General features: G+C 36.6%; 9 protein-coding genes across 17 annotated transcripts in view; 4 read left to right on the top strand and 5 right to left on the bottom strand.

Moving 5' to 3' along the window:
* The window catches only part of LOC123875864 (microtubule-associated protein RP/EB family member 1), a 9,242-nt gene extending 206 nt beyond the window's left edge, over positions 1-9,036 (top strand). The window contains exons 2-7 of one of the 4 annotated variants that reach the window (XM_045921920.1): positions 266-550; positions 1,442-1,670; positions 2,471-2,704; positions 3,754-3,857; positions 5,620-5,775; positions 6,402-9,036. In XM_045921920.1, coding sequence (XP_045777876.1) covers positions 284-550; positions 1,442-1,670; positions 2,471-2,704; positions 3,754-3,857; positions 5,620-5,775; positions 6,402-6,470 — 1,059 coding nt within the window. In that variant the 5' untranslated portion in view covers positions 266-283 and the 3' untranslated portion in view covers positions 6,471-9,036. Of the gene's footprint in view, positions 1-265; positions 551-1,441; positions 1,671-2,466; positions 2,705-3,753; positions 3,858-5,619; positions 5,785-6,401 lie in introns of all 4 variants that reach the window. The other 3 variants (XM_045921919.1, XM_045921917.1, XM_045921918.1) reach the window with 3 other exon arrangements.
* A 704-nt stretch (positions 9,037-9,740) lies between these two features.
* LOC123875858 (biorientation of chromosomes in cell division protein 1-like 1) lies at positions 9,741-18,077 on the bottom strand. 3 transcript variants are annotated; one of them, XM_045921909.1, is made up of 6 exons: positions 17,810-18,077; positions 16,959-17,217; positions 14,395-16,134; positions 13,374-13,490; positions 12,357-12,867; positions 9,741-12,251 (listed from the first exon to the last, which is right to left on the bottom strand). In XM_045921909.1, exons 1-6 carry the CDS (start codon positions 17,864-17,866, stop codon positions 12,017-12,019), a joined length of 2,919 nt encoding a protein of 972 aa, XP_045777865.1. In that variant the 5' UTR covers positions 17,867-18,077; the 3' UTR covers positions 9,741-12,016. The 3 variants fall into 3 exon arrangements, with proteins under 3 accessions (XP_045777865.1, XP_045777864.1, XP_045777866.1); XM_045921908.1 differs by having other exon boundaries at positions 9,741-12,867; XM_045921910.1 differs by lacking the exon at positions 17,810-18,077 and adding an exon at positions 17,715-17,751 and having other exon boundaries at positions 9,741-12,867.
* A 9,834-nt stretch (positions 18,078-27,911) lies between these two features.
* Positions 27,912-32,206, top strand: LOC123875859 (gastrula zinc finger protein XlCGF57.1-like). 2 transcript variants are annotated; one of them, XM_045921911.1, is made up of 4 exons: positions 27,912-28,024; positions 28,416-28,900; positions 29,643-29,694; positions 30,502-32,206. In XM_045921911.1, the coding sequence occupies exons 2-4, from the start codon at positions 28,496-28,498 to the stop codon at positions 31,908-31,910; spliced, it is 1,866 nt and encodes a 621-aa protein (XP_045777867.1). In that variant the 5' UTR covers positions 27,912-28,024; positions 28,416-28,495; the 3' UTR covers positions 31,911-32,206. The 2 variants fall into 2 exon arrangements, with proteins under 2 accessions (XP_045777867.1, XP_045777868.1); XM_045921912.1 differs by having other exon boundaries at positions 27,918-28,024; positions 28,396-28,900.
* A 6,490-nt stretch (positions 32,207-38,696) lies between these two features.
* On the top strand, positions 38,697-44,770 carry LOC123875369 (nucleolar protein 8). The gene is made up of 8 exons (XM_045921150.1): positions 38,697-38,996; positions 39,586-39,710; positions 40,056-40,448; positions 40,830-41,018; positions 41,735-41,952; positions 42,443-42,726; positions 43,470-43,694; positions 44,573-44,770. The coding sequence occupies exons 1-8, from the start codon at positions 38,804-38,806 to the stop codon at positions 44,740-44,742; spliced, it is 1,797 nt and encodes a 598-aa protein (XP_045777106.1). The 5' UTR covers positions 38,697-38,803; the 3' UTR covers positions 44,743-44,770.
* On the bottom strand, positions 44,764-46,580 carry LOC123875371 (28S ribosomal protein S9, mitochondrial). The gene has a single exon (XM_045921153.1). It carries the CDS (start codon positions 46,475-46,477, stop codon positions 45,257-45,259), a length of 1,221 nt encoding a protein of 406 aa, XP_045777109.1. The 5' UTR covers positions 46,478-46,580; the 3' UTR covers positions 44,764-45,256.
* Positions 46,581-49,471: 2,891 nt separating this feature from the next.
* LOC123875370 (solute carrier family 35 member F5) lies at positions 49,472-56,334 on the bottom strand. Of its 2 annotated transcripts, XM_045921151.1 has the most exons (11): positions 56,070-56,334; positions 55,856-55,990; positions 55,225-55,290; positions 54,631-54,690; positions 53,525-53,617; positions 52,011-52,163; positions 50,938-51,120; positions 50,618-50,765; positions 50,334-50,493; positions 50,047-50,253; positions 49,472-49,659 (listed from the first exon to the last, which is right to left on the bottom strand). In XM_045921151.1, the coding sequence occupies exons 1-11, from the start codon at positions 56,223-56,225 to the stop codon at positions 49,590-49,592; spliced, it is 1,431 nt and encodes a 476-aa protein (XP_045777107.1). In that variant the 5' UTR covers positions 56,226-56,334; the 3' UTR covers positions 49,472-49,589. The 2 variants fall into 2 exon arrangements, with proteins under 2 accessions (XP_045777107.1, XP_045777108.1); XM_045921152.1 differs by lacking the exon at positions 54,631-54,690.
* Positions 56,335-57,344: 1,010 nt separating this feature from the next.
* LOC123875381 (eukaryotic translation elongation factor 1 epsilon-1) lies at positions 57,345-59,861 on the top strand. Of its 2 annotated transcripts, none has more exons than XM_045921171.1 (4): positions 57,345-57,526; positions 57,590-57,790; positions 58,403-58,498; positions 58,812-59,861. In XM_045921171.1, the coding sequence occupies exons 1-4, from the start codon at positions 57,455-57,457 to the stop codon at positions 58,959-58,961; spliced, it is 519 nt and encodes a 172-aa protein (XP_045777127.1). In that variant the 5' UTR covers positions 57,345-57,454; the 3' UTR covers positions 58,962-59,861. The 2 variants fall into 2 exon arrangements, with proteins under 2 accessions (XP_045777127.1, XP_045777128.1); XM_045921172.1 differs by having other exon boundaries at positions 57,349-57,526; positions 57,602-57,790.
* Positions 59,862-62,036: 2,175 nt separating this feature from the next.
* On the bottom strand, positions 62,037-65,291 carry LOC123875379. Its single transcript, XM_045921168.1, has 4 exons — positions 64,590-65,291; positions 63,577-63,612; positions 62,956-63,082; positions 62,037-62,308 (listed from the first exon to the last, which is right to left on the bottom strand). The coding sequence occupies exons 1-4, from the start codon at positions 65,058-65,060 to the stop codon at positions 62,205-62,207; spliced, it is 738 nt and encodes a 245-aa protein (XP_045777124.1). The 5' UTR covers positions 65,061-65,291; the 3' UTR covers positions 62,037-62,204.
* A 1,110-nt stretch (positions 65,292-66,401) lies between these two features.
* LOC123875380 lies at positions 66,402-68,359 on the bottom strand. Its single transcript, XM_045921169.1, has 3 exons — positions 68,352-68,359; positions 67,578-67,764; positions 66,402-66,851 (listed from the first exon to the last, which is right to left on the bottom strand). Exons 1-3 carry the CDS (start codon positions 68,355-68,357, stop codon positions 66,520-66,522), a joined length of 525 nt encoding a protein of 174 aa, XP_045777125.1. The 5' UTR covers positions 68,358-68,359; the 3' UTR covers positions 66,402-66,519.
* Between the last annotated feature and the right edge of the window lie 668 nt (positions 68,360-69,027).

The raw sequence follows: 69,027 nt of genomic DNA, 5'->3' as shown, positions 1-69,027 counted from the left end.
GTCGCCTGTCATAGCCGCATCCGCCGTTAGTCGAGGCTTCCTTTATTTTTTGTCGTATCTTGATAAGTTTTCGAAGTTTCAGGATTCCTGTAGAGATATATTTAGACCATATAACTATTTTTTAGATAATTATTTCTCTCCGGTGCAACAGGCTCCGACCTATTTTTAGAATCTGCTTTCCTTTTTTTGTGACACGATGGTTTGGTTAAAAGCCGGTCTTATGCATATTCGGACGTAAATCTATGATTGAGTGTTATTTTTGTAGGTGTAAATATATTTGAAGATGGCAGTGAACGTGTACTCAACAAATGTCACGTCTGAGAACCTTTCAAGGCATGATATGTTATCGTGGGTGAATGACTGCTTGAATTCCAACTTTGGGAAGATCGAAGAGTTGTGCACGGGCGCCGCGTACTGCCAGTTCATGGACATGTTGTTTCCTGGTAGTGTGCCAATGAAACGGATAAAGTTCAAAACAAATCTAGAGCATGAGTACATACAAAACTTCAAAATACTACAAGCTGCCTTCAAAAAAATGTCTGTAGATAAGGTAAGCCCATTTTAAATGTATTCATCCATCCTTACTGGCATTATGAATGTTAAAGTGTGTGTTAGTTGCCTTTTCATGCATCAACTATTGAACCGATCTTGATAACATTCTACGTAAGAATAGATTTCCTCTTGTACAGGATATTTTTCATTCTAGAACAGCAAATAATTCAAGGATATCAGTGTAACTTTACTGAGTATTGGATTCACTGCTGCTGTTTCTACATAATTTCTCTTATCTGTTTGTTTTTATTATTACTCACAATTTCTCCTAAGATGATGACATCATGTGATTATGTTTGTATGTGGAAACTGTACAGTTAAAAAGGAATGCTGGAGTTAATATTCTAGCATTTACTATTTCAAATGAGATATATATTATCTAGATTATTGAATTTTATTTAGTCTTAGTTTAGAAGAGGTCAAACAAAATACTAAAGTTTTCTATTGATCCATCAAGGAGGTTATTTCTTAAGCTATTTAAATATTTAGTTTTCATATAGAACTGTCCTTCAGTATTGTTCTTACAGGGTATTATCTCAATATAAGATACTTGATCAATTACTCACCATGATATTGATAATGGTGAGTAGTTGACTATGCATCCAAAATAATATTGTAATCATCATCCATATATCATCATGAATCATATAATTGTAATATGATGGGCATAAAGATTACACACCTGGAGAAGAACAATACTTTTTATTCTTAAAAAAATGGGGCTATTGGATTAAAAAAATAAATGTGAATTTTAACATTTTGCAAAATTCAATCAAGTAATAGTAGATTTATATTGCCACTAATATTATGTGTGCTACAAGTTTAAGGATAAACAGAGTTTATTCTGTGTTCTAATTAAAACATTTCAGCGTCAACTGTAATTTTGTAGGTGATACCCGTGGACAAGCTGATAAAGGGAAGGTTTCAAGATAATTTTGAGTTTTTGCAGTGGTTTAAAAAGTTTTTTGATGCAAACTATGACGGGAGGGAGTATGATGCTTTCGAGGCCCGTGGGGGTATAGCGATCGGGTCGGGTGCGTGCGACAGCGGAGTGCCGCTGTGCGCCGCCGCGCCGCCGCCGCGCGTGCGCCGAGCCGCGCCGCTGCACCAATCGGGCAGTACGCATCCGCTCCTAGCCAGCCAGCATATACCGCTCTGCATGACTGAACTCATTTTCATTGTAAACTGTTTCGATAAAAGCTACACAAAAGACATTTTCTCCTGCAAATTTTCGTTCTCCCAAATTACTCTTTTGCATCTTGAATGAGGAAATATAATTATTTGAGATTAGATTGTTGTCAGAATGCAGGAATGCAATGATAACATTTATCTGGATAAGATATATATAATCAAATTTCAATTGAAACATGTTGTGATTCTTTTACCTTCTGTGTAGCTTATGTTGAAACAGATTTTACACCTTCACTTTAGGGTACCATTGTCCTCAACAGTTGGTGCTATTACCCTATTCAAATGCTAACAGGTGTAACTTCGCTCACAACTTTATGTTATTTACATTATTTCATATTTTGTGCACATGTCGACATTTTCACTGCAGTTAAATGCAACTAAAATGTAGCTTGTGTAACTTTGCATATGTTTGCAATGGTGTTTGCACACTTGATGTGAGTTGATATGCTTGAAAATGTCATGTGCAAAGTTTGCACTGCAATCCCTTAAACTTGACTCGCCGAAACGATTGACGCTCGTCTGACGCATTTTCAAGCATTGTCAACTCCATCACGAATGCACGTCAAGTGTGCAAGAACAGAAGTTTACCTTCAATAGGTGTTGATACGGTCCTGTTAGCTTTGGAACAGGGTAACAAGCACGTAGGGGCCACACCACGTGTCGCAGTATCCCGCATCCCATAGTACATTACATTTGTTTACGTTCCATTGTTTTCTTTCGTAGATAGTACCCATTGACAGGCTGGTGAAGGGTCGGTTCCAAGATAACTTTGAGTTCTTGCAATGGTTCAAGAAGTTTTTCGATGCCAACTACGGGGGCGCGGAGTACGACGCGGTGGCGGCGCGCGAGGGCCTGCCCATGGGCCACGGCGCGGCCGGAGCGCCCATGCCGCGCGCCGCCCCGCTGCCCGTTAGGAAGCCGGCGGCGCCCGTCGCTAAAGTCGCCGCCAGACCCCAAACCAGTACATTTTCTTTTTCTTTATTAGTTCTTTTCCGTTTGGATTATTTTAACACTAAACATACTTATTATTTTCTAAATTGCTTTTTAATATTATAATGATTAATTTAATTTTATCCTCTAATTAATATCTGATAAAAAAGTAATCAAAATTTAATATTATAACTAAAATATAATATTGTAACTAAGTATTTATAAATATTAACTCAAATAATGATAATATGAACCATTGCTATATTATGTGTAGTTCAAGAATGTTATTTTTCCTCTTATTGCATACATCATTGTCATCATTTTATGTAGTGTCGTTTTGTGTGTAATCATCCATATTTATGTTTATGCACTTATTTATTTATATTGATGTTTAAAATACTAAGATATTATATTTGCTTGTAGATAATATGAGATTTTGTTTAGAATATTTTAATAACTATAGACAAGACTCAGGATATCAAGGTATAGCAGTGCTAGTCAATCACATTATAGCAAAACATACAAATACATTTTATAAAATATACCTACAGGTTTAACCAAGTATTCCAGTACAAAATCTCATAATAGATCTGCTATAGTTATAAGTTAATCCCCTTATTATAAATTCGGAAGTATATTTGCTTGTTGGTTTGTCCTTCAATCAAGAGTGCCGTGATTTTTTTAAAAATCTGGAGAGTGACATGGGATAATTAGTATCCTGGAACATCAAAGAGTTTCCACAGGATTTTTGAAAACCTAAATTCACGCGGACGAAATCATGGGCATCAACTAGTTTAATATATAAAATTTTTAGTCACTGTAGAAAAGTGATACAGGTATCTATACCAAATTCAATGAAGATTTTTTAAAATATAATATTATGTCAAGATTGGAACGCACTTGCCTAAAAGATGCCTATTTGACTTTTGATATCAAATCAAGATTTGAACCTCATACGTTTTTAGGGTTCCTTACCCGAACCAACGGGACCAACGTAATCCTATTACTAAGCCTTTGCTGACCGTCTGTCCGTCTATCTGAGATTTGATAAACTATATTGATAAAATGAATACTTTGCAGTTGTGAAGGCCAACAGCACAGTGCGGTCTCCCCCAGTCAACTTGTCCCGATTGAATCAAAGCGCGAAAGGAGACTCCAAACTCGTTGATGATCTAAACCACCAGGTGAGAAAAATCAAATATAATACAGCCCAACTAAGCATAGGAATGCCTTTATGATGGCTTAACTGAAAATATGTTTTGATTCAACAGTATATTTTCAGTAGATTTTTAACCCCCGACCCAAAAAGAGGGGTGTTATAAGTTTGACATGTGTATCTGTGTATTTGTCTGTGGCATCGTAGCTCCGAAACTAATGAACCGATTTTAATTTAGTTTTTTTTTTGTTTGAAAGGTGGCTTGATCGAGAGTGTTCTTAGCTATAATCCAAGAAAATCGCTTCAGCCTTTTGAAAGTTATCAGCTCTTTTCTACTTACTGTAACCTTCACTTGTTGGGGGTATTATAAATTTTTAATTTACACTTGTTAGTACTAAAACTTAGCAACTGGCTAATATTTTGACCCAAAGTTGACCTATTTTAATTCCCGGTGCGCTCGGTGGCGCAGTGTGGCCGTTCGAGTGGCACAAAAAAAACTATCATTTTACATACTACGTATTACATTTATACTAAATACGTATATTATACGTATTTTGCATACAAAAGACTATAATATACGTATATACGGTTTAATGTATAAGATTATGTCCATTTCGTGAAGACACATAAATCTGTCTCGTTTTAACTATATCTGAAGTCTGAACTCTGAGCAGTCAATAGAGATCACAATTTAAATATCAAACTGCCTTACTAGGTTGATCCGAGTATGGTAGCCAAAGTTGCATTTATATTTTATGCAGATATGTACAGTTGTGCACTTATAAAACATGCAACCAATGGTGCATAATGTAAAAAAGGTAATGCGCTTTTTAGGTCAAGGTAAACATCCCAATTACGAGTATATTAAGTGCCCTTGCCTCTTGTGTCATTTTATCTTACTTGCTTTCAATGTTATAATATGTTCAACTCACTAAAAATATACCACATAATGATTCTGTAGGCTTCCAAGATGGTTGCGACGAAATTTATCTAAGGTTACGAAGTATAAGTGTATATATGTTTGTATCCAGATTCTGTGTGTTCCACCGTAGCGCCTAAACTACTAATTAGAGGAGAAAATTCTGAGCTCATGAATATAAATGTACCACAACATTAAAATATACCAAGCAACGAAAAAAAAAGAACTTTAATATTTCTGCGTTTATTAAGACGATCGCAGTTGGGTTTTAGTTTTCAACTTTTATCTTGTGGTATTACATGTTTTTGCCTTCGAAATTCGGACTTTCCTTCAAGTGTAGATAAAGCAATTTGATGAATGGTGAAAAAGTTTATGCAATTTGTCATCTCTTGTTTAAACAACTCCATAGTAACATGGCCTTGAAAAGTAGATCATTAACTGTAATGTGCGCTACTTACTGCCTACCAGTTGGTTAGATGGTTAGAAAATGCATAGCGAAAATTTCGGCATTCACAGTGAAAATACTGTGAAATGGACGAAAAGCACTCCAAGGCATCGATAGTCACAACTAACAAGAATGCAAGTTCAATCCCTGGGGGTTCCGCAATTTTTGATATATGTATTAAAATTTATATCGACATTTAAAATGGCCGCCAAATAGAACAGCCTTTTTGAGCCGCCATCATTCATCTAGGTGTTTTAAGTACCAAATATTCAGTGCCATCGATTGAAGTTCTATTTATTGTATTCACTAGATGATATAAATATTGATGAAAAACCTTATGCCGACTCATTTTCAAAAGTAAACACAAATACGCGCCATGCTTTTTCTTTTTGTTTTTTTTTTTTAAATTTATTTTGTTTGCCTTAGATCAATGAGTTAAAAGCAACCGTTGACGGACTGGAAAAAGAAAGAGATTTCTACTTTGGAAAACTGCGAGACATAGAGGTTATCTGTCAGGAGATGGAGGAACAACAGAACGCTCCAATAGTTCAAAAGATCTTGGACATCTTATATGCAACTGAGGTAAATATTGTGAGTCATTTTTAACAAACTTCGTATTCTATTTTTTTAAAGGCTTATGTATGCCAGTCAACCGTAGAAAAGTGTGAGAAGCGCGCAGTTTCGCCTCTGTCGACAATTTCACAACACCACTTATAATCCATACTAATTAATCACTGGTGAAGGTACTTTTCTCTAATACTAAGTGTCCACTAGTCACTACCTATATTGTAAATGCAAAAGTGTGTTTGTCTGTTCGTTTGTCCTTCCACCCCGTCACAGCGGAGCTACGGATCGACCTGACTTTTTGCATGGGTATAGTTGAAGACCTGGAGAGTGTCATAGACTACGTATTATCACGGAAAATCTAAGAGCCCCCTTAACCCAGTGTGTTAGGGGTTTGCGCGTTACTATGCACGTGTCACGTGCACGCAATTGGTGTGAATCGGCCTTTAGATAGACACTGACCTAAGATATTATACTATATATAGCTTATTTCCTATAGAAGTTATGCCACTATAAACATTTAAACAGCAACAAATGAAAGCGAGAGGTCCGGAGAGTCGAGCGGTGTCCGACCTCTCGCTCTCGTTTGGCAGTTGATATTGTCAAAGTGTTTATTCGTTAAACGTTTCTTGTTTCCATTTCAGGATGGATTCGCGGCTCCCGAGGAAGTGGACGGGGAAACCCCGCACCCACCGGAAGAGGATGAATATTGAAAGTGTAACATAATTATATGACACGCGTATCATAGTGCTCTTTGTATAATATACACTCGAAATTATATCGCTTAAATCATCGACAGGCATCGAGCGCTTAGTATTTCACAGCCATGACTCCTATAGGAATTAACATATATATTATACTATTTATCGTTGTGTGTGTAGAGCTGTGACTTTGTAAATGTACAGTAAAATAACTATTGAGAAAATTTGACATACCTAATCATTCCTATTTACAGATATACATATTAATCGTACTATTTACTTAGTACGCTAGACATGGCGTGCCATACAAAATTACAGTTACTTTTTGTGCCGATTCGAAGCACCCCACTGAGATTACCGGGAATAAAAATTGACACTGTGTCAAATGATTCTCATGTTGACAGATTTGTAGTCACTAACATTTAGTCCAAACGTAGGGTAACCAATGTAGGGTATTATCACTAACTTTTACGATTTAATAATAATCTGTAGATAATAATATTATGTTCTTTTCATTAAGTAAAGGTACACGTGGCTGTGTAATACTTAAGTGCATTCCTTATATTTGGGAGCGTTATTTCTTGACTGATTCTCTTCCTATTCTCGTTGGTTTGGTAGGAACATTTCTTTGTAACCTGACGAATTTCTAAATATTAGTGATGTAACAAAATATTCGTAATGAACAATTATTCTTCTGATTTATTATTAAATTTTTACTGAAGATTCTTTAACTTTTACAATTTTCATGTTTTTTTTACTCAAACAATAGAATATTCTTTTAAAATTATATTATTTATTTAGGTATTACAAAAATGATTACCTTATAATCTATAATATAGTGCGCGCAAAACAAGTAGTCCAATCGCAACATTAACAATGTGAACTAGGGTGAGGAAACTCGGTTTGATCCTGAATCAACGATATGTCAAATATTAGGCTATGGGTGACATGAATCAAAAAAAAATGGGCGATTCATAGGCTACCCAGCATCTAATGTGACGTCGTAGCCTAGACGTTTTGTTACAAGTTCCCTGAGGCCTCATTTACACTGGAGCTTTTTTAACGTCCGTTAAAAATGCGCACACTTATTACAGATCACGACATTTAGGCCTCATTTACACGAGTTTTTTTAACGTCCGTTAAAAAAGCGTCCCAATATAACAAAATGTATTCCCAATTATTTGTTCACACGTATAAAGCGTTGACGTGTGAACATTTACTTGGGAATACATTTGGACGCTTTTTTAACGGAAATTAAAAAAAACCTTCGTGTAAATGAGGCCTAAATGTCGTGTGTAAGTGTGCGCAGGTCATACATCAAATACACAAGCCCGAGTTGAGATCTGTTTTTGTACAATGCAGTCATACGCCTCGTGTTCATTTTGGACTACTTGCTTTTGCGCGCATTATACTGTGATCATTTATTTCTAAAACTACTAAAGAGTTGATAAACTATCTTAAGTCCTAACGAATAATGACAATTTTATTCAATTATTTCACAAAATCTTCATTGAAAATGATATGATATTTGTTACATCATTTCCTCATATCGCAGATAGATAGAATTAATGTGCAATGGTGCAAAAAGAGTGCTTCTATGTATTTGTCTTGAATCAACATTATTGGGCCACTGGTGCCTGTGTGAACGTGCATTTAATAGGTTGTTATAAATGGAAGAGGTTTACTGTTATAATTCGTACATTTTTGAGAACTCGGCCGCCATTTTTACTCTGTGTCATCTGTCATGTGAAAAGTACGGTTCACCTTTGAAATAAGGACTAAAATCGTACTTTTGACATGATAATTGATAGGGTTAAAATGGCGAGTGAGTTTTCATTTTGTATGGACTATATTTGTTTGTGTTATCGTATCTAAATTTACTGAAAATTAATTACCTTGGTCGTAAAATACTCTACTGATGTAACGAATATTCGTATTTAGTATTCAAAATTAAGCTAATAAATATTGATCCGCGCTTTGCACTAAATAATATTAATAATTTTGTATGATAATTTTGTTATACTTAGTTGGAATACAGTTATAATTCGTATTAATCGTGTTTTTCTATTGATTATGTATGACATATTGTATTTATGTTAGTAAGTATTCGTTACATTGCTGCTCTATTTTACAAATTGCCAGTTCATTAGATCTGAATAAGTACAGTTTTAATTTAATTACATGATGGCGCTATTTTAAAACTAATAGCAATTTGTTTCTAAATTATGTGAAATATAGTATAGTCCAGACCATGCATAAAATTACCACATTTTAGCTTAAATCGAATAAGACTTATGATTTTATGCACTAATAGTAAAACTAAAACTAACTATAGAAGGTATTTTAATGATCAAAATATGATATTTTGTTAATGATAGAAGTTTCTTAGCGCTCGCTCTCCGCGCTGCAAAGTATTAACGACTTATTGGCGAAAAAAGATGTTGTCGCTGGTTAAACATAAAATAGACAATTAATTTATTTACTTTAAGCGTTCATAAATTGCCTTAACTGCAAAATATTAAAGCCGGATTTCAGATTGTGGAAGTCTTATCAAATAAATAACTAATTAAATATTAAATAGTCTTTCATTTATTCAATATGATACCAACAATGGTAAAAAACCTTTTCACACCACTCACTCGACAATGCCTTATTACGAGACCTGTTATTAAAGGTTCAGTAAGTCATTAGGTACTCATTACATTCATAAGGCCTAGCGGCTGTGTTAGCCAGATTGTACTGGCAGAATGAACTATCTCTTTCTACGGAAAGAAGCCAGTATATGGCTCTCTGTTACGGAATCCCATCGCATGATATAGACAACTATGATCTCGAATGTCTTTTGAAAACATGTTTATGATTGGTTGGCCACTCAAAATGGTTAAGGGTGTGTTGCCTCTGACGCGGAGAAGAGCAGTGAAAAGTGGCAACTTTCCACTGAAGCGGAGTGGAGCTGAGCTGAGCAGACTAGAGCTGCATTGAGCGCACGAGTTTTGTCCTGACAAGTCTACCCTACCAGCCGCGTCTTCTTCGTTCCCTCCGCTCAGCACTGCAGCCTGCTCGACCACGTTCTGTCATATATTTCATTTGAAAGTCCGCTCCGCTCCACTTACATAGTATTCATTGATGCGGAATGGAGATTTCGAGCCCTATGATCGGCCAATTCACGTTCCATTCCTCTCCACTCCGCGTCAGTGGAAACGCACCCTAACACCCACTGAGCTTTTTGTTTCTACGACATCTGTCGACATTTGATAATACGTCCATGATTTGAGCAGTGAAGACAAAGATAGTAACTTTTTATCCAACGTCAAAACACTCTTATTATGCGGGCTTCTATGAAATACTGGAATGTGACGTCACAATGATTGGACGTGCTTTTTTTAGTTTAATCGAAAAAAGGTTATTATATTTAAAACTAACAAAGGATGTGGAATTTACGTATTTTGGAAGGCCCTGTATCAGAAATAATTTATTCTTGACATACATAACATACCAATTTGATTCTAACAGGATTAGAAAAAAACCAAATGTTATATCTTAATAAAAATTATAATTCTCAATAACTGTTAAGTATTCCATAATTATTATTATAAAAATATTATTTTCTATGAACTCTTACTTAGGTCCAATCAGAAAAAATTAATGTCACCCTAAAGAAAAGTATCATACATGCAATGTCTTAGTTAAAATAATAATTAGATAAAATATTTCATGATTATTGTTATTATACTATTTTCTGTGTAAGAGTAGATACTTATAGTTGGCGACAGGTTGATATAGTAATCGGGATGGGGGCACCCCGCACACCCCCCACGCTATCCTGGTTTTGCGGTTCTTACTCCGATTGCCATATCGACCTGTCGCATAGGTACAATAACAATTACATTAATAATAATAGTACTAACTAGTTAAATTCAAACATTTTAAAACAAAATAAATCTAGAAATAGTTGGTTTCACATACAAAGGCGATATTTAAACTGTACCCTAACCGAAAAATAAATCTAGAAATAGTTGGTTTCACGTACAAAGGCGATATTTAAACTGTACCCTAACCGAAAAATAAATCTAGAAATAGTTGGTTTCACGTACAAAGGCGATATTTAAACTGTACCCTAACCGAAAAATAAATCTAGAAATAGGTGGTTTCACGTACAAAGGCGATATTTAAACTGTACCCTAACCGAAAAATGAATCTAGAAATAGTTGGTTTCACGTACAAAGGCGATATTTAAACTGTACCCTAACCGAAAAATGAATCTAGAAATAGTTGGTTTCACGTACAAAGGCGATATTTAAACTGTACCCTAACCGAAAAACGAATCTAGAAATAGTTGGTTTCACGTACAAAGGCGATATTTAAACTGTACCATAACAGAATCACACGTTTTTTTAAATTTTTGTCTGTCTGTTTGAATGGGCTAATCTTCGGAACGGCTGAACCTATTTTGACGGGAATTTGCAGACAAGTAGAGGATCAACCAAGGAGTAACATAGGCTACTTTTTAACCGACTTTCAAAAATTGAGGAGTTAAGTTTTTCTACCTATGTAGAAATGACGATTTGTGAACCGATTTTCGTGTTTTTAATCGACAGAGGCACTAAGCGACATTTTTCCATAAAAAATTTGGATTCCGACTCCTCAATCCTGATGCTGCAGGGGATCTGACCAATCCACGCGGGCGAAGCTGCGGGCATCAGCTAGTTATAAATATGTACCCACCACGGTCGTCCAATCGTCTTTTTACGTGAAACGAACTGTCACTTGTCAGTCATGCAAAAATCGTGATGCCCAGCTCACATTATCCCAGTTAGCAATCTTCACTTACTTGATTGGAGTGCTACTGGAATAATATGAACCCGCAGTTAATGTAAAGAGTAATTTATAAAAATAGTTTAAAGCGGTCCCGCCGAGTAAGAACGATTTAATTTTAAAAAGATTTTATATATTATGTAAATTGCAATAAATATACTAGGTACAATATGTTAAATCATTATCCTTGTAGTTATTTCCTCTGGTAAACAACTGTTTTTATTACTCATATCATACAAAAAATAATTGTGATTACACAGTCCAAAAATAAGATTTTACAGGACGAGCATTTCAAACTTAAAAACATTCTACAATAATCATTAGTAATAATTGTGCTAGGTAAAAATCTTAGCACAAAAAATATAGAAATGTCATAAATGGTTTTTTTTTAATTTTCAAAATATGCATCCTTGTAAGCGAGTGTACCGGTTCACACTTCACTGGTTTTTATAGTAAAAATCATGTTTTAAAGCCGATTCACACGCGCGCACGTACACGTGAGCCAAAGACATAACTACACGCATTACGTCTACGCAAACGTTCACGCCACGCAAGCGGTATGCCATGTCTCATACAGTTTCATACATTACAGCGGAATGATACGCGCTACGTCTACGCTTACGCGGCCTGTGTGGTCGGCGCTTTCAACATGTGTTGAACAGTACCAATCACAGTGTACAAGACATTGCAAAAATTATGTGTTGTTTTTCCATAATAGTTTAAATTTGAATGCCCACTTTAATCTATTTTAAATTTACTCTTCTTTTATTACCATTTAGCTTACATGTATTACACTTATCGGATTCATTTTCTGATGACATAGTGTGATTCGTAAATGAGTTGTTTAATTTAGCTATTCTTTTCTGCTTAAGCCTCATACTTGCTCGAGATGTATTATTCTTATGAGATTGATCTTCTGGTGAATTGGTGTTGTTTGCAGAGGAGTTACTTAAACTAGCTTCTCTTTTCTGCTTAAGCCTTATACTTGCTCGAGATGAATTATTCTTATGAGATTGATCTTCTGGTGACTTGGTGTCGTTTGCAGAGGAGTTACTTAAACTAGCTTCTCTTTTCTGCTTAAGCCTCATACTTGCTCGAGATGTATTACATTTATGAGATTCAACTTCTGGTGAGTTGATGCCATTTGTGGAAGTTGAGTTATTTGAACTAGCTTGTCCCTGCCTTAGACTTTGTCTTGATATATTAAATATTGATTGAGATGGCGTATTATTCCTTTTACTGGAAGCTGTTCTTGGTTTAGGCTTTTGCTGATTTTTTTGGTTATTTGCTTTGTTTGAAACTTTATTAGTGTCACTTTTATTGTTTGTTGTCTTTTCTGTTTGAATATTTGCTTTGTTACTTTTCGAGCGTGAACGGGTACTTTTATTCAACTTATTTTCATTGATGTTCTCTTTATTTTCTTGCTGATTAGTATCAAGCATCTTACTTTTTAATTTTTGAGTGTCATCAGATTGTATGCTTTGGGTTATTCCTAGCTTGGACGGATTTCGTACAGGTAAGGTAGTGTCCATAGGTTTCTTTTTAGCACCAATTTTATTTGTACCATTCATTAAAAACTGTGAGCCACTAGGAACTGAAAAGAAAAGCATATTAATGTATTGGTAGCATAAAAAATAAAAATCAGGGAGATATGATAACCCACCTAACATAGTTATCTTACTTTGAAAATTGAAAACACTAATTATTTGTTCATGAACACATTTGAATTTTTTTTGTGATGTAACCACAAATTCACGGTTTTCGGATTTTTTCCTTCATTTGTGCTGTAAGACCTACCTACCTGTCAAATTTCATGATTCTAGGTCAACGGGAAGTACACTATAGGTTTTCTTAACAGACACAGCAGATGAACAGACAGACAACAAAGTGATCCTATAAGGGTTCCATTTTTCCTTTAGAGGTACGGAACCCTAATAAAAAAACCAATATCACACTTCACAACAGATATCAGCCAGATCTGTTTTTGTACCATATAGCTTGTGTTCAGATTGGACTACTTGTTTTGCACACACAATCCGTAACATTTTCAATTGAAGCTATTTTTATAAAAATTATTACTTGAAATAATAGGAATCATACTTGGGTCTTTCTCCAAATTCTTTTGTGAAGTTTGAGTCACTATGTCCTCCATGTCACTTTCAAAGTCGGTATCCCAAAAAGATTTCACAAAACTTTTCACTGTTCTCCTCTTTGGATCTGTAAAAATAATATATTGAATTTGTGTTACCTTGTTATTACTGAACACAGCAAATGGCCATATCATCCTTGTACATAATGAACCCCTCAAAAGAACACCGAAAATAATTTGGATCTGTGCTGCATCAACCCGAATGTTCACCACAATGGCCATCAGTTTGACAACAGTCATATCATAAATATTTTGTATATTATATGGTATCCATACTCAATATTATAAATGCGATAGTGTATCGCTCTGTCCGTCTGCTAGCTTTTCACGGTTCATCTGTTTAACCGATTTTGATAAAATATGGTACAGAGTTAGCTTACATCCCAGGAATAGACATAGACTACTTTATACATCCATATAGACATTCCACGGGCATTATCCAGTTTTTTTTTAAACAGATTGTTATTTGCCACAGCCTTGGCCAAGTGGAAGGAGTTAATGGCAGTAACCTGTGACCCAAAAGTTCCCATACACCAAAAAGGACTGGTTTACATGAGCATCATAAGACCCATTATTTTTTCCACCCCAGCGAAATAAAAATGTTTAGGTGGATGTGCGGTGCCTTGGCATGAAAGATATTGCAGACAAAGTTCAAGAGTCATCTGCGCAGGTTTGGTCACATACTGCGCTGTCTCTTCAAAACTATGTGGGTCTAAAGATGCCTAAACATGCCCAACGGGCCAGAGGAAAAAACGGTGAATTGTCATCGTACAAGCAGATGCATGTGCTAACGGTTTACGAAGGGAGGATGCTGCAGATTGTGCAAAGTGGAAGTGACTTAGCAGGCAAGCGACCCTGGCGTAAACCAGGGCAAACGCTAGGAGGAAGAATTTGTATTACTATATACTAGTTATCTCAAACTTGTAAAAAGGCCAATTTTTATAAAAAACTGTTCATGTACATTGAACTTACATTGTTTTTCACTCAGTTCAGTGTAGTCTCCTATCACACTAGGTGTTTCTTTTGTTTTCTGTAATGTTGCTTTGCATACTGAGGCAGGAGCTTTTTGGTTTTTCTTTGGAACATCAGCTAGATCCGGCCCTTTGTTAGAGTCCTTATTTACTTGTTTTGTTTTCCCCTTGTCTTTTTCTAGGGCATTAAATATTTCCTCATCAGTGAAAGTCTCACTTATATCATCCATATCAGTCAGAGATATAGCTAAATTGACATCCCACTTTTTGTCTTTCATCTGGGTACATTTACTGGCTTCCTTTTTATTTGTTACATTTGTATTATTCTGAGTTTGATTTTTCTTCTGGTCAGGGGGCAAGAATTTATGTAACAAATCCATGAAATTGTTATCACTGACGTCACGGCTCAAACAAGACTGTGATGTAAGCTTTCTGACTTTATTTTTTTCTCTGCACGTCCGCAATGTCTTTGTTTGGGGACTATCTACACCTGAGTTGTCATTACTAACATTATTTTCAACTATGTCCAGTGTTTGTGTAAATAGTTTTCGTTTTGTGAAACTAGGTTTTATAGACACATTAGTAGAGTTGTACATTGTATCAGCCACAGTGTTGTTATTGGTTGTGTCAACATGATTCTGTGATGGTTGTTTTGTATGCTTATTGGTGTCTGATTTCTCTTCTGAAATAACTATTTGAGGAGTTTCTTTCAATAGATTAGACAGTGGTTCAACATTGCCAACCAAAGGCTGAGTTGATTTTGCAATCAATATTTCTGGTTCATTGTCCCTCATAAGAGTCCCAAATTTTCGTACAGGTAAAAGAGGTTTCTTAAAATTAAAGTCCTTTTTAGTATTTGTTGTGATCCGTTTCATTCTTTCTGAAGATGCAATTTTATTTTGCTTCACAGGTGATGTAGTTAATTTTTTTCTCTTACTTTCAGGATAGCTAATATTTTCTGTTTCAAGAGCTCTTTTCTTCTGTAATGTATTGGAATGTGTTAGATTGCCTCTACTTGTACTCGGTGGTAAGATCTCTTCACTTTCAATATCTGATTCTTCAATTCTGTTGTTACTTGCAGATTCTTTCTGTGGAGCCGTTTTTGATTTAACTTTGTAAGATATTTCATAAGTTGGATTCACATTAGACATGTTAAACCTTTGAATTGGTAGAAGTAGCGAGGTATCTTTTGCTAGACGGTCTTTTAGGGTCACAACTGATGCACTTTGCGATTCACTGCATTGATCTTTTCGTGTTTCTGATACTTTAGGGTATCTATTGTCATATGTAACATTTTGCTGTTTATCATGAGGCATAAAACTATGATTAACATTTCTGCTATGGGTAGTTAGTAAATTCCTAAAAGAATTCTGTCTAAAGTTTTCTGTACAGTCTGTGTAATTGTTATTTTCCCTCACTTGTGTTGTAAATTTATTCAAATCCATTCTTGGCGGTCTTGCAACAGCTTTTGGCATGTTCCGTGTATAAACTGCTGATCTAGTTGATCTACAATCATCACTACTTAGTGAAGAATTACTTCCTTCAGCTCCTGACTCACCATCTAAATTTCTTCTGCAGAATTTTAAAAACTTTAAGTTTCTCCTCTTAGCAATTCTTTTCCGCATCTGACTTTTTTTAAATGTGTTGTAGGCTTCATTTATCATTCGTTCATCATTTTTATTAAATTTATAATTTTTCAAAGCTAATGCTATATCTACAGCACTCACAGTTGTGTTGGAGCCTGAAAAAATTACATTTTACTGGTTTCATTTTTAAAGAAACCTACAAAAATAACATACTCACTTACAATTAACTAATTATATAAAAAAATAAGATATTTAATAACTCCATTCAAATGTAGTTTGAATTTGAATATCAAGCAATCAAACTCATTGTAATTTTGTAGACACATTTTAGAAACTAATAATATCTAAATATGTCTGTGTTTCAAAAGAAATTAAACAGGTTGAAAGGTTCAAACATACATCAAACATGAGAAGGATCAATTTACAATCCACACAGTTATTTTGATATTCAACTTTAAATGTCTAACTCAATAATATATACTTACATAAAATATTAAGAATAAACAATGAAGTGTTTCATAAAGATAAGTAGTTCTACAAAATGAAAAAAAAAAACAGTGCCTAGCTAAGTTCCTGGCTCCCAAACTAGGTTTCCCTATGACAGTCAAATTGCCATAGTGGTTAGGAAGCCAGTCTTTCCCCTGAACATGTTTTATTTCCTATTTTTAACCCCGACACAAAAAGAGGGGTGTTATTAGTTTGAGGTGTGTATCTGTCTGTGACAGTAGCTCCTAAACTAATGAACCAATTTTAATTTAGTTTTTTTTTTTTGTTTTAAAGGTGGCTTGATTGAGAGTGTTCTTAGCTATAATCCAAGAAAATCGGTTCAGCCATTTGAAAGTTATTAGCTCTTCTAGTTACTGTAACCTTCACTTGTCGGGGGTGTTATAAATTTTTCATTTACACTTGTTACTGTGGATGCATTAAACATAGTTTGAGCAAGGGGTTAGTTAAATAAATATTATTGCTTTTTACTTACAAATACTTCGAACTGACATGGGTGATCTACATCTCGCATTATTCACAGATCCCCGGAAACTCATAGCACTTTGAGGATTTGACTGTTGATACTGCATTCTAGAATTAGGGAAACTTCTCAGAGACATCGGCGAAGTCTCTCTTCTAGAATACATACTTCTTTGATCAAAAGCCATGAATCGGTTTGGCATGTTAAAGTTTGAATTCATCATGTTATTGTATGAGCCATAATTTGGTTTTGATAATTGAGTATAGAAACCCTGTAAAAAAGAAAATAAAACACTTTCACTATTATATATTTGGGTAATGAGTATAATTGTTATTTTATCTACACTAATATTACAAAGCGGTTAAGTTTGTAAGTTGTTTGGAGGAAGTAATCTCTGGAATTCTAAACTGATTTTGAAAATTTACTTCCTCCGCACAGATTTAGGTTTTTAAAACTCCTATGGGAACACACAGACAGACAGACACACTTTCGCATTTATAGTATTAATTGATTATTTAATCTTTGGACATACTAAATCAATTTTTTTTAACCGATTTTTTACTCTTTTCTCTAATAAAAATCCATATCCATAATCCATACTACTTAATATCTGTCTGTTTATCTGCTAGTTTTTTACGGCCAATTTTGACGAAAGGGAGAAGAATTCGAAATCTTGCAGTATGGTGGTAAAAAATTAAGAGGGAATAAGACCGAAAAGCTCTTGAGCATAGCCTTCAAAACCATTAACTTTAGTCACAAAAACCTTACCACTTAATAGTTAAACTTTGTAATGGAATGCACTAACTAGCACACTTTTTGTGAATAGAGTTATTGCGTTATATATCAACTTACAGCATACTTACAGTATTTTCAGGTTGAAAATTATGTGGCACTAAGTCATCATCAGACGTGTCAGACATTTTGACGACGAATGTCTGTTGTTAGTATTATTTCAAATATACACCTGCATTGCACCGCGCTATTAAGTTAATAACACTATTCTATTTTCACAAAATTCATGAATTTCTGTGACACGAAGCGTCTCCAAAGTAAGAACTCGTCACTCGATGTTTGTTTGCTGTCGGTTGTTGTTAAAACTTGAATTTTTACAACGGACATTCCAGTGTTGTCAGCGTAGATAATCCACAGTATAACGTAGTGATTACATACTCTTTGATCCAGAGATTTCCCCTCGATATATCGATATTTTTGAGCTATATTTAATTTTTCAATAATCGATATAAAATTCCAACTATCGACCGACAAACAAATTACTTAGATATTACCCTTGTGTTACCAAAATACCACAGCTCCCACAGCTGTTGGCTTGGAAACGCTCCATAGCGTTGGCAACGAGTAGTTGGTTCATGGTTGGCAACTTGGTGGCAAGCATACAGTCGACGTAAGAATCTTTTGGCCATCTCATCCAAGCTTTTGGCATTTGGGTGACATTGACAGAGGGACGTAGTTCACAGATGGTTCACAGGTTCTGTTATCAGGATATCGTGATGTTATGATTTGGAATGGCTTGAATATCTATAATATAAAAATGAATCGCAAAATGTGTTGGTAAGCGCATAACTCAACAACGCCTGGACCAATTTGGCCAAATCTTTTTTTAAAATGTTCGTTGAAGTTCAAGGATGGTTTTTACGGCGAGAAAAATTAGAATTATTGCTGGAAAAACCCTAAAAATAGCCCTTTTCTTTTTCCCATACAAATGATTTCTAACTAAAACGTAGTCAATTTGAGCTTTATTGCTATGGTATAAAGTTGATATTAAATTATCCTGGATTAGCACATAGGCTACTTTTTATCCCGGAAAACCAAAGAGTTTCCACGGGATTTCGAAAAACCTTAATCCACGCGGACGAAGTCGCGGGCGTCAGCTAGTTAAAAATAAAAATGGTGAGTTTCAGATTTTTACTTAGCAACACCACGTACAAGGGGACAGCACAAGACAGCAACTTGTCGGTGTTAGTTCCGATTTTGGCCACGCGTCAAAAAATCCTTGTCGCACTGTACGCAAAATGCAAACCCAATTGCAAACCTAATCAAAGAAGCAATAAAACCCTTTTGATAAAACCTAATAAAACACCCGTCCACACGGTTGCTGTTTGCCACAAGCTGAAAAACTCAAGTCAAAGCTATGGCCACAAGCGTCTGGCGGAGGCATAAGGATACAGCGGCCGCGGGCCGCGCGGCATTGCGGCGTCACAAACATACCGATTTTTCGGTATTTCGACCGATATGAGGAACACATGAGAAACGTCAGTCATGTTCAAAAGCAAAGAGTATGTAATCACTGTTCAAACTTCAAAAGAAAATTGTACCAAATACCGATTTTTTGATTTTTCTGTAGGCTATGTCTAGTATAATACTGAGCAGAATAGAGTGCAGTGGATTACGAATTTTTATTTATTCCATTTTTTACGACAACAATAAAATTAATAACGTCAAAGTAACACAAAAGTCACTACTCTTAAACTCTTCTATCAACTATAAAAAGTATCTATATCACTCCCCCTCACGATGACTTTGGGGTCTGAGTGACTCCAATCATTTTTAAGAGTTTCGTCAACCTTGGCTGCGGTAACGCTTTTGTAAAAAGGTCTGCCTCCATATTTTCTGTGTCCTTGTAGCGTAAGGTAATCAATTTCTTCTGAACACAGTCTCTTATAAAATGTTCCTTAATGCTTATGTGTTTTGACCTTTTGCCAGTCATCAAATTGTTGGCTAACATCTGTGCAGCCAAATTATCATTATATATTGGAACGATTTGTTGACATACTCCAAGATCTTCCAACAAATACTTTAAGTGTAGAGCTTCCTTCGTGGCTTCTGTCATCGCCATATATTCGGCTTCTGCTGTCGACAAAGCCACCACTCTTTGCTTCTTTGTCGCATAGCTGATTAGGCCACCGCCATATTTAAAAACATAACCCGTATAAGAACGACGGTCAAGGGTACATGCCGCCCAGTCCGCGTCAGCCATGCCTGTTAATGCCATTCCTGTCTTTTTATATTTGATGCTTGCATTCTTCGTTCCTTTTAAATAACGAAGCACCCTTTTCGCAGCTTGCCAATGTGTACTATCAAAACATGTATTGTATTGGCTCAAATAACTTACTGCAAACATTATATCTGGTCTTGTGGCTACAGCTAGGTACATTAGAGATCCAATTAACATTTGGTATGGTATATTCTCCATTTCTTTTTCTCCTGTTCCTTTCTCCAATTTCAGACCAGTCTCCATTGGCGTTGACACTGGCTTACAATCAGCCATGTTAAACTTTTTAATCAAATTATCAATATAATTCTCCTGTGACAACATCATTTCTCCCCCTACATGGGTGAATTGTATGCCCAGGCAATGATGTAGTGAACCCATATCTCTTAGTTCAAAAGCTTTTTGCAATTTTGTTTTAACTTCTTTCAATAAGTTTTCTGATTTATATGCCAGTATTAAATCATCTACATAAATGTTCGCAAATAGCTTTTCTCCTCCTTTGTCTAATATATACAAGCAAGGATCCGCTGACGAGTTCCTAAATCCAATTTCCAACAATTTTTTATGTAACTTCAAGAACCATTGTCTTCCTGCTTGTTTCAAACCGTATATGGCTTTATTCAATTGACATATCCCATTATTTTTATATTTATTTATATCTAATAGCATTTCTTTTGCTTTCCTAATCAACTCTTTATCTTTTCCGTGTGTAATTATAATTTTCAAATATTTGTCTAGATTTTTCGGCTTTTTCATGTAAATTTGTTCATCTATATCGCCGTTTAAAAATGCAGTACACACATCTAGTTGGGATAACTTCATTTTATTTTCAATCGCATGTGCAATGAGTAATCTAATCGTACTCATTTTCGCAACAGGTGCAAATGTTTCTGTATAATCAATACCTTCTTTCTGATTAAACCCACGAGCTACAAGTCGTGCTTTTCGTCTATCTATTTCTCCCGTTGCATTGTATTTATATTTTAAAATCATTTTGCTATCTATCAAATTTTTGCTTTCATTCCTGTGTACAACTTTCCAAGTATTGTTTTTAAGATGAGATTCAATCTCGCTTATTATCGCATCTTCCCATTCATCACTGTTCTCGTCTATTTCACAGAGGAATGATTGTTCAGCATCCATTTCATAATCTTGATGCCATGCTGGTGGTTTTCTCTGTCTTTTGTCAAAAGAACTAGTCGCTTCGACTTCATTATCTGTACACATTTCATTATTTATTTCATCATTTTCTGTAGTTGCATCTACGAATATTTCATCATTCAATTCCTGTTCTGATTCATCAGTTTCATGTTCATTCAAACCTTCATTATTTTCTTCATTTTCTTTTTCAGGAAAAAGTATAATTTCTATTTCATTTTTATCAACTACATCTTGTTTTTGTTCTTCTTTGATCTCGTTTTCATAAAACATTTTGTCCAGTACTTTAACATCTCTGCTGATCATCACATTGTCTGTTTTTGGGTTGAAAATCCGGTACGCCTTGTGGTTTTCCGAATATCCTACAAAAATTCCAGCTGTCGCTCTGGCTTCAAATTTTCCATTTTTCCTTCCTTTCTTAAGTACAAATGCCTTACTTCCAAATATGTGAAAATGTCTTACAGACGGGATTTTCTTTACCCACTTTTCAAATGGAGTCGCATTATCAATACTTGTGCAAGGACTACGGTTTGCCAAGTAGTTAGCTGTATTAATAGCTTCAGCCCAAAAAACTTCTTTCATATTAGCGTCTATCAGCATACATCTAGCTTTATCAAGCAATGTTCTATTTTTTCTTTCTGCTAAGCCATTCTGCTCTGGCGTATATGGTGCGGAAAGTCTCCTTTTGATGCCATTATCTTTTAAATATTTATCAAACTGATTATTTATATATTCCGTCCCATTGTCGCTTTGTAAACATACTATCTTCTGTTTAGTAAATCTTTCAGCTTCGTTTTTGAATTCCTTAAATTTTGATAGGGCTTCATCCTTAGTTTTCATTGTATATACTCTTGTATATCTTGAATAATCATCTATAAATGTGATGAAGTATTTGGAACCCCCTTTTGATAGCTGTCTCATGGGACCACATACATCAGTATGCACAATTTGCAATCTTTCATTTGTTCTTTGCTCATCTTTAACGACATTAAACGGCAGTTTTGTTGCTTTGCCTTTAGCACAGACTTCACAGTCTTTAACTGTGTCATTTTTATTAAAATCTAAACCTTCCATAATTTTCTTATTAAGTGCTATTCTCATTTGCCCTTCATTAAGATGTGCTAACTTTCTATGCCATTGCTGCATCTTACTTGCTTCGCAATAATTAGCTTTTTCTGCTAAATTTTCTCTAACATAGTATAAACCGTCTTCATTTCTTTCAGCTCTTAACAGTATTTCACCATTTCGCATCACGGTTGCATTTTTCTGTTTAAATAAAACTGTTGCACCTTTGTCTGTCATTTTTCCTACTGACATTAGGTTTGTAGTCAGTGACGGTACATACAAGGCTTCAGTCAGTTTCAGATCTGGTCTTTTCTTTATGTAAAGTTTAGCCAGACCACGTCCTTCAATTTGTGCTGAACAGTTCTCTGAAGCTAACCTTAAAGTTTTATTGTCATGTTTTTCTACATTAACGAATCTTTCCAATTCATGTGTCATATGTGAAGTGCAGCCGCTGTCAAGACACCACTTCTTCATTTTTTCTTTACTGTCATTCGTATTTAGACATGTATCTCCTGAGTAACATAGATTCGCATTATTTTTATTACCTTGGTCCACTTTTGACCAGCACTCATTAGCTTTATGTCCTTTTTTCTTACATTTAAGACATTTAACAATGTATTTCTTATTTTTTCCACGTTGTCTACTATATAACGCCTCTTGGTCAGAGTTCTGTTCACTTGTACTAGCTATATTTTTTCTAGCTTCAGCTTCTTCAATAATTTTTATTTTTAAGTTGTCTGGATCTGGTAGGTCATCTCTAGATTCTATTGCAATTCTAAAATTTTCGAAAGATTGAGGTAAACTATATAACATCATTATACTAAGTAACTAGTGTTTTGCTCGGTGCGCGAGCTGCTAAAGCAGCTCGCGTGACGTGGTAATGTTTAGCTTTATTGTATTAAACCGAATCGAGTTATTAAGATGCAAAATTCACCGCGAAAACACCATAAAACGACACCCATATCGATTTTTTTCTTAAAAAAGGCATGTCCGCCATCTTGGATTTCAAAATAAATGTCTTTATCAAAATCAGCACCCTGGAAAACTCTGAAAACGACATCCATATCATTTTTTGTAAAAACGGGGTAGTTGAGGGTAATAAAGTAGGGTGCGTGGGTGCGCGGACCACTAAAGTGGTCCGCGAGCATGCAGAGTTTGTTCCACCGAGTAGACCTTCGGATCCTGATCATCTTTTGCCAAGAAACCACTATTCCATCTTTTATAGCCTCCGAGATAGACACCGACGAAATTTGTACGGCGGCCATCTTGTTTTTCCAAAATTTTCCACTTTTTCTATTAATCATTTGGTACTTTCTTCAAAGATTGTGAGTTTCAGCGAAATCGGTTGGAAAACAAAAGAGTTGCAAAAATCACGTCAGTCGCCATCTTGTTTTTCTGAATTGTCATAATTTTTCCCTACTCATATCGCGCACCCGAACATATCTCCTATACATCAATGTATCGTTTTCCGTCTCTTTCTAGGAGAATGAGACATTCATAATCGCCATACAAAATGTATGGAAAATTAAATTCCGCCATTTTGAATTTTTTTTCTATTCATCGAGTAGAACTTTAGATCCTGATCCTCTTTTGCCACGAAACCACACCTCTATCTTTTATACCCTCCGAGCTGGACGCCGGCGAAATTTGTATGGCGGCCATCTTTTCTTCGCCATTTTGAATTTTTTTTCAGCTTTTTGGCAATTGGATGATGTCATGAATGACATTTGGTCGAGCACCCCCCACCTATCTTCAATACCTTGAGCGGACCCTTCACCCGTCTCCGACATCCTCGATCATCAGCTATTTCCAAATTTTTCCTCGATTTTTTTTTTGTTTTCTATACGAAACCATCAGTGGAAAAAAAAATTTCATACAAAATTTTACAGGAGGAGTTTTTGGGGAGAATCTCGAAAATCTCCCCAAATGTGGCAACACTGTTTACATATTTCGATACTGCTGGTTGAGTCACACAATCGATTTATACATGTCGACTTTCCAAAATGTTGCCAACTGCCTCAAAAACGTGATCAAAATTTCGAAAAATTAAAAAAAATACAAAATGGCCGCCAACTCGTTTCACAGAAAGATTTTACACGGTTTCATAATTTTCCTATTAACTACAGGATATACCGCGCCCGATGACGTTTCAATCTTTCCTCTCGCTCGCACCCACGCGAAAGGGGATACCGTGAAAAAGACCGTGTCGAAAATCACTTTTACTTTGATAAATTCCAGTGTTGCCAGCCTCCGGCAGTAAAAATACCCAAATGTCATTTGTACGAGCAAAACACGTAATCGCTCATACTTGAGTTTTGCTAAAAGTGCGTATTTCGATTTTTTACAATTTCCCGAAAATCTTGAAATTTCCCTAAAAATGGGGTAATTTTTTCCCACCGATCTATACCTCGAATCTATACGTACAACCGCTTCATAGAAGTCGAATCGCTCCGATGTTGCCAACTTTGAGATATATAACTTTTAAAATTGCATTTTTTCGTACCTCGAACAAAACGGCCGCCATGACAGCCGCCATCTTGAATTTTTTAAAACCACTCCCGTTCTGTCAAAATACAGGATAAACGTGGGCGAAACACGAAAAAATAGTTATCCTCGACTACCCCGTCTTGGATCTGTGGCGCCGCGGTTCGGGGTCGAAAATTCAAAATTTTCAAAACGCTACGGTTCGGCCGCCATCTTGTTTTTCCAATTTTTTTCACATTTTCTATTAACCGTTTACTACTTTCTTCAAAGATTGCAAAATTCAACGAAATCGGTTGGAAAACAACGGAGCTGCAAAAATCACGTCGGCCGCCATCTTGTTTTTCCGAAATGTCATAATTTTTCCCCAGAGGGTTCCCGAAACCGAACACAACTCCCCTACATCATTATATCATTTTCCGTCTCTTTCTAGGAGAACAATTATGTCAATGAGTCAGTCAGTGAGTGGTAATCGAGCTATATATAGTATAACTAGTGTTTTGCTCGGTGCGCGAGCTGCTAAAGCAGCTCGCGTGACGTGGTTATGTTGACTTTATTATATTTAACCAAATTTATTTATTAAGATATACAATTCACCACAAAAACACATAAAACCCACACCCATATCAATTTTTTCTTAAAAAGTGCATGTCCACCAGCTTGGATCTAAACATGAATGTCATTATCAAAATCAGCACCCTGGAAAACTCTGAAAACGACATCCATATCATTTTTTGTAAAAACGGGGTAGTTGAGGTTGATAAAGTAGGGTGCGTGGGTGCGCGGACCACTAAAGTGGTCCGCGAGCATGTAGAGTTTGTTTCACTGAGTAGACCTCCGGATCCTGATCATATTTTGCCAAGAAACCACTCTTCCATCTTTTATAGCCTCCGAGATAGACACCGACGAAATTTGTACAGCGGCCATCTTGTTTTTCCAAAATTTTCCACTTTTTCTATTAATCATTTACTACTTTCTTCAAAGATTGCGAGTTTCAACGAAATCGGTTGGAAAACAAAAGAGTTGCAAAAATCATATAGGCCGCCATCTTGTTTTTCTGAAATGTCATAATTTTTCCGTACTCATATCGCGCATCCGAACATATCTCCCATACATCAATGTATCGTTTTCCGTCTCTTTCTAGGAGAATGAGACATTCAATATTCGCCATACATTTTCTATGGGAAAATAAATTCCGCCATTTTGAATTTTTTTTCTATTCATTAAGTAGACCTTCGGACCCTGATCATCTCATGCCAAGAAACCACACTTCCATCTTTTATACCCTCCGAGCTGGACACCGGCGAAATTTGTATGGCGGCCATCTTTTCTTCGCCATTTTGAATTTTTTTCCAGCTTTTTGGCAATTGGATGACGTCATGAATGACATTTGCTCGAGCACCCCCCACCTATCTTCAATACCTTGAGCGGACCCTTCACCCGTCTCCAATATCCTCAATCATCAGCTCTCTCCATAATTTTGGCTTACTAAGTTTTTGTTTTCTATATAACACCATCAGTGAAAAAAAAATTTTTCATACAAAATTTTACAGGAGTTTCTTAGTTGAAAATCTCGTAAATCTCCCCAAAAGTGGCAACACTGTTTCTATATTTCGATATTGCCGGCTGAATCACACAATCGATTCATACATATTGACTTTCCAAAATGTTGCCAACTGCCTCAAAAACGTGATCAAAATTTCGAAAAATTAAAAAAAATACAAAATGGCCGCCAACTCATTTCACACAAAGATTTTACACGGTTTCATAATTTTCCTATTAACTGCAGGATATACTGCTCCCGATGACGTTTCCATCTTTCCTCTCGCTCGCACCCACACGAAAGGGGATACCGTGAAAAAGACCGTGTCGAAAATCACTTTTACTTTGATAAATTCCAGTGTTGCCAGTCTCCGGTGACAAAAATACCCAAATGTCATTTGTACGAGCAAAACACATAATCACTCATACTCGGATTTTGCTAAAAGTGCGTATTTCTATTTTTTACAATTTCCCGAAAATCTTGAAATTTCCCTAAAAATGGGGTAATTTTTTCCCACCGATCTATACCTCGAATTAATACGTACAACCGCTTCATAGAAGCCGAATCGCTCCGATGTTGCCAACTTTGAGATATTTAACTTTTAAAATTGCGTTTTTTCGTACCTCGAACAAAACGGCCGCCATGACAGCCGCCATCTTGAAATTTTTAAAACCACTCCCGTTCTGTCAAAATACAGGATAATCGTGGGCGAAACACGAAAAAATAGTTATCCTTGACTACCACGTCTTGGATGTGTGGCACCGCGGTTCGGGGTCGAAAATTCAAAATTTTCAAAACGCTACGGTTCGGCCGCCATCTTGTTTTTCCAATTTTTTTCACATTTTCTATTAACCGTTTTCTACTTTCTTTAAAGATTGTAAAATTCGATGAAATCGGTTGGAAAACAACGGAGCTGCAAAAATCACCTCGGCCGCCATCTTGTTTTTCTGAAATGTCATAATTTTTCCCTAGAGGGTTCCCGAAACCGAACACATCTCCCCTACATCATTATATCATTTTCCGTCTCTTTCTAGGAGAACAATTATGTCAATGAGTGAGTGAGTGAGTGAGTGGTAATCGAGCTATATATAGTATAATTCTTTGTTAATTAGTATATCCATGTCTGCGAGCTTGTCAACAATGTCCATGAACTTATTTAAGTGATCGACAATGTTTTCATCATTTTTCATCTTCCGTAATATTAAATCTTTCAATAGACTAGCCTTCTTTGCGGGACCTTTACTGTAATATATGCTTTCCAGCGTATCCCAGACATCTTTGCTTGTTGTACAGTTTTTAACTTGTTTTAACTCCCCTGGCGATATAATAAGTAATAATTCAGCTAATGCTAACCCATCTTTTTCTATGTATTTATTCAGCTCATCACCTTCTTTTGTTGGCTTCGTAATTATATTTGAAACATAGCTCCAAAGGCCAAGTTTCATCAACAGAGCTTTTGCATGGATTCTCCATGTATCATAATTTTCTCGTTTCAATGGCTCAATGTGCACGTGATGACTCATATTTTCGCTTTTCTTACGTGCGGGCCAATAACCTCTAGTATAATACTGAGCAGAATAGAGTGCAGTGGATTACGAATTTTTATTTATTCCATTTTTTACGACAACAATAAAATTAATAACGTCAAAGTAACACAAAAGTCACTACTCTTAAACTCTTCTATCAACTATAAAAAGTATCTATATCACTATGCTTGTGGTAGGCAAGGCTTTAAAATGTGATTATTTGGGGAAAAATTGTATTTTATGTTAGCACCGTCTTCACAAGATGCTACAAGGCTTAAAACGGTTAAAAAGTAGAGTAAGTACACTTACAACCATTCACAACATACTCTGGCCGAAAATTTCCCACTTCCAAGCTCTACGGCAACCTACTTACTTAGTGTTATTAGGTTAAGTTATTACTGTTACCTATTTCATTGCCCCATTGGCAGAGTGCATCTGGTAAATAAGGACAATCAGATCGCCCTAATTAGCGGCCCTTCCTCCCTTTCTTTTATGACACCTTACCAGGTAAGGATCCCTTGAAAACAGCTAGGTAGTGTAATAAGCCTTTCTAAATACTAAGGATGCAAAGTAAAATACTAATTAAATTACCACAGTAATTTAATAAGGACAGGATCTATGGATAGGACTGATCTGTAGGTATATTTGATAAATAAAAATTTGCAGATTCTATATTTTTTTTTCAGAATATAGCTGTTAATAATATTAATAGCTATTGCTGTTGCTACTGCTGTAGCTGTTGAAAAAATTCACAAAACTCTTCAAGATGGCCGAAATGAAACAGTTGAGCAGCTTAAACATGAAAGTTGAAACTGACATTGAAGACTACACTGACATACTACCTAACATGGAAGACTTATTATCTCAAACTAGCATATATGTAGATGCTAAGGGCTTAGACCAACAGATTCTCAATATGATAATGCCCAATGAAACAGAAGCGTTTATTATTTCCATTAAAAAAGAAGTTAAAACCGAAGAACAGGAAGAATTACCTGATCAAAATGATATATCTTCATATTCTATGGAGTCTACAGGGCATGAAACGGCAGAAGCGTTTTTTGATTCCATTAAAGAAGAAGTTAAAGCCGAAGAACAGGACAAATTGACTGATCAAAATGATATATCTTCACACTCTGAGGAATCTACAGAGCATGAGACAGATAGCGATGTGAGTTGCTTTTAATATTTTTTTAAAGAATGTTCTACAGTCTATTTTTTAACCCCCGACCCAAAAAGAGGGGTGTTATAAGTTTGACGTGTGTATCTGTGTATCTGTCTGTGGCCTCGTAGCTCCTAAACTAATGAACCGATTTTAATTTAGTTTTTTTTTGTTTGAAAGGTGGCTTGATCGAGAGTGTTCTTAGCTATAATCCAAGAAAATCAGTTCAGCCATTTGAAAGTTATCGGCTCTTTTCTAGTTACTTACAACCTTCACTTGTCGGGGGTGTTATAAAGTTTTAATTTACACTTGTTAATCCCAGAGACTAACATGCAGACAAACTTAAAAATAATGATACCACCTTAGCATAAATAGTATTGCCCGCAGGGTTCGGGTTTAGGCTAAAATAAAATAATATTTCATGCAAAACAAGTAAAAAAACATACGAAGTATGTAGTTACAAGATTAAAAAGTAGCACTAATCACATATTATTTGAAGGTGAGGACTTAAAAAAGTGTTACTGGGGAGAATTTTAGCAGTACGTTTTCCGGTCTCACTCCATGCATTATCTGCATAGACGGCTATCAGCTATACCTAAAGGTACAGAGTTAGCTTACATCCCAGGGTTGGACGTTTTATCCTGGAAAATCAGAGTTACCATAGTACTTTTTAAAACCCAAATCCACCCGGACAAAGTCACAAGCATCATCTAGTAGTTTACATATATTTTATTCTTGTATTTGGTTTCAGTGGGAGCCTTCTAAAACTGAAACAAGGTCCACATACAGTGCACACACACTTGGTAAGTGCAGAGAGATATTACAAAACAAACCTACATAGTCAAAGTGCACTCTATAGATCTCAGCCTTAGACCCAGATTTATAGAGTATTCATTTGTTGTATAGCTTTTAGTTGTGCCAACACAGCACAGTTCACTTTGCCAATATTGCGTAGCTTCGAGGAAACACAAAGAAGGCTGCTCGGTTTCTAATCTAACTTTATGAACTCAATCCTGACTACAATGCAATATTATGGTAGCCTGGACTTAAATTTTTAGGGTTCCATACCTCAAAAAGAAAAACGGAACCCTTATTGGATCACTTTGTTGTCTGTCTGTCAGTCTGTCTCTCTGTCTGTCTGTCTGTCTATCTGTCTGTCTGTCTGTCTGTCTGTCTGTCTGTCTGTCTGTCTGTCATGTCTGTCAAGAAACCTATAGGGTACTTCCCGTTGACCTAGAATCATGTTTGGCAGGTAGGTAGGTCTTATAGCACAAATACAGGAATAAATCTGAAAACTCTGAATTTGTGGTTATATCATTAAAATAAATTAAAATGTGTTTTAATTTTCAATGTAAGATAACTATATCATATGAAAGGGCTTTACCTGTACATTCTAAAATAGATTTTTATTTATTTTTATGTATAATAGTTTTTGATTTATCGTGCAAAATGTTGGAAAAATACCTGAGTACTGAGTACACGAGTACTCGGGGTACAAGTAACTCAGTGCACGAGTCTGACTTGCACTTGGCCGGTTTTTTATTGGTGATTTAAATTTTTAATTTACCACACTTATAGTTGTGTACTTAGTGCTGATATTTTTTTTTCAGGCACTTCTCTGCGGAAGAAATGCACGAATACCCAACGCGCTGCTGAAAAACCTCACTCTTGCAATGTTTGCAGTTATAAATGCAAAAACAAAAGTACATTACTTTTGCACATGAGGACTCACGAGGACACTAGCGGCAAATTGTACACTTGTGACTTTTGCCAAAAACTATTCAAACATAGTTCTTTAGTGAGACACCTGTGGACTCACACTGGAGAAAAACCTTTTTCTTGCGACACTTGTCCATTTGAAACTGCACATAAAGAGCGCTTGGTGACACACATCATGATTCACACTGGCGAGAAGCCCTTCTCTTGCAAGCATTGTGAGTATAAATGTAGAACTTCAAGTGCATTGAAATCTCACTCTAGGAGACACACTGGAGAAAAAATTCATCCTTGTAGACTTTGTCGTGCGAGATTTGTAATGCGCAGTCAATTAAACACGCACATGAAGACTCACACTGGTGAAAAACCTTTTTGTTGTAACATTTGTAACACAAAGCTATCACACAAAGGAACTTTAATTGCGCACATGAGGATGCACACTGGAGAAAAACCATTTTCTTGCAAACTTTGCCAATTCAGATCTGCACGTTCAGAGTCTTTAGTGAGACATAGGAGGGTTCACACCGGTGAAAGACCATTTTCTTGTGAGCTTTGTGGGTCTAAATTTGCGCGTTCATGTAGCCTTAAATCCCATATGAAACATACTCACACTGATAATAGGCCTTTTTCTTGCAAACATTGCAAGTTTAAAACTAAGACAAACAGCCAAATGAAAAGGCACATGAAGACTCACACTGGTGAAAAACCTTTTCAATGCAACCTTTGTGATAGAAGTTGTACAACTAAACATCTTTTAATTAGTCACATGCGGACGCACACTGGAGAAAAACGTTTTTCCTGCGATATTTGTTCATTTAGAACTGCACATAAAGATCGTTTAGTGTCGCACATTAGAATTCACACTGGTGAGAAACCTTTCTCTTGCAAACTTTGTAAACATAAATGTAGGACCAAAAGCGCTTTAGACTGTCACATTAGGACTCACACTAAAGAGAAAAATCACTATTGCAGCCTATGCAATTCAAAATTTTCATTTAAAAGCAGTTTAAAATCTCATATGAGGACTCACACAGGACTTCAACCTTTTTGTTGTGATATTTGTCCGTTTAGAACTGCACATAAAGGCCGTCTAGTGACGCACATCATGACTCACACCGGAGAGAAACCCTTCTCTTGCCCACATTGTGAACATAAATGTATTACGAAATGCGGTTTAAACAGTCACATTAGGACTCACGCTAGAGAGAAACTTTACTGTTGTAACTTTTGTAATTCAAAATTTACAAAAAAATACGTTTTGATATGTCATATAAGAAAGACTCACACAAAGAGTCCTGTATGAGTCTTTATATTTGTCCATTTACCAACCATGCTCATTGCTCAAACAAAAGGAAAAACTCATGATGTAGGAAAGAGACGTCATTAGTTTCAATCAAAAAGTGTACAATAGTAGGTACCTACTTTATTTATTTTTACTTATGGTACTTTGAATAAATTATTATGTTTACTTCTGTATAAGTACCTATCTCTATCTAAGTATTATATTTAGAAATGTCGGCAAAAACTTGCTGTGTATGAATTTGTTTTATGATTGAAAGCAGATGAAGTTTTTTGAAATAAATAATTACTGAATCGAAACTCGTGTTTGTTGTAAACCAGGCTCCCGTACACATTGGCACATTGGGTTTCACAATCGCGCCATTTTATGGAGACCGACAAAAGGTGGCCAGCGCAGTGGGAAAGCGTAGGTACGCAAAGCATAATAGACCAAGTTGGCTTTTTTTACCCGACTGCGGCAAAGCCAAAAGCAAAGAGAATATAATCACTACGAAGGGTTTTGATTTTAGTAGTCTACTAGCTGATGCCCGCGACTTCGTTCGCGTGGATGTGGGTTTTTTAAAATTCCCGTGGGAACTCTTTGATTTTCCGGGATAAAAAGTAGCCTATATGTGCTAATCCAGGGTATAATTTATCTCTATTCTCAGCCCAATCCGTCCAGTAGTTTTTGCGTGAAGGAGTAACAAACATACACACACACACACACATATACAAACTTTCTCCTTTATAATATTAGTGTGATGTTATTTATGTAAGTATGTGTGTATTGTATGTTTGTATCCAGAGATTCTGTGTCTTCCACCGTAGCGCCTAAACTACCGGGCCGATTTTGATGAATGAGGTATCAATCGATTCGTCGTAAAGGTCCGGGTGACATATGTTGTAAATATGAAAATTAGGGGTCAATTTATAAATGACTTGGCAACCCTGATTTTCATCTAAGACCACAGACAACCAATAGTGTTTGCTGTTTGACAGCCAACCTTTACTTCTCCCTTCTCTTGGGCAACCATGGCGGCATCGACATGTATTAATTAGCTCTCTAAATTAATTTGTTATACCTAATAAAAGTGATCCAGTTCATCCACTGCTAATCTGCCTTATTATTTCCCCATAACTCACAAGAGGTTATGGGCTGGAGCAACGCTGGAATTGGAAAGGTATTTTACGGTAACTGCGTCACGACCACGCCACGAGGTGAGCGGCGCGGCGTTTCTCGCAAAGCTTGTTTGCGTCAGCGATCTGCCACTTGTAAGTACGTCGTGAAAATATTGGACAATGGCTTCTGGAGCGTTAATTAACCATCTGCATCATCACAACTTACCGTTCGAAAAATTGGAAGGTATTAGTAACTACAACATATGGAAATTCAACATGCGCCACACTTTGATCATAGATGACTTATGGTCATGTATTGAAGGTACTGAGCCTGTCGACCCATCTAGAGATTTACGTGCTCTTGCCCGTATTAGTTTAGCTGTGAAGCCCACATGTGTGCAATATATTAGAAATGCAAACACAGCTAAGCAAGCCTGGGACAAATTAAGCGCAGTGTTCGAAGATAAAGGATTTGGCAGACGTGTAGCTTTATTAAGACAGCTGCACCGTGCTAGCTATGCAGATTTTAATAGTATGAATGCATACTTTGAATATATAACGACTCTTGTCCAGCAGTTGACTGATATTGGAAGAGCTATAGAAGATGCTGAGGTTGCAGAGATTATCTTGAGCGGCCTTCCACAAGAATATGATATAATTGTGTCTAGTCTCGAAGCTGTTGCCTGCACAGGTACAATTTCAAGTGATCTAGTCCGTACTCGGTTGTTGCAAGAAGAGCAACGCAGAGGCCGTACTGAGAGCAAAGACGACATGGCCCTGCTATCTAAGCAAAGGACTAAGAAGGTACCTGTTTGTCATTTTTGTCTCCGTCCTGGTCACAAAAAGTTTCAATGTTACAAATTTAAGAAGGAACAGAAAAGTAATCCAGGAACAGCACTAGCAGCTCAAAGTAATGGAGTATTCGAGAGCAAGGACTGGATTGTGGACTCAGGTGCATCAAGACATATGTGTAAGGACTTACAGTGGTTTATTAAGTTATCAAAGTGTGATAAGACTGTGCAAGTTGCTAACGGTAGTACCCTAAGATGTCTAGGTTATGGTGATGTTGTAATTCCAATGAAAAATAACAAATCACAGCTGGTAACAGATGTTCTGTATATACCTGACCTCTCAACTAATTTAATAAGTGTTTGTAAATTATGTGAGAAGGCTTTATCTGTGAAGTTTAGTAAAACTAGATGTTATGTTTTCGATGGGGAATTTCTTGTTGTTTCTGCCACTAGACAGGGGGGAATTTATATTTTGGACAATGTTTTATATGATTCACAGGAGCATTCTTTTGCTGCAAATAATGTGAATGCTGTGCCAACGCCACAAAGTTCGCTTGACACAGAGGGAGCCAAGGATACACCGGACTTATGCTTGTGGCATAAGCGGCTTGGACATTTGAGTCTCCGAGGGGTAAGTGTTCTCCGTAAACTTGCTGTTGGTATTAATGCTAACTCGACTCAGCATGGTACAGTCACTAACCAGTGTGTGTCGTGCGTTGAGGGGAAGCAAGCAGTGCAAAAGTTTCCTAGGGGTGAAGCTAAACGTTCCAAGCAGTTGTTGGAGCTTTTACACTCAGATGTGTGTGGTCCAATGCCGGTAAGGAGTCTGGGTGGGTCTAGATATCTGGTAACGTTTACCGATGATTTTTCTAGAAAGTCATATGGCTATTTAATGAGATATAAATCTGAAGTTTTGTCCAAATTTAAGATTTTTAAAGCAACTGTTGAGAAACAAACTGGTTATTTTATTAAATGTCTGCGTACTGATAGAGGTGGGGAATATTGCAGTGCTGAGTTCTCCAAGTTTTTAAAAAGTGAGGGTATAGTCCATCAAACTACTGCTCCATATAGTCCATCTCAAAATGGTGTCTCTGAGAGGCTTAACCGAACACTTTTTGAGAAAGCTCGTTGTATGCTTCTTGAAGCAAATCTTCCTAAAGAATATTGGGGAGAAGCTATTTCTACAGCTATATATCTTAAAAATAGAAGCCCTACTGCAGCTGTTCCCAATAAAACTCCTGAGGAGGTATGGACAGGTCACAAAGTCAACCTGAGCCATCTACGTGTTTTTGGTTGCCGTGCTATGACACTCATTCCACAGGTGAAGAGAGATAAGCTTGATTCAAAATCTAGAAGTTGTATCTTTGTTGGCTATTGTGAGCATACTAAAGGCTATAGATTGATTGATCCCTTGAATCCTAAGCAGATTATTGTTTCTCGGAATGTAATATTTTTTGAAAACCAGTTTATAAACCACTGTGACAGTCATTCTAATTTAGATAGTAATATTCTTATTCATAGTGATGTAGGTATGCAAAGCAACCGAATAAGTGATAATAATATTAATATGGACATGCAAAGCAATGATCCTATTGAAAATAATAGCTGTGATAATAATAATATTAATATGGATATGCAAAGCAATAATCCAAATGAGAATAGTATTGATATTTCTTGTGATGACAGTAATGGCAGCAATGATACTGGCCTTACTAGTAAGAATGATTATTCTAGCCAAAATCTTGATGATGAGGTGTTTTCTTCTCCAATTTCAGGTGAGTCCTCCTTCCAAAGTGCAGAGGGGACTGCAACTAGTGCAACTAGTGATGGAGAGAGTAACGAGTCAGACATCACTGTAAGTAACGAAACAGTCGTTCGAGGGGAAGATACAGTACTAGAGGTTCCTAGTTCTAGCTGCGAGCGACCTGTTCGTTCTACTCGTAATAGAAAACCGGTAAGATTCCAAGATTATGATTTATCTGATTCATCAGACTTATCTTTTTTGGTAAATGGTTTTATTTATGACGAACCTCAATCTTTTGATGAGGCAATGGCAAGTCCTAATAAAGATTGTTGGCTCACCGCTATGAGTGAAGAGTACAATTCTCTGATTAAGAACAATGTTTGGGAATTAGTGGATAGACCAAAGGACTGCAATATAGTTAGTTGTAAATGGGTTTTTAAACTGAAATCTGATGAGTCTGGTAACTGTACAAAGTATAAAGCTCGTCTTGTGGCAAGAGGGTTTAGTCAAAAGTCTGGTGTCGATTATACAGATACTTTCTCACCAGTTGTAAGACATACTACACTTCGAATTTTATTTTGTATTGCTAATGAATTAAATATGGACATAGAACATTTGGACATAAATACAGCCTTTTTACATAGTAAGCTTGATGAAAGTATATATATGGAACAGCCTGTAGGTTTTTCTAGTGATAAGACCAAAGTTTGTTTCTTAAAGAAAAGTTTGTATGGTCTTAAACAGGCAAGTAGGCTGTGGAATAATAGTGTTAATGTTTTATTGACTAACAATGGCTATGTACAAAATAACTGTGAGCCATGTGTTTATATGAAAAGAAATGACAAGCAACTAACGATTCTAGCATTATATGTTGATGATTTTTATATCTTTACTAATAGCTCTAAGGAAAAGGACAAATTGTATAATTTACTAGAATCAGAATTTAGTTGTAAACGCTTAGGTAGTATAAAGAACTGTTTAGGCATAAAAATACATAGAGATAGAACTAGTGGAACTATTGTATTTGACCAATCAGACTATATTGTGAAGTTGTTAGAACGTTTTGGTATGACAAATTGTAAAAGTGTATCTACACCGATGGTTGTTAATAAACTGGAGAAAGGCTCTGGTGATAATATTTTAGATGACACTGTTTATCCATATAGAGAGTTGATTGGATGCCTAATGTATTTGTCAGTATGCTCTAGGCCTGATATCACTTATGCTTTAAGTTATTTAAGCCAATTTAATACAGCATTCACACGAGATCATTGGTTGGCTGCAAAAAGGATATTAAGATATTTGCATGGTACCATAAATAAAAAATTAGTTTTTGTTAAATCGGGTACTTTTGATATGTCAGTGTTTGCAGATGCTGACTGGGCCAATGATGTCGTGGACAGGCGGTCTTATAGTGGTTTTGTTGTAAAGATTGGCGACTCCACTGTATGTTGGGAGTCGCGCAAGCAGCGATGCGTTGCGCTTTCAAGTACTGAAGCTGAGTACTTAGCCCTAAGTGATTCGTGCAAAGAAGTATGTTTTATTAGAAATTTTTTGTTTGAAATTTTTGATAAACATTATTGTTGTAGAATCTTTAGTGATAATCAAAGTGCACTAAAATTGCTTGAGACTAGAGAATACTGCCACAAAAAGACTAAGCATATTGACCTTCGCTATCATTTTGTAAAAGATTTTGTAAGGAATAAGGATGTTAGTGTTAACTATTTACGGTCTGATAATATGTTGGCTGACTTGTTTACAAAGCCCTTGTCTAGCTTTAAATATTTGGGTTTTGTTAATGACTTGGGTATGAAAAGTACAGAGTCATAGGGATTTTTAAGTTTGATCTTTTTATTAGTCAGTCATTTGGAATATAAAGGTTTTGAGATGATTGGTTTATACACAGTCATGCTAGACATGAGATAGACAATGTGGAGATTGTTGTATTTAATTAATCTGAGTTATTAATGTTTAATGTTGTTCTACATTGTAATGTTTTTCTCATGTTACGCATGAGGGGAAGTGTTGTAAATATGAAAATTAGGGGTCAATTTATAAATGACTTGGCAACCCTGATTTTCATCTAAGACCACAGACAACCAATAGTGTTTGCTGTTTGACAGCCAACCTTTACTTCTCCCTTCTCTTGGGCAACCATGGCGGCATCGACATGTATTAATTAGCTCTCTAAATTAATTTGTTATACCTAATAAAAGTGATCCAGTTCATCCACTGCTAATCTGCCTTATTATTTCCCCATAACTCACAAGAACATAGCTACATTTTATACTAAAAAATTGACCTAACGGATGTTACATGAAAAATGTGGGGTCTGCAAAATTTTTTTTTTGCTATTCTATCGAGTGGGGTGTCAAATGAAAGAGAAAAAAATTGTGCGTTCTTAAATATAAATGTACTGCAACATTAAAATATGCTAAGCGACGGAAAAACAATTTTACTAACTATAATATTTAGCGTTCATTAAGACGATCGCAGTCGGGTTTTAGTTTTCAACTTTATCTGGTATGTGGATGCAGCCATGCAGTTGCATCGCTACCGTTCACGAGTTCTAGGAAATTGATGGTGTGTATTGCTTGTTTTTCCTGCTTCTTTAGTAGTGGGAGGGTGGGCAGTGCGTATTGCATCCTGCACGTATCTAGTTCACTGGTTACAGATCTGTCTGTTTTGATAAACCAATTTTTTTTTCTTAAAAATTAAATTTGAATTGCCTACGAAATTAAATTTAATTAAATTTGAATTTCGCAGGCAGACCCGTCTCATGCCCGTTATTAAAAATGTCAGTTCATTAATTCAAGATTCCTCCTCTCTCGTCTGGCTTTACAAACATTAGCCAATGTCAAGTTTGTAGTTATTTGTAACAAGTTAGTTAAACTATACAAGTATGGACCCCGTCTGTGCCGGCGCTCGCCGAAATACGCACGGCACCCCCTTAGAGCGCTTTCCAGTCAGTTTTAACAAAAAAAATACTCCAAAAAGGCAGAGCACGCCCGCCCGCCAACACCAACACAGACGAAATCCCAGTTCAGGATTGGTTCATGCTCATTATGTTAGTCTAATGGTCTGTGGTCTTGTTTGTATATGTCAATGTCAAAGGCTCAAAAAAGCTAGGACCCAGAGCCGTAAAAGTTAAAACCAGTAAAGAAAAAAGTCAATATCAAATATCAATTGTAAATTCCTGTTCATTTTTCGATCTAAAATAAAATTTTATAAAAGTTTGTGTGATTTTGTGGTATATTATCTTACATGGCTCTAAATACTCGTTTATTTGTGGGCAATTTGCCAGAAAATTTGAATGAGGACGCTCTAAAAGAGGCATTTTCTTCTTACGGAGAAATAACAAACTTTGATTTAAAATGTAAACCTGGTTTAGAAGCTGATAACAAGAAAAGATTCGCGTTTATTTCTCTAATCGCGTCAAATTTTAACGTGGAATCATGTAAGTTCAATTCTGCGATAGTTATTAACAATAAAAACATTTTTGAAAACGCGTCGCCACCTAACCTAAAAACCCATTCCACTCCACATTGTTACCTACAAAAAACTGTTGGAAGTGAAAACTTAATTAGTACCATTGTGATTTGAAATATGATTAAACGAAAAAGCGACACTAAAAAGAGAAACACATGCATCTATGGAATTAGGGCTGCGAGAGAATGAGATAGAATACAATCAACAGCATTTCCTATTGTTATTATTTCATACTTTAATTAGGTACCAAACCTATCCTGTTATTTGTTGAAATTATGTTTATTAACTAGCTGATGAAGTGATGTACTTAATATAACAAAAGTTAGTACTATAAAATGTAAAATACCTTTAAACTTGGTAACTATATTATAATAAATAAACACTTCAAATTATTTGTTACTCTGCATTTGTCTTATCTCACAAAGATTAGTTTTCTGAAAGTTACACTTCCACCGCACATGAACTGCATACATTTTTTTTATCTATTTCACTTTAGTTGTTTATTACTTAATAATAAATATCAACTGCTTTTTAATCTATTTAATTTTTTTTTGCAGGTATAAAGTATTTTTCAAATGAAGATTTCCAAGGAAATAAACTATATGTTACAAGAGCTCGTGAAAGTTTTCTGGAAAGATTGCAAAGAGAACGAGAACAATTAAAGAATAAAAATGATGAAAAGGTTATTGTGCCTTATTATCTTGATTTTTTATATTACTTAATAGCAAGGTACTAGTAAGCTGGTCCCCTGATGTTAACAAGTTTTCCTTATCCCGAAATGCAAGTTTTGACAGAATTTAATAAACTTATACATTAATTATGTGACCTTATCCCAACTTGTGTGTGTGTGTGTGTGCTTATCTGGCAGACTGGAAAAGTTGGAGTGTTAATTATTTTTACAGACCTGTATTAAACAAAAAATAGTATTAAAATATTTAAAACAATCTATTTACCACATGTCATTGTGGGATCAAATTACAGCCAGGGATTTCTAAGTTAGCTAGTATTAAAATTTTGTTATTTTTAGTTTCAAAATCAAGAAGCACACCTGCCTATTAAGAAAAATCATATTGGAGAACACCGTAACACACATAAAAGGAAGTTTAATGATGAAGACTTAAATGATAGTAAACATATTACTAAGAAATCTAAAGAAAAACCTGCCTGTGAAAATTTCCAGCACACAGTTTTATCCAAACAACTGAATCAAACCAACCATTTCTCTAATGAAAACCAGCTCATTAATACAATTGACAAACAAAGTAGAAATGCTGGGGAGAAAAACAAAAAATATGATAATTTATTCCAAAACAATGAAAAGAAACAAAACTCTGACAAGAAAAGGCAAGAGTCAATAAAGAAGAAGAGGCAAGAATTTAATGAAAAGAAAAATATCATAAAGATTGGGTTAGTCAGTATTGTAAGTAGTAAAACAGTTTGTAGGTTTATAGAGTGAGAGCCAGCAAAGACCAGACCTTTGTTAAATTATAAAAGCTGAAATTTTCACTACATATAGTGCCCAACACAGGGAAGAACAAACAGCGACTATGAAGCTTGGATCATAGTGGCTTTGCCCAAAAAAAAACATATAATATAATAAAGGTCTGGCCATCACTAGCTCTTAGTCCATAATTTCTTATACAAAATTCAATGGTAATTTAAATTGGAGGGTAAGTATAATATCTGTCAAATCAATTAAACTGATGAGCAGACAGTTTGACAGACACTTTTACATTTACAATATGTATTAGAATGGAATTTCTAATTTTTTCTTTTATAAAAGTGTGTTTATCATTAACAGGACAAGCAATCCAATAAGAAAATAATATTTTCCGATAATGAAGAGGATAGTACGGCTCAAGAAAACCCAACAGCAAACGGCCACATTAAACAGAACAATCACAAACCAACTTTATTTGATGATGGGGGCAGTGATGATGAAATAAATTTTGAAGTCAAAAAACAATATGAAGGGAAAAAAGGTCAAAAAGTAAGTTATTATATTACAGTCAAATATCTGAAAATCATGTTTATAGGCAAAATGTCTTGATTGTTACCTTAATAAGTGCTGCATTTCTTCCATCTACTCAGTAGAATAATTTATATCAAGAACCATTGGTAGCAAACAGAACAGTATCTTATCAAGCAGACTTTGTTAGGAGTCAGTGGACTATGTATAAATGTAGCATCTATATAGGGGAACAAAGTACACCCTGAGGAAGCCATAATAATCCCAGTGAAGTTAGTGCTGTTATACTTTACAGCGGAAAATATAAGATGGTGGCAAATACAATGGATCAGTAATAACAGGGATCCTACTATTAGCATTTTGTTGATTATACAAGAAAGAGCTGTCTTGAAAAACTTTAATAGAATTTGTATTTATTATAAAGCATTTAAGTTATTTGCAATTAGGGATGATGACTACTAGTCAAATCAGTGACTTTTTATCAAACGTCAAAACGCTGCTCGCTTAGTATGGGAATATGAATGAAATTCACAGATGTGATGTACTTTTTTTGTTTAAATCGATAATTTAATATGGTTAGCAAACTTAAAACTAGCATCGAATGTGGATTTTACGAATTGTGGAAGACACTCTATTTAATAAAATTACTAAGAAATAATTTATTTTTGACATACGAGTAGGCATCATCCCAATCACAAAATATAGAATTCCTATACAATTATGTATGTGTTTTGTAGGTTTTAGATTTACAATCCAGATATAAATCTGACAAACGTTTTGTCTTAGATGAAAGGTTTGTTGAGGATTCAGAAAGTGAAAAAGATGATGGCCAAAATGATGAAGAAGAGGTAGACTTGAATCAAGCTGACGAAAAATCTAGACAGTTGAATACATTGCAAGATTTGCTTGGTGTTACTATTAAATCAAAATCGACTGATACAACAAATAAAACTAAGTAAGTTTAATGTTATAATCCAACAGGAAATTCTGTGATGTTTATAACTTCGCTATTATTATAAAGTGTTAAGTTTGTCCTTTTGTTTTTGTTGTTCTTGCTTCTCTATGGCTCTTTGTAATGTGGTAGTTTGTCTTTTACTTGTTGCATAGTATAATGTCAAACATAAATACTTCAACTAAGGGCCGATTTTTTTATCATCTAAAAACTTTTATTTGAGAAATAGATTTGAGATTTTGACAGTTTTTGTACAGGAAATCTAGTAAAACATTAAATTTACTAATTTATTTGACTTAAATACTGCTCCAACGATCAAAATAAGTGGAACCGCAGGTTCCGAAAAACCTGCATCAATCATTATTACAATCGTAATTGTTGTAATTGGTTCAACTTATAGTATTCTTGTTGCAACAATGCATTGTAACTTGTAGCCATATGTCTAAAAACCCTTCCTTAAAATCTATTTAAGTCAAAAATATCATATTTTTAGAACAAAATTGGGGATGCTACGTTTTGATCCCACCCAACCAGAGCATGCCAAGTATTTAGTCCCAGTAACTGCAGAGGACCACACAAAAAAATCGAAAAAGAAGAAATCTAAAGAGATTAAAGATGTAGAAAGTCAAAAGGAGCCAGAGCCTGTTGTGGAAAAAGTTGAAGTATCTAAGGAACAGTTTTACAAAATAAGCGACAGTCTAAAGGAAACCATGACACAGCCAACCACATTTAGCTTGAGGAGCTTATTTACAAAAGAAGATGATGACCAACAAACAGGTATTTTTTTTTCTGAACTCTGTACTATACCATATCCACAAAAAGAAGTTAGTATAGGACTCTCTCTGTTTCGTAATTTGTAAATGATAGAGGCAGAAATCTCACCAAGCGTTAACCATTTTGAGTCACCAACCAATTGCAATCTTGTTTTCAAAAAACATTCGAAATTAGAAAACATAGTTCCATTTGTGATTGGTTGGTGAATCAAAATGGTTACCGCCCACTGAGATTTTTTGTCTCTATCATTTATATGGGGTACCATACGAATGATAGAGAGAGACAAACATCTCAGTGGGATTTCATATGGGATTACATAACACAGCGAGCACTGCACTAAATTCTTTCCACAGATAGGATAAAGTAGGTATAGTTGGCATCAGAAAAAATATCTTGGACTTCGTCTGTGGTGGCGTTTGCTGGCGCGCGTGTTGTGACTTTTTGGAGTGTTTTTTTTTTGTTAAAACTGACTGGAAAGCGCTCTGAGGGGGTGCCGTGCGTGTGTCGGTGGGCGCCGGCGCAGACGGGGTCCATACTTGTGTAGTTTAACTAACTTGTTACAAATGACTACAAACTTGACATTGGCTAATCATTGTAAAAGCCAGACGAGAGAAAAAAAAAATATCTTTAATCTTGAAATCTGCAGGGATGGCTAATTTATAGATCTATTTGGTGATATGGAGTGTGGCTGTGTCTTTTCTGCAATGATGTGTTCGTCAGTCAATTTTATGTTTGTTTCTACACAGGCGCAACTGAAGATGTTAATTATATTCCCCTACCAACTAAAAAAGATACCAAAGTTAAAAACCCTATGGAACCAAGTGAAAAAAACCCATTTGTGTATGATTCGTCCGAGTCTGAAAATGAGGAAGACAATACAAATAATATGACACCTGCACCAGAGACTAATGAAATCAAAACAGTGTGGAGAGAAAAATTGTTTTTTTCGAAATCTGATCATCGATTAAAAGGTATTCATATTAGTCTGAATTTTTGATGACTGGCGCGCTTTTGCGCTTGTTCATCACCCTACAGGCATGGGGATCCACAGCCAAAACTGATTTTTGATTCTTGAAAGCACCACAAGAGGACCGGCGAAAGTCAAAATCAGCATTGCTTGTTTTGTTTGTTTGCTAGTTTGACACCACAATATACTTATATTATATACTAGAGGATGCCCGCGGGGATTTCTGTTTTTTTTAATTCCGTAGGAACTCTTCAATTTTCCAGGATAAAAAGAAGCCTATGTCTTTCTCCGGGATGTATCCCAAGTTTGTACCTTTAATTAAAATCGGCTCAGTGGTTGGGCCGTGAAAACGTAGCAGACAGACAGACACACTTGCGCATTTATAATATTAGATAAGGCAAAACCGATAGTAACAAGCAATACTATCAGATTTAGACAGGACAGTGCTATTATGTAAATCAAGCAGGGCTTTACATAGTACTAACTAGGCGTGCGCTTACGTGGTAGGCGCGGGAAGAGCGAATATCCATTTACGAAGTAATAGTATTGCATAGAAGCAGGTGTTATTTTGCTGAAGTCTATGATATACAAGGAACCAAAAGCTTAATTTGCTATAATCCGCTAAAACTCGACGTACGATTCGCCCCGACATCGACACCGGAATATCCTCAAAAGATGGTGTAGGTATTTGTCACGATTGTCACTTTGTAATTAGGCATTGTAAAGTCTACATCTCCTGAGGATGCTCCCGTGGCTCTTCGGGGCGAAACGTTTGTCGAGTGGTTGTTTGGTTTTAGGGGATTATAGCAATTTAAGTTTTTGGTTCCTTGAAGTAATAGTAGTCAGGATTTTTCGAAAACTTTTAAATTACTCGTTTTACAGATGGTTTGATTTTCTTCGGAAAGCCTTATGAAAATGGAGGTCAAAAGGAGAGAAGGGAATTAAAATCGCTAATGAAAAAGAGAATTTACAATAAAGAGAGGAAGAATACAATGTTCCAGAAAAAAATTGGTGGAAGAAAGAAGAGTATGAGACAGAAATTTAGAAATTGAGTTTGAAAATAAAATACTTTATAATGTTTTACGTGGTTTTATTATTATCTAAAGGTTATACTGAACCAAGATAACATCATCCCAATCACGAAAATCGCTGATTTTTGAGATCAATTATTGTTGTTTGGACAAAATGTCAAAATCAGGTAATATCAATGATGTTAAACAAGTTCAGTACAGTGGCCTGTAAACAACTTGAGCATTGACTGCGAGTGTCGCGTGCATGCGAATGGTCGATCAGTCGGCGTGGGTGCACGCGATTGGTTGATAAGTCGACTTTTACCCACTACACTTCTTCAGGTCCAAGTTGTTTGCCAGGCACTATATTAGGGATGATTTATGCTAGAACATGCCAGGCCTGAGCTGTGTATTGTTCGAGGCTCTGAGGACTTTGGCACTACATGGTCTGATGTGACCTCGTACAAATATGCAATTGTGTTTCTCACTCGGGCTGGGCACAGCCTAGCATAAATCCTCGATATACAGTAAACAGAGTAGTAGATTAGAATGTAGTTTATCGTTTCTTCCATGTAGGCTTTTTCCTTGCACCTGGTTGGCCAGGCTTCTTACGTTCACGTCTCCTGTGATCTCTTGTTAGCAAGCCTGCAACTTGCATGGCTTCTAACATACTTTTATCAACAAAGCTGCGTAGACCCCAAGCAATTCCCCATCTTATAGCTCCAGATTGACCAGAAGGACCGCCACCCTCTACATTGGCTACCACATCAACTTTATCTTGCATCCCAGTGAATATTAAGGGGAATATGACTTGTTCTCTGGGTTGTGTATCCTCAAAATATGACAAATCTTTTCCATTAATAGTTATCTTGCCTGTGCCTGGAGATTTAATTGTTACATCACCCCTTGCCTTCTTCCGCAGGCATTCATAGGTGGTTACAAAGGCACAACCATTTTCATCATAGCTCGGTTTAGGGATTTCTAAAGCAAACCTCTGAGTGGAAAGTGGTTTTCTGAATTTTTCTATGAAATCTTTACATCTGTAGGAGTATGGTAGGGATACTAGCCGCTCCATGACCAATTTAAAGTTATCATATTCCAAATCATTTATACCCTCTACTAAAATCTGTTCAAGTTGGTCTTTGGTCAACCAATCACTAGAATCTAAATTGAGACTTGCGTTTGTATCTGGTATTTCTTTCTTCCGAATAACCTTGTCTTCAAATTTATATAACAATTGTATATTTTCAGCTGCATCATGCAACAGTTTGAAGAAGTTAGGTTTTCCTGTATAAAATAAAAAGTGATGTGGGCGGCCGGCTTCGTCAAATTCTGCAGCTTTTCTCGCGGGAAACACTTCCTCTGGTGGCTTCATCAGCGGGCGCGCAGCGGGGTCGTAAATACCACTTGGGAATAAATATTCAATAGCACGATCTACATCTTTTTGGGTGAACATTTCCGGGTCTTCTCCCATCATATTTGCGAGATGCCTTTTGCCAATATTGTACTCAAATTGTTGCCTTTTCATGAATTCATCGTGTTCCCTTGCTCTCTCTAGATATGCCTTCATAGCTTTGCTCACCTTCTTCTTCTTGCTTAGTGTCTCCCAGTCCGTGAAGCTATTGTATACATTTTCCTTAGACGCGGTAGCTTTTGTGCTGTATGAAATATTTTCTATAGATTTTCTAACCAAGGAACATGTAAGTCCCCTTATGGGCAAGGCGTATTTTGTGGATAATCTTATCACCAGCGACATTTTATTTTGAAATAAATACATTTTCAACCATAGCTTCTGTTTTCTTGTTGATTTTTGTATTAGGTACCCAATACCCTATGTTCGGAAAATCAAAATAACCTAAAAAATTTACCTAAAAGTAACAACCATAGACAACAACCTCTAACCAAGACATTGGCAGTTAGTGAGTTTTTTTTACTGATTTTACGGTTCTGGATTCTAGCCCTTTTGTACGTTTAATAGAAACATAGAAGTATAGCTCCATTAAGGAGTGGAGACAAGGAGCACGATCTCCGTGTGTTATTAATCGAAGATAAAAAGTACCTATCCATCACACTAATGTGCGGGTGGCGCTACAGTAGCCAAAGGGTGAATTTTAAAAAGAGCGGTAAATTTGAAATAGAGAAACTACGTAAATTGTTGAGGTATGGTATACTCAATACTGGACTGTAACTAAACTACTCTAGTCACTAAAAGTATTATATTTTCTAACTCGGCATATTTCAATCCGTTAATTTACAAACTCGGCTTACTTCACTCCGATAACAACTGCAACATTCATATCATACTCTTTGTCTACGCAAGCGCCAATTTGGAGTGTTTTTAAACTTTTATAGCTAGCCACTTTTTCCCTTTAAGAGATCGTTCTCCTTACCTCTACACTCCATTCACATTGATATAATTATGTTCATACAAAAAGTTCTTCCGTGTAAAGCCAGACGAGAAAAAAAAAGTTCTTCCGCGAAAAGCGCGGCAAATTCAAAAATATCAGTATGGAATCCGAATTGCTAGAGTAACTTAATAAGGTAGGTAACAAAAAAATAGACAATAATGTGCTGTTATTATAGATTTTATTATTTTCCTTACTTTTTATCTTAAAATATAAAATCTATTGCTATAAGTGAATCCATTTAACAAGAAAACCTTTTATCATAAGTATCTACACAATACTGTGTCAAAAATAATTAGTTACATACATTTTTTCTAACAGGTAGCATTATGTTTTTAAATAGGTAGTGTTTATAGATTTTATCCATTTGTAGCGTTAGGATACTGAAGGCAGGACAGCAGCTGTTTTGATTACCTACCTAAGTAATTCAATCATTTTAAAGTTTCTTCAATCTCCAAGCTGTGACTTAGAAGTTCTAGAAGTATACATTAGCGCTTGTTGGTATTTTTTCGCAAGTTTTTATAACTAACTACGGTACCTAAACGGAAAATTGTAACTTCTGAAAATATTTTACAATAGGTAAGATTATGGGATAGTAAAAGTAGATTTAACTATAGTTTAGGAACAAGGAACTTAGGGAACATTATGAAAAATAACACTAGTAATTTAAACCTTTTCGTTTGAATGGCTTTTGTTACTTTCACATAGTACAATTTACTTCATCAATATAGCTTTGTTGTATCTGTAAACTAAATTGACAAGTTTAAATGTAATGCTATTCTTTTCTAAAGGGATTATTATAAAAGGCATAACAATATTTTTAGACTTCTCATTTTAGATTGTGTAAAACTGACTTAGGTACAATATTGCTTACCTCGGAGAAAACACGACAGATTAACCACGAATGTATAGTTAAAGGTGGATTGAGAGCACTTTTACCTAATTGAAGCCTTATCGCTTATCGCTTTCCCACTTCCACTATCAAATTAGAGCAAGATCGGTCACTATTGGTGTCTCGCTCTCGCTCGCCAGTTTGAGTGGGATAGCGATAAGTAGGTATTTGCTTTAAATGTGTAGGTATTAGGAGCGCTTGATCCATTTTTAATATACATTCATGGGTTGAACAGATTTCTGAATTACTGAATTAGTTTATTATGTCATCGTAATTATTTTATACAAAGGACGCATATAGATTACTTTACATATAATAATACTAGGTTGTATTTTTTTTAATAGGGTTTTAGTTTAGACGGAACTCACTTAACATCAAGTGAACCGCTTGCTCGTTTAATCGCTATTTACTTATATAGACAAATGCTCAGTATTATAATACATCCAAACGCTACAAGGAAACTGTACAAGAGATATGAAAATGTTTGCGTCTCTTTCCTTCTTATATCTACCGCATATAATCATAGCAATGAACTTGGTGATTATCACAATCGCAATTGTTGATAGCAATAGGGACGATGACTACTAGTCAAATCAGTGACTTTTAATCAAACGTCAAAACGCTCGCTTAGTAAGGGAGTTTTTATGATACATAGATGTGACGTCATAAACATTTGATGTACTTTTTTAGTTAAATCGATAAATCAAAATGATTAGCAAATTTAAAACTAACTGCAGACGTGGATTTCAGGAATTTTGGAAGAGCCTCTATTTCATAATTTCTAGGAAATAATTTAATTTTCACAAGGCATCATCCCAGTTGTCTAAATCTATAGTTCTCTTGTGGCAAAACCTGTGTCTTTAGCCCATTGACGAAGGATTAACCAGTCAGAAGCGAATGTCATATTGTTGCAATCAAAGCTCTCGGCGGTGGCCACTCGTTAATTTTAGAGCAAATCCAGATTATGTAACATGTTATAAATTTTTTATTGCACATCGCTGATCGCGCCCACAGTGGTTATCGTTAATTATATAACAATTCAACATAACAACTTTGTTGACATTTAAATAACAATGTTATATAACGTAAGTCCACACTACCGAAAACTATGTTGTATAATATGTTCCATAGTCTGAATGCACCGTGACATGTCCGTTAAAGTGTGGATTCATCTTTAGCGGCGTAAATGCTGCGCAGTACTATCACTTTTATAAGCAGCGCTGATGTACTTGCGCAGAAATCTTATTTTGGAATGGCGCGAAAATATCTCAGCGAAACACAAGTGCGTCTATCCACTATTGGCTGTTGCCTTCCGGACATTTTTTGCACGCGTGAATTATGAGCCAGTTAGCACGAGTCTCTGTTATTCTTATTTAAAACCTTAACGTCAAGCAATAAGGCCTGTATTTCATTGGTGTACATTTAGTTTTAGTCGTCGTTAGGTTGCGCTATTCTGCACAAACGAATTTTGCCGATGTAACTTATAAAAGTAGTAGTACTGTACACGTATAGACTAGGAGTAAGAGGTGTGTTCACACTAAACCCCGTGCTTTTCACACTAGAAGCGATGCCAAAACGCGACTCGATATGGGTTACGTCGGCTCGTCTGACGACATCAGCGCCTCCGACTGCTCGTCCAACTCGGATATATTTCTGATGGCCCTGTGAAAACGATAACCAGGTTTAACAAAATGTGTACATTTAGCACTTATTCAATCACAGAGTAATCCATACTCCATACTAATATTATAAATGCGAAAGTGTGTCGGTCTGACAGCTTTTCACTGTCTAGTGTGCTAAGATAGCAGGGCAGAAATGGATTCAGCGAGTCACTCTGCTAGTATGGAGGCTTTCGTCCGCGAAAGGCTTAATTTCTGACACTGAAGGTCACACACACACAATGCGGGCGCCGCGCCACGCCTCCGCGCAGCGTAAGGCACTGTTAAAACGAGACAGCGCTATACCACTGGTATAAACTATTTTAACTGAAATTTAAGTCTAAGCAAAGTCAAAAGCCCGCCGCTCTATAGATTTCAACCATAGACTTACGTAAACCCCTCCGCGGCGCGCAGTTTGGCTGTGAGCCAGGCGAGGGGCTCGGGCATGGCGGCGGCGAGCCAGCCCGCGGCCGCCAGGAGGCAGGCGGCGGTTCGCCACACGCTGCCGGCGCCGCGCCACGCCTCCGCGCACGCGCACAGCGGCAGCGTCAGCGCTAGCGTCGCCGTGGCTGTCTGTGATGACGTCAACCAACGACCCCTGTCATACAAAACACTACACTTGAAGCATTCTATGTGATTCTAGGTAATGCAGAGTTAATTTCAGATTCGTGAACATACCACAGCCATAGAGATTCGATCAACAGCGGTCCGATAGCGCCGTCCAGCAGCAGCCAACTCCACAGGCGAGGCGAGGGTAGTTCGACCTTCTCGACGCCGCCCAGCGCTAACAGCCCGCCGAAAGCCCAGGCCAAGCATCCACAAGCGCATCCCACAACACCTGGAATCAGGTGGATTAGTGCCAACAACTCTCAGAAATGAGGAATACAAGAGAGAGGAAGAAAGGGATTGTACTGTCTTGTTTAATAGTAATATAATTATTTATTAAAGTATTTGTTACATACCGACAAGCAGAAATGAGTTGATGCCATCTCCTTTCCTTAACTCTTGACGAAATAATATGAGATGTACAGCATAGCAGAGAGCCGATCCTAACGCTGCCAAAACGGCCGTCCAATTGCTTTGGTGACTTTCTGTTACTCCTAATACCACCTAAGAAAGATAACTTTATTGAGCGTTTACATTTAGCGTAAGGTCGGCCGCCGATTGGCTAATCTACCTCATAATTACAATTGCAATGATGAAATAGTATTATAATGTATTATAATCTACCTTAAAAAAAATAGTATTTGTAAATATCCATTTCTCTCTTTCCAATACTTACCAGACCAGCTGTTGTGAGCAGGATAGCAACAAATTTGGAGAGTGAGAATCGATCGTGCGGAACTTGGGCGAATATCGCTCCGATGGACAGAGCGAACGCTCCCGTTATCGACGTGTACAGCGTGGCCGAGCACGTGGTCGTGTGTAGCAGGCTTAACCGATATAGATAGTTTGATATGAACCACTGCAACAATAAATTATCAATTATAATTAGATTATTAATTATATTATATCACACTTCACACTATCACATCACACTAATATTATAATGGCAAAAGTTTGTGTGTGTGTGTTACTCCTTCGCCTCCTACTACTCCTACTCCTCGCCTTAAGAATGATGTTAATAATTAAGATTGAAGCATAAACTAACTACTAAGTAAAGTTAGATAATAATGATTAACGGGATACTTCAGGATTACAACCTTTAGATTAACCAAGCCTTGTGGGCGTACTAATGATACTCTCGCATTACGAGTAATCACGGACTACCCTCAATAATCATTATAGTAACCCTCACTTATGGGTCATGAGACACCCCTTAGCCTACCTAAGTCGCCTCCACATCACCCCTCACACGACTCCCGGACCTAACCTAGCTACCACAACCTCAATTAGTCCAACTTACGCAGAAAGTGTACAGAGTAGTACCTACTTTGAATACATTATATTTTACTTTAGACTTTGATTTCATAATATAAAGAAACGCGAAGTGTAGCTCTATTCATCGCTATTTGTAGGCCTCGCTGGCGCAGTGGTAAGCGCTGTGGTCTTATTAGTGGGAGGTCCCGGGTTCGATTCCCGGCAGGGGTTTAGAATTTTATAACTTCTGGTATGGTTTGGTGGGAGGCAACAGCCGCACCTAGCCCTACCGGCAAAGCTGTGCCGCCAAGCGACTTAGTGTTCCGGTACGATGCCGTGTAGAAACCAAAGGAGTATGGGTTTAATAAAAACTGACATACCCCTTCCAGGTTAGTCCGCTTCTATCTTAGACTGCATCATCACTTACCACCAGGTGAGATTGCAGTCAAGGGCTAACTGTATAAAAATAAAAAAATCGCCTTTATAGCTACTCACCGGTAAAGAAAACACGAGCGCAAGTTTAAGATGGCGACGGGTGGCAGCGGCGGCGGCGCGGCGTTGCGCGTACTCGGTGGCGCGCATCGACGCCGACCACGACAGGCGCGCCAGCAGCGCCTCGCCCGCCATCGCCGCCGACATCACTCGCACCTGGCCGCAAGGAAACGCGTAGGTACAGTTCAACCTCTCGTAAGGCAGAAGTTAAATCTTATACTGAGAGTACTACCACTTTTATAAGTTTTTTTTTTAATTATATAGACTAGCGCTTGGCTGCAATCAGACTCGCTAGCAAGTGATGATGCAGCCTAAGATGGAGCGCGCTTGCCTAGAAGTTGCCTATTCACTCTTGACGTTATGCAGATGTCCGTGCGCAGAAATTTTTTACTCGTACAAATTGGCGCTTAGAACAACCAATAGCGGACAGACGCGCGCTATGCTTGGCAGAGATAGTTTCGCGTCATTCATATAAAAGATTATCGAACTCAATAAAATTTTGTAGACACATTCTAAATACAAATGATATGTTTGTGGTTTCAGAGTTCTGTAAAAATATTCTCAAATAGCAATTGGAATAAATGAATGAAACTCTTTTCCTACGAACAAGCAAAAACTATGATTATGTAGGTATGGTGCAAACTGAGTAGGTTCCTGCGGGAGTGGAGCGGTGTGGAGTGGTGACAGTTGTCACAACTAGACGAATCATTGAGCTGAGTGAGAGCACGCGTCACGTCATCACACCCCTCCCGCACCGCTCCACGACCTCCTGCGGTTATGCGTTATGCCTATTATAGTAGGTAATTAAAGGTTAATTAGGGTTGTTAAACTTGTTATCAGCCTCGAAATAGGGCCATATTACAACTTATTGTCAGCTGAACAGGTACATATCCAGATGTATTGTGGTGATTAATTAATTATATTATTTATTATTGAGTAGATAAGAACAATACAAATATTGCTTAGTAATCTTTTGTTCTTTTCCTATATAATGTGTAGGTTTATTCCATTTTATCTTTAGTATCAAAATAACGAGGCAGGCATGATTAAATTAATCGCCTCCGAAAAGTTTATTGCTTCTTAAAGATTAATCCTTCTAAGTATACCTATAGTGTTTTTTTTAACTGTCTATTTATTTTTTCTTTGAAGGTTTGACAGAAAAGATATCAATTATTATATGCATACCTCATTAGTTCTAATATTTAATACCACTAATAAGATTATTAAAAAATCGGTCAAGTGCGAGTGGGATTCTTACATGAAGGGTTCCATACTATTTTACAAGAAATAATATTGTTTTTTTTTAATTTTCATGGCAGTTATTTTGAAATTTTTAGTATTTGTTGTTATAGCGGTAATAGAAATACGTACGAAAATTTCAACTCTTTACCTATTACGGTTCATGAGATACAGTCCGCTGACAGATGGACGGACGGTGGAGGCTTAGTAATAGGGTCCCATTGGCACCCTTCTGGTGTGGAACCCTAAAAATAATGCAGGTGTTGCTACATAAATACCTCTGCCACTTTGTTAAAGCGCACGGCTCTGGGCGTCGCGTCATCACTATCTGTCGTCTCCCCAGCTCGGACAGGGATAAATGTAGAATCACCCTAAAAATATACAGGAATTAACAACATTGTCTATGAAAACAAACATTTTTAAGGAAAAAGTCTGGAAACGTAATAAATTACAGTTAGAATAAGAAAGCAAACAATACATATAAATATGTAATATGAAAATAAGTTCATTTCTAAAATTTTTCTATGTAGGTATACAGTGGACCCCCGGTAATCCGGCCCGTGTCTAATCTGGCACCCCTGTAATCCGACAAGTCTATTTTATTATTGAAACTAGCTGATGCCCGCGACTTCATTCGCGTGAATGTAAGCTTTTTAAAAATCCCGTGGGAACACTTTAATTTTCCGGGATAAAAAGTAGCCTATGTGCTAATCCAGGGTATTATCCAACACCAGTCTTAATTTCAGCCCAATCCGTTTAGTAGTATTTTGTGTGAAAGAGTAACCAATATACACACACATACATATTATATACATACACACAAACTTTCCCCTTTGTAGTATTAGTGTGATGTGATGTGATTTACTTTTGACATACATAGTGAAGTACCTATGACTTGTATTTCAGAGGAGGTATGTATAACATATAGAATCTTATCGTTGGATCTTTAATTTGTCGGATTACAAGGTACTCTTTTGTAAAAAACGCCGGACTATAGGGGTTCTTACGCAGTACTCTATAATCCGACTAATTCGATAGTCCGACACTGACCTGCAAAACGTTTGTCGGATTACTGGGGGTCCACTGTACTTATAATTATGTTCATTCATAATTATTATATTGCAGAATGTTTATACTGCCCAGGCATTGTTTATTTTGCGTAAGAGCCAATGAGTAGCTATTTTTGAAAACCTCAGCCTTTGCATACAAATTAATAATGCCAAACCAATAGAATACATGCTTAGTTATTATCATACCAGTAAAATAACAATACTTCCTCCCAGTGAAAATGGTAACTGTTATTGAAATATTAAGTGTAGAAGATTTTAATATAATAATGAATGGAAATAAAACATGGCTATTTCATTAAAAAAATCTTATGTACCAGATTGCGTGCTGTTTGGGCTCCTACTTGGGTTGAGTAACCCCCCTGACTTGTAGTTTCCTAAAATATTTAATGTACATAAAATTGCAGTCTATTAACAGGCATCTTTCATGCGAATATATGCAAAATTTATTATTATACCATGCATATGGCAAATACTTATAAAACTACAAATTTTATTATTGGTTATTGAAAGTATTTTAATTTCTTTTTATTATTCTTTAAAATATGAAACCATTGTAAAAATTTAATTTTTTTTTTGTAGAAAATTACACAAAAATATCACAATCAGTTTGAATTAAATAGATGTAGGTAGATTATACTAACACTAGTGACATTTTGGAGGGTGCAACCAGCTGATAATTCAGTTTATTATTATTAATATTTTCATATTTTACAATTGAGAAGTATAAAGTGTAGGGTTTTAATTATTCTGACCCATGCTTTATCTCTGCTCAAATTCCAGTAGTCTAATCATCAATACAATATTTTTATGCTATGAGTTTCGATAGATATTAATTAATTAAGTGCTCATTGTTATCAGCACCTATTTAATCTTTATTGTAGTTTTGAAGGTGCAATTATGTTACTTACCAAACTGTTGTTAGCTTCTGTGTAAAAGTTCTCATCATCTGTTTCCGCGGTGGGTTCTATAAGTTGCTGAAAGGAAAAATATAAAATATTTATCTGTAACCATTTCTAACACAATACACTACAGACACCATACAGTTAGTTGAAGGATAAAACTGCAATTGAATCTATCAACAACAGTTTGGATTTGCAATTTATTAGAAGTTGGAAGAGACCGTGACTGTCTGTCAAGACCAGACTGTCTTTAGTCCATGTGGATTTATAAAAAAATGTGGGAACTTTCAGATATTCAAGGTTAAAAAGTAGCCTACGTCCATCTCTGGGATGACAGCTCTATACAAAATTTGGATAAACTCAATTAAACAGATGGGCCTGAAAAAGTAACAGACAAACAGATAGTATGGACAGACACACTGACACATTTAGAAGTGGATAAGATTTGGATTATCATTAAAAAATGATTTAACTTTAAAATAATATTAGCTTAAGCCAGTGACTTCAACCTCATGATTAAGTTTTGAAAGAATTGGTCAAGAATATCTAGGTTTAAAAGTATCCTATGTCCATCTCCAAAATGCAAGCCATCTCTGTGCCATTCAATGAGAAATGTTAATACAAAATGTATAAATCTTACTGTGTAGTCTGCAGGCTGGCAGGGATCTCTTGTAGGTGGGGTGAAGCATAATACTAGTAGATACACAAATAGCAGTGAACTCCTTACATATGTCACTAGGAAGGGTCTTTCCAATTTTTTTTCTACATAAATATACTGAAAAAAGATTAAGATCTACAATGAATAAGATATTCAGAGCATTTTTCAACTGTTTCAAAAGTTTGTATTAATGTACCTTTGTTAGTTCCGACGAGACCACCCACAGAACACTAACAAGAAATAAAATAAACAGTCCAAAGGCAAATTTCCTCTTACTAAAGTTTTGTACATCATCTTTAGGACTTTTGTTATTTGATGTCACTCGGAAATAGTTATGGCATAAGGTCAACATTAAGAATAGGTATCAGTTTATTAGTATGCTGAATAAAAGAAGCTAGGGCTAACTTGTGTTCATTTAGATTTTAAGCTATGAATGTTTATCGAATGAGGTCTGAAGAGAATATTTATTCATCTATATTATAATCCATGCACTTGAAATCAATGAAATAATAATTATTCTACAGTTTAGATATTCTAAATCAAAACTGTAGCTATGAGACTTTTAGCAAGAACTTTGTTAATTAGATTGTTTTACAAAATTCACCGATAAAATTGATAAAATCCACTAAAAATCCAATACTCAATAGCCTTGACATTGTCAAAATCAGTCAAAATTCTGTCATTCTATCTGTGGTCAAAATTCATCAAAATTCTTTTTTTTTTCTCTCTCGTCTGGCTTTACAAAGATTAGCCAAAGTCAAGTTTGTAGTTATTTGTAACAAGTTAGTTAAACTATGTAAAAGTATGGGCCCCGACTGTGCCGGCGCTCGCCGACATACGCACGGCACCCCCTTAGAGCGCTTTCCAGTCAGTTTTAACAAAAAAAAAAAACACTCCAAAAAGGCAGAACACGCCCGCCAGCTAACACCAACACAGACGAAGCCCAAGCCCCAAAATTCTTTTATTGATGTCAAATGACGCTTGACAGCGAACAAAGAAGGTTCTGAACATGGTTCTGAAAAAATAGACTTAACTTTAGAAGGACTTTATGGCAAACAATGGCAAACTGGGATTTGACTTGGTCATCACTTGGCCCAAGCTTGGCCATAACTATAATAGTGCCGCTTCAACAACAACACTGTTGTGGTAAACAACAAGCACTGGCAAACATGTAGACGGCTGTTTGCGCTTGGTAACGCTTGGGAGCGCTTTTTGTTAGATCCGATTAGCTGCAAGCCAAACCATATTCAAAAACACTGTGTATAAAAAGTACGCCGTGCTGTGGTGTTTCCCAATGCTTGCCACCAAAGAGTATGTAATCACTTGCTTGCGACAAGCATGAAGCGGCACCATAAAAGCCATCAAATCCAAGGCTGATCAAATCATAGACAATAATCTCTGATAGAGGCTAGACAGAATATAGAGAGAAGCGATAGAAAGAATAAGCTCTATGAGAATAATACGTCAAACTCAAAAGTCAAATCAAATGTCATTGTCAACCCAACCAATAGGTAACCTAAAAAATTCAAAAATTTTACGATTATTACATTGATTGTATTTATTTAATTAATTATTTTAATAATGGATGTGGTTAAATTAGTTGGCAAATATTTAAACACACCTGTGGGTACAGTGTGTTACAACACCGACAAAGTACGTCCTTACTCTGTCATCATTTAATAAAAATACAATAACACTCAATTTTCGAAATAAAAGGTTTTTTTACAGGTTCTAACAACCGTCCTAGATAAAGAGAATATTGAAGGACTTGCTACCATCATATTACGGCTAGCGGCTAAGAGTGGGGTCTCCATGAGTAATGTGCAAACTTTATTGAGTTATCAATGGTTAGAATACTTATCTATGTATGCAAACCAAGCGCACGCTAACCCGGCGTTTGCCAAAACCTTTCTCCAGGTATTTGGTGTTTGTAGTACTTACTTTCTCTTACAGCTAGAATACCCCTTCTTTTAGAGAGTAAAACAGACCTAAAGCACAAAATAGAGACCTATGTAAAGTGTTGTTCAGATTTTATCAAAGTTTTCCTACAGAATATGAGTACAAATAGGGATTTTATTCTAGGTCTCCACGATACAGGTTCCCTAGTGTGGTGGCCAAAGGCAATATGACTGTAAAACTTCCTTGTCAATAAAGATTTATTTTATTTTTATTATTCATAATTTAGGTCTTTGAGTCTCAACATCTTGAGAGTTTTCAGGGTTCTGTACTTCAAAAGGAAAAACGTAACCCTTATAGGATCACTTTATTATCTGTCTGTCTGTCTGTCCAACTGTTGATCTGTCCGTCTTTCTGTCTGTCTGTTGTGTCTGTCAAGAAAACCTATAAGGTACTTCCTGTTCACCTAGAATAAATGTGTTTTATAATGTCTTTAAGACATTATAAAACACATTTAATGTCTTAAAGACATTTTAAAAGACATTATAAATGTGTTTTATAATGTCTTTAAGACATTATAAAACACATTTATTTATGTGATTGAACTGTGAAACTTTATTTGTGATTTTACAGGGATTAAACAAAGGCTTACAGAAAAACACATTTCTGACTGGGAATCATTTGACTATAACTGATATTGCAGCATATTACACAATATATCCTATGATGGTCAGTAAAATTTTGCAGTAATTTGTATTTTTTTTTTATTGAAAACCTGTTAGTGCATGGATTTGCCTAAACACCAATTTTCATGGATATAACTTGAAAATGACAGACTTTCATACAAGCTTTCAACCCATATTTAGCCACCTAACAGGAATTTCCAAAAACCCTTTCTTAGTAGGTGGCTACTTCCAAAGTCATAAAAGGAACTTAGTGTTAAAATTTCAAATATTCACCCCTGTGGTTTAGGCTAACTGTTGAAAGATCAGTCAGTCAGTCAGGACGATTCTTTTTATATGTACTCTACTTCTATTTTCAGGAACGCCTCACAATTTTGGAGCAGGAATCTCTAGTGCACTTATGCAGGTGGATAAAACACTTACAATCCAAGCCCAAGCTATGTGGAAACAAGCCCCCGTTATCATTAAACACATTAAACTTATCAATCCTAGCTCCAGCCGTGCATTGAGGCAAACTTAATTGTCCATTATTTTATGTTAGTTAATGTACTAAGGCTCAAAGCACATTGTGGCAGAATCGAAGTAATGCATCTTTTTCGTGTTAGCATAACTTAAAATTGGTGCTGACTGCTGAATGCCAATATTATGCAATTCGAAGACTAAGATAAGATAAAGATAAGATTTTATTTTGCTCAACAACAAATATAACTAAGTGGACGGACGACATCAAGCGAGTCACAGGGAGCCACTGGATTCAGGCGGCGCAAGACCGTTGCGTATGGAAGTCCTTATAAGAGACCTACGTCCAGCAGTGGACGTCTATCGGTTGTTGTACCTTTCAGAGTAGCATTTTTATTTCATCCTAGCTGATGCCCGCGACTTCGTTCGCGTGAATTTAGGTTTTCTGAAATTTTGTGGTGACTCCTTGATTTTCCGGGATAAAAGTAACCTATGTGCTAATCCAAGATATTACCTATCTCCATTCCAAATTTCAGCCAAATCCGTTTGGTAGTTTTTGCGTGAAAGATTAACAAACATACACACACATATTTACACATACATACATTACGTACACAAACTCGCCTTTATAATATTAGTGTGAAATGTGATTTGAACTTTATTTAGCTCACTTTTGAACACACACGTACAACTTGTCACACGTGTATCTTGCAGCGCCTTGTCAGACGCGCTTGTAAGGTTGCGAGACCTGCAAAGATAAGTTCGTCTTCGTTCGTTCACTAGTTCAAGCGAACACGACGGAATGAATGAAGTTCAGTAAACCTTGCACTGCTAACATAATATGTATTATTTGCACGCATCGCGTCGCGTCTATTCCCTTGTGTGCTTTGAGCCTTTATTAATTTGCACTAAATTTTGAAATGGAAAATAAGAAGACATTTTACAATCCACGTGTGTTGTTTTATTTTTACAAATGTGCGGATTAAAGATTAAAGCATTGTTAGTATTTTATATAATAGTGACCTATGTTGTAAGTAAACATAATAAAACCTAATGGGTTTGTATTTGTATTTAATTGACTATGATTGATACATTTTATCAAAATCACTCAGTAAAGGATTTCATATACCTAGGAGAGTAATTGTAATAAGAGTGGACAATAATACTGTTGATATTTAAAGAATATTAGCCATGCTAATTATGACTAATACTCCCCTTTCCCTTCCTATTAAGCGTAAAGCTTGTGCCAGGAATGGGTGTGACAATTATAGTGCAACGGGTGGGGTTGAACCGCCAACCTTTCAGAATTCAGTCCGCTCCTCAACCGTTGAGCTATCGAGGTTCTAAATTATCTTAACTGTTATTACAAGAACCTTTTTATATAGCTTTTATAAATAACTTTTCGATACCCACGCTTCTTGTGTAGAGTATTGAGATCAAGCCAAGTAGGTAAATATGTAACTACTTATAGTTCGCGACGGGTCGACATGGCAATCGGGGTGGGGACGCCCCGCACACCCGCACAGCTCCCGCGCTAACCTCCTGCGGGATAGTGCGGGTGTGCGGGGCGTCCCTCCACCTCATACCCCAATTGCCATCTCAACCTGACGCGTACTATACGTAGTACGTACTCGCTTCCTATACCTACCTACTTAATAAAACTGAAACAAGTATCTACAAAAGATGGAACTCCAGTCAAATTAGTTTTTTTTATCAACAACAAAAACTTGGTTAAATGACTTTAACCAGGCACGTTTAACGTATAGCACAAGTTTATTGCTCTAGAACTGGTTTTTGATTGCTATCAGAGTGTGGCCTAGGTGAGAGCGGGAGCGGGTGCGGTCAGAGAGTAGGATGCGCCTGCGCGTCTTTGCAATTTCATAAAAGTGCTGGTACTACACTATTGCGAACCTGGTGGTGTACTTACGTTTCCGTGTGAAATAGGAGGCTGTAAGTACTACTGCCTTGAAACACGCACGGGTTTGTGACGCTAATTTCTTCCGAATTCGTGTCCACCAAACGCGCACGGGTTTGCAATGCAAACGATCTTCCAAACACGTGTTTAAGCGATGCATAATAATTTTACCCATTTCAACTAAGTGAAAAATCTAAATTAAGAGCGTCGCTTACGTACCTAATTAAAATATTAATATCTTTAGGTAAATATAGGTAGACTAAAGATACCTACCTAGGTATAAGTAGACTATAATAGACCTATTTAAAAAAACCGGCTAAGCGCGAGTCAGACTCGCGGACCGAGCGTTCCGTTACGGGTATTTTTTCTGACATTTTGCACGATAAATCAAATGCATGAAAATAAATAAAAATCTGTTTTAGAATGATGTACAGATAAAGCCCTTTCATGAGATACCCCACCTTGTAACTTTACTTTAAAAATACTTACTTTGAAAATAGAGAAACATTTTAATTTTTTTTAATGATGTAACCACAAATTCACCGTTTTCGGATTTTTTTCTTTATTTATGCTTTAAGATCTACCTACCTGCCAAATTTCACGATTCTAGGTCAACGGGTTTTCTTGACGGACAGACAGACAGACAATAAAGTGATCCTATAAGGGCCCCTTTTTCCTTTTGAAGTATGGAACCCTAAAAACTACATTCACAGAGGCCGATCACAGGAATTGATTTAATGAAACTGCCTTACCCCTTCCAAGTTAGCCCTCTGCCATCTCTGCATCATGACTTACCTACAGATTAGATCGGCTAAAAAAAATCCGATGAATTGAGAACCTTCTCCTTTTTCGAAGTCGGTTAAAAATGTACTTTTATCGGAATAAATAAATCATAATAGGCTCTTATTTATTTCAGGCATCGAAACCCGTACCCCCTTGGGATAAAGAGCCTTTGTCGAAGCAGTTGTACCCTCACGAGCTGAAACATGTCGATCTTAACAAACCAGTCATATATTTTCCACAGCCATTTTCTTTTCCAGGATATCCAGTTATTTTGTATTTGTAGTTAAAACTATATGCATTTCGAACAGATAACGAATTCGATAAGAAGATAACATAATTTGGAGAATTCATTTCCGACTTTTATCTAAGATTCATTCAAACGTTAAATCGATATTTTTTCAGGGTTTAAAATAATTAAACTACTAAATAATTATATTACAGACTTTATTCTGTGTTGCTTTGTTCCTACTACAAATATCTAAGCTAAGACAAAATAAATAAGTAGGTATACCTAAACATTTTGTTTTATGAGAAAACGTTTCAGATATAATTTTTAAACCGCCAAAGATACAGAATCATTTTTCAAACATAGATATCAGGTACTCGTATTTTGGGTCCCATTAATTTTTCTATCGGAAAATCGGAACATGAGACATCTTTCTAATTTGTTTGAGTAATAGCAGCCATTGTCTTCAGACTCTGAAATAAGAATAAGTACGTCTATATAAATCGTTAATTTAATTTATGTAAAATAGAAACCATAGGTCATCTTCCAGAAAATAGTATCACCTAGTGCCACTAGACCTGGCATTTAGCAAATGACTCAGGTTTGGTCTAGATTAGTGGGAGGCTTCGGCTGCGGCGGCGTTCCGATATAAGAAAAGGGTGTACTGAATAGGTAAACTTCCTGATTTATCTGTGAGCTTCAGACCTTTTTTATAATTCAGATACAAGCCCTTGACTGCAATCTCGCCTGGTGGTAAGCGATCACTGAGGAGGCAGTCTAAGATGGAAGCGGGATAACCCGGAAAGGGTAATCCAGTTTTCATTAAACCGATAGGTAGGTACCTACTCCTTTGATTTTCATTTGGTTTTGGTGATCATTTGGTGGCACGGCTTTTGCCAGTAGGGTGGTAACTAGCCACGGCTGAAGCCTCCCACCAGATCAGATCAGTAATTTAGAAATTCCAAACCCCTGCCGGGAATCGAACCCGGGGCCTCCCACTAATAAGACCACAGCGCTTACCACTGCACTAAGGTCACTTTAGGTCGATACAATTAAATAGAGGTACCTAGGTAGGTACGTAGGGCGTTAAAAAGGTATGTAGAGCGAGAGGTATAGGTACCAGATTGTAGTTCCTGAAAACAAGCGTGAATCTGGTCCTTCAACACGGTTCGCGACTGCTGCGATGTCACCGATGATTGTACCTTGTTCCACAGTTCCGCTTCTCGGGGGATACCCTTCGAATCCACCTGTGGAATTTCCGTAATTGCGCATATTATAAGTCAAAGCATAAAGGTCATCGCTCATCACTATCCACCCATATTATAAATTCGAAAGTGTGACGGGGCGATAACTCACTGTTTTTTAACGTTTATCTAATCCATGTCGAAAGTAATAGTGAGCCGATTCTTCAAAGCGATCTGTGATGGGATGGAGATAATACAAAGTACTTTTTACAGCTTTTTTTAAACGTATTCTGTGATAAAAGCAGAAAAGAAGCAAGAAATTCTAGAAAACCTGTCGTGTAGATTAGGCCGTTCTTCCACGATGGTACAAGTGCGCGCATTATAATGCCAGCATTTAAAACTGGTCGCTACGGCCATGGCCATGCGGCCTGTGAACATAGTCTTGTTTTTGTAAAAAGTAACATAATAACAAGTAGTTTGCTCTGTCGGAGCGGTGCGGTTACAGTGTGATGACCTTTGCCTACACGTGTTTATTTATGAGCAAAAACCTTTCTTACCACTTGTAAGTTGGCGAATACACATTGGCTGAGGCACTGAAACAAAATTGTATTTTTTGTAGATGCAAGCTTTAAGTACCTAGGTGAATTATATGGGTACCTACCTAAAATTATCTAAAATTAATTGATGTAGTGTTTCGCTTAGTAATGGCCCTGATAACAAATCTTAGAGTGCAAAATAGAGAGTCGCAGAGTCACTCTCACTAAGAGACCTACCTAATTGAGATAGCCATACTCTCATTATAGTGATCAGTAATGAGGAGATACTTTTTAGGAAAACAGGGTATTTTCAAGCTACGAGTAGGTGTAGGTAGGTACATAGTTAAAATAGCTACGAAACTGAAGTGGTAATGGTCTGAGCATTCGCATTGGGCACTTATAGTGCCCGGCAAACAACTTGGATCTGAAGCAGAGTAATGGGAGAAAGTTGGCGAATCCGGGAAGCGAAAGTCAACGTATCAACCAATCGAGTGCACTCGCGCTGACTGATCGACCAATCGTGTGCTCCCGCCATTCGCGTCAATACTCAAGTTGTTTGCCGGACACTGTTTGTAGCAAGAGTTGATAAAATATGGCAGGTACTCGGATGGCAGCTGCTGTGCACCTGTGTTTATATACCTACTCTTTGCTTTCCAGATGTTGCAACGAGTATTTAGTTCCACTCGTTGGACGCATTTGTAGATTTGTTGATTAGCTGGGTGAGTATTAAAATTTTCAAGAACTGGACGAGGTATTGTATGAATTGACCAAATTCTTCTCCATCAACTAGGTACCTACCTACCTGTGTCCTACATAATACCACTTAAACGACTGCTTACCTATTCATTATCATCCTTACTAATAAGCGGTTCGTTTCTTTTAATCCTTGCAGAATTTGCGTAGGTACCAGCTGGGTTAGTATTAGTACTTCAAAGGGCCGGACGAGGTATTGTATGAATTGACCAAACTCTTCTCCATCAACTAGGTACCTACCTACCTGTGTCCTATATAATACCACTTAAATGACTGCTTACCTGTTCATTATCATCCTTACTAATAAGCGGTTCGTTTCTTTTAATCCTTGCAGAATTTGCGTAGGTACTAGCTGGGTAAGTATTAGTACTTCCAAGGGCCGGACGAGGTATTGTATTGACGAACTTCTCTCCACCATCTCCAGCTCCGTAGTCAGAGTAATCATTATTGGACCCATTTAAAACATGCATCTTACTACTATTGGTGTTACGTCGTTCGTGGTTGTATTGGTTCATCTCTTGCTTGCTGTTAGCGTCAATACGTGGGGATGGATCGTTAAATGTATCGCTGGTCCGACGTTGACGCGCATTTTCGTCCGTCTTATCATTTACGTGACAATTTCGTAAGGCAATCGCAATGTCTTCTTCCAACAAATGAATATTTCCATCGCTTGAACAGGATATTAAGACCGGCAGCATGAAAAGTATTATCATTGTCACCATCTCTGACGGTAGTAACCTGAACTGTTGCATCCGAGATTTTAAATTGGGAGTGCGCAGGATGTATGGTCATTATGGCTGACAGGTTAGCGGCAGGTTAGCATGATTTGCGGTGCATTTAATTAGTCAATTATAAAGTCGTCTGTATTCATATTGTTGATGCATTAGGTATTTTGTGTGGTTGGATTGATTGATTGATAGATAATTTACCTACGTATATCTATTATGTGGTAATTTTTTTATTAAATGTAAATCTAATGATGATAGATACCTACCTAGCACGTGTCAATCTTACCATAGCCGTTAAGTACCTACCTAAGTAGGTACGTCTTAATATAAATTTTACCAATACCTTTTGATGGTGTATTCTCTGTGAAGGGCGATGGTCACGGTTTTAATTAATATAGGTCCTACTTCTATAGCTCGACCGACTGCTAAATTGGTTCAGAGACCAGGGTTAAGATTTCTACTGTGAACTTTTTAATAATAATTTTCTTCACTATTCTTACCAATAACTTAATATTACCTTACCTAACTAGTTCCTTATACTTACGTCATATTTTAGTTTGATATAAGTATTTCATGTTTAGAATGCATAAATAAAAGCTTAGGTAGGACCATGGTAGGACCTAACTGTTGAGTTTCTTTTCAGTAGTTGGCTCTTCTCAGTAGAATCTACTTACCGAACCGGCGGTAGTCTTGAGTCTACCTTGCGCACCACAAGTTGACCTAGGTACAGTAAGATAATATTTTCCATTGAATATTTTAATATTCGGCTCGAAGTTTCATCCACATTCCACACACATACACACACACACTCACAGACTCACACACACACATGCAATCCAGTCCAGTTTAAGAAATTAGCTCTAGTATCGACTAATGTGCTAATGTGTCAGAATTAGTCGATACTACAGCTAACTTCTTAACCTGGATCCTTTCAAGTAAAGATTTTTATATAAACCTGTGAGGATGATACTGTCATTGTCGTAATTGAAAATGCCATAAGCCTACGTTGTCGTATTAATTTAAAAAATGCGAAAAACCAAATTAAATTTGAATTTCGCAGGTAGGCCCGTCTCATGCCCCTTAAGGTGGATGCAACGGGTCTGAATAAGAATGCCATAAGCCTACTTTGTCGTATTAATTTACAAATTGCGAAAAACCAAATTAAATTTAAATTTTGCGGGCAGACCCATCAGGAAACTTGCACGCCTGCGAGTTCGCTCTAATGTTCTCAAAGGTGTGTGAAGTCTGCCAATTAGCGTGACAGACCCAAAAGCTAAACCTTCTTTATTCTGAGAGGAGACTCGTGCTCAGTAGTGGGCAGCGATGATGATGATGATGAACAGAAATAAAAATAAAACAGAGTCAAAAATTATTCAGCCCTTTATTGAATAATCAAAAATTTGCACGCGAACCTACGATAATAAATCTAAGACTAAATAAAATACTGTCTATAGGTACTTAAATTTTATGAAGGTAGATACGTTTAGCCTTTGCCATAATGCCCCCATTTCCCATTACCCCATCCACCCCATGCCGGCTTCGCGTCACTTCCATACACCCTCACACCGGGAAGACTTCCGTAACCCGTGTACCCACTGCCGGCCAGGCCTGCCTTGCCACGACTTCCGTAACTGTCAGCAACACTCATGTAGCCGCCAGTAAGAACACCAGTACCGGAATTGCCCCCGTACGATCCAGTGAGGTGGAATGTTAGAGGAATGTGCAGGCCTCTTAAACTCGTAGGACGGTAGCTGTGCCAAAATGTTTCAGCTTGTTCCATGCTTTCAGGAGATTCCGTTGATCTTTTCTCTGCTTCTACGACAATATATTTTACTAGTTAAATTATGTCCGTTTGGATAAATCCATGTTTTTAGCTTTGCGTATCTCCAGATAAAAAAAACCGGCCAAGTGCGAGTCAGACTCGTGCAGTGATGGTCCCGTACTGGGGTATTTTTTCCTACATTTTGCACGATAAATCAAAAACTATTATGCATAAAAATAAACAAAAATCTGTTTTAGAATGTCCAAATAAAGCCCTTTCATATGATACCCCACTTGGTATATTATCTAACTTTGAAGATTCAAACACATTTTAATTTTTTTTTCTGTGATGTAACCACAAATTCACGGTTTTCAGATTTATTCCTTTAATTGTGCTATAAGACCTACCTACCTGCCAAATTTCATGATTCTAGGTCAACGGGAAGTACCTATAGGTTTTCTTGACAGACACGACGGACGGACGGACGGATGGACAGACAGACAGACAACAAAGTGATCCTATATAAGGGTTCTGTTTTTACTTTTGAGGTACGGAAACCTAAAAAGGAACCCTTATGCTTTATAGAATCACTTCGTTGTCTCTCTTTCTGCCAGTGTGTTGTGCCTGTCAAGTTCCATCAAAACCTATAGGTCACTCCAACAATACCTAGATGTCTATTATATTTTTCGTTCTCTTATAAGTAATCCAGATTCCAGATCTACCTTTCATACTTCTAATTCCATCAGCTGTGGTAACTCAAAACGCCCCTACTTACTTACCCTGTTTTACAGTCGAAACCACCATGCCGCCATCTGCTTGGACTCTGGATTGTAAGGTCTGCGTCCATATCTTCTCGGCATCGTTATCGTGCGTGGTGGTGAGTGGTGGACTTGGAGATAAGTACAGAGCTGGATCGAGTACAACTCCTTCTATAATGCTCACTATTCCAATTAAGTACAAAATTATCTGGAAAAAAGTAAGAAAGGTTCAAGTTTCATGTTATAGTCATCATCATGATCAACCCCTCGCTGGTCCACTATTGAACACAGGTCTCCTCTCAAAGGGCTTGCGTGTTGCTGAGTTTGTTGTGGGCTCTTGCCAAACTTGGGCGCGTTTGGAACCCTTGTAGCTTTAGTTTTAAGTTACGTAATTAGTTATCACCACTATATCGTACTTTAACAACTTCGACCATCAAAAACAGTACAATTGTATCTACATTGAATAAATGATTTCGACTTTGAGTGACGAGGGCTTAGTCTATAGTCTGTCACGCTTGTCCAGTGTGGATTGGCAGACTTCACACATTTAAGAACATTATGTAGAACTTTCAAGCATGCAGGATTCCTCACGATGTTATCCTTCAGTTTTAAAACAACACACAATATCGGGCTAACCCTGAAATGTTGAAGTGCGTGCCCGGGATCGAATCGCGCCACGAAGTCCGACGTCCACTAAACTATCACTGCCTTATTTGTCCGAATAAACCAATCACTTCATTAATTTTGGAAAATGTTATGGCCGGGTGGTCAATCCAAGTATGTATACCAACTTACATTCATGATTAGATGTCTTACACTTACACTCCTACGTGTTATTCGATGCTGACTGGGAATTATACTAACAAAATCCTATGGTGCTCGTACATATGTGATTCGGGATGAAGGAATGCCCTTTCTACTTTCTCCTGTTTGGGATTTTTAACGTATCTACGAATCTAGTTCAAGGTCGTCTTGTTCTCACAATAAAATGGATAGCTTAAAAATGGTCCATCTAAGTCGGTACGATAGTAGCTACAAATATTGCCTTTCAATGTTGCAATTCAATTTTTTTTTTTTTCGATTTTGGCTTATTATATTAAACTCTTAAGCGGTGGTCTTCATCTTCATTCTGGGCTGGTTTCCGCACTTAGACGTTTCCGTCTGTTGTACATGGAAAAAAATGGTGGAAGCCTAGTGGTTAAGACTTCGGCCTGAACGGGGAACCGAGATTCGATTCAATTCTGGGTACGCCTAGCTTTGATGTTCGTTTTAGCAATTAAATATACCCGAGTCATATTTAATGATGAAGGCAAACATCACGAGGAAACCAGCACGTGTGAAAGTTCTTCATAATAATCTCAAACGTTTGTGAAGTCTGCCAATTCACACCTGACCAGGCGTGGTAAACTATGGCCTCGGCCTTTCTTATTCTGAGAGGAGAGCTGTGTTTAGCTGTGAATCCGCGATGTGT

The sequence above is a fragment of the Maniola jurtina genome, chromosome 20 (genome assembly GCF_905333055.1).
Source record: "Maniola jurtina chromosome 20, ilManJurt1.1, whole genome shotgun sequence".
In the NCBI taxonomy this organism is placed as follows: domain Eukaryota; kingdom Metazoa; phylum Arthropoda; class Insecta; order Lepidoptera; family Nymphalidae; genus Maniola; species Maniola jurtina.
The sequence above is the reverse complement of the archived record's forward strand: the minus strand, read 5'-3'. Positions and strand labels throughout refer to the sequence as shown.

What these genes read in the sequence shown, in the direction of transcription:
- LOC123875381 (XM_045921171.1), top strand. Translation starts at nt 57,455, where the DNA reads ATGGATGTGGTTAAATTAGTTGGCAAATATTTAAACACACCTGTGGGT. An exon ending in TTGCCAAAACCTTTCTCCAG is followed by an intron (nt 57,791 to 58,402) that starts GTATTTGGTGTT and finishes GTGATTTTACAG; the next exon opens with GGATTAAACAAAGGCTTACA. An exon ending in ACACAATATATCCTATGATG is followed by an intron (nt 58,499 to 58,811) that starts GTCAGTAAAATT and finishes TTCTATTTTCAG; the next exon opens with GAACGCCTCACAATTTTGGA.
- LOC123875379 (XM_045921168.1), bottom strand. Translation starts at nt 65,060, where the DNA reads ATGCAACAGTTCAGGTTACTACCGTCAGAGATGGTGACAATGATAATA. An exon ending in GTAAGGATGATAATGAACAG is followed by an intron (nt 63,613 to 64,589) that starts GTAAGCAGTCAT and finishes ATTTTGTTTCAG; the next exon opens with TGCCTCAGCCAATGTGTATT. An exon ending in TTTTCAGGAACTACAATCTG is followed by an intron (nt 62,309 to 62,955) that starts GTACCTATACCT and finishes TTCTTATTTCAG; the next exon opens with AGTCTGAAGACAATGGCTGC.
- LOC123875369 (XM_045921150.1), top strand. Translation starts at nt 38,804, where the DNA reads ATGGCTCTAAATACTCGTTTATTTGTGGGCAATTTGCCAGAAAATTTG. An exon ending in GATACAACAAATAAAACTAA is followed by an intron (nt 41,953 to 42,442) that starts GTAAGTTTAATG and finishes TCATATTTTTAG; the next exon opens with AACAAAATTGGGGATGCTAC. An exon ending in ATCTGATCATCGATTAAAAG is followed by an intron (nt 43,695 to 44,572) that starts GTATTCATATTA and finishes CTCGTTTTACAG; the next exon opens with ATGGTTTGATTTTCTTCGGA.
- LOC123875370 (XM_045921151.1), bottom strand. Translation starts at nt 56,225, where the DNA reads ATGTTGACCTTATGCCATAACTATTTCCGAGTGACATCAAATAACAAA. An exon ending in TCTCGTCGGAACTAACAAAG is followed by an intron (nt 55,991 to 56,069) that starts GTACATTAATAC and finishes ATCTTTTTTCAG; the next exon opens with TATATTTATGTAGAAAAAAA. An exon ending in ATCGAATCTCTATGGCTGTG is followed by an intron (nt 50,254 to 50,333) that starts GTATGTTCACGA and finishes TTTGTATGACAG; the next exon opens with GGGTCGTTGGTTGACGTCAT.
- LOC123875859 (XM_045921911.1), top strand. Translation starts at nt 28,496, where the DNA reads ATGGCCGAAATGAAACAGTTGAGCAGCTTAAACATGAAAGTTGAAACT. An exon ending in AGCATGAGACAGATAGCGAT is followed by an intron (nt 28,901 to 29,642) that starts GTGAGTTGCTTT and finishes ATTTGGTTTCAG; the next exon opens with TGGGAGCCTTCTAAAACTGA. An exon ending in ATACAGTGCACACACACTTG is followed by an intron (nt 29,695 to 30,501) that starts GTAAGTGCAGAG and finishes TTTTTTTTTCAG; the next exon opens with GCACTTCTCTGCGGAAGAAA.
- LOC123875858 (XM_045921908.1), bottom strand. Translation starts at nt 17,866, where the DNA reads ATGTCTGACACGTCTGATGATGACTTAGTGCCACATAATTTTCAACCT. An exon ending in CATGTCAGTTCGAAGTATTT is followed by an intron (nt 16,135 to 16,958) that starts GTAAGTAAAAAG and finishes TAATTTTTTCAG; the next exon opens with GCTCCAACACAACTGTGAGT. An exon ending in TGAACTGAGTGAAAAACAAT is followed by an intron (nt 13,491 to 14,394) that starts GTAAGTTCAATG and finishes TTATTTTTACAG; the next exon opens with ATCCAAAGAGGAGAACAGTG.
- LOC123875371 (XM_045921153.1), bottom strand. Translation starts at nt 46,477, where the DNA reads ATGTATTTATTTCAAAATAAAATGTCGCTGGTGATAAGATTATCCACA.
- LOC123875380 (XM_045921169.1), bottom strand. An exon ending in GGTTTCGACTGTAAAACAGG is followed by an intron (nt 66,852 to 67,577) that starts GTAAGTAAGTAG and finishes ATATTGTCGTAG; the next exon opens with AAGCAGAGAAAAGATCAACG.